This window comes from Lissotriton vulgaris, chromosome 3_1 (genome assembly GCF_964263255.1).
Source record: "Lissotriton vulgaris chromosome 3_1, aLisVul1.2, whole genome shotgun sequence".
Classification (NCBI taxonomy): Eukaryota; Metazoa; Chordata; class Amphibia; order Caudata; family Salamandridae; genus Lissotriton; species Lissotriton vulgaris.
Genome location: NC_141689.1, coordinates 1,801,942,933 through 1,802,015,021, shown reverse-complemented (window position 1 = coordinate 1,802,015,021; position 72,089 = coordinate 1,801,942,933).

Below are 72,089 nucleotides of genomic sequence, written 5' to 3'. Positions count from 1 at the left end.
AGGATTTAGCACCACTATTCATAACATAACAAACATGGCAACACTACTCTTTTCATATCAGAAATTACCACTTTGAATTCCCCATGCAAACCTACGAGAGAAGCCTCACAGCAATGAGAAACCAAATAGGCTGTTTGTCACTACCAGGATATGCCATAAAACAAAGGCACATGTCCTACCTTTTACCAACATAGCACTCTGCCCATAGAGCTACCTAGGGCCTACCTTGGGGGTGACCTATATGTAGTAAAAGGGGAGTTCCAGACTTGGCAAGTAACTTTAAATGCCAAGACACTGTGGCACTAAACTGTGCACGCAGGCCCTGCAGTGGCAGAGGCCTGAGACAGGTTTGAAAGGCTACTTCTGTGGTTGGTGCAAGCAGCTCTGCAGGCCCACTAGTAGCCTTTAATATGCCAAACTGGTGTAGATCAATCATACCAAGTTTACATGGGGGAGCACATGCACTTTAGCACTGCCCGGATATCCCGCTACCTGATTAGCACGCTTAGCAAGTACTAATTGATTGATCAGCAGTGTTAAAGTGCCTAGAGTCCTAACACCTACAGAAATAGGTCAGAAAAAATACAAGCGGTAGGGAAAAAGTTTGGGAACAACCCTGAAAAAGGGCCAGGTTCAATAAAGAGTAACAAGATAAGTGTTGAAAGTGTACAGATATTGTGAGGTGGTGGATCTGGGATGAGCCAGTAAGGCAACAAGGGTGAGTATATAGGATAACCCAGCACTCCACCAAAGGTGTAATTCAAATTGACATTATTTGAAAGAGGAAGCTTAATACTCCTGGTCAGCAGGTCAAGGACAGTGAATGTTGTAGAAAAAGAAAACCCTGCTTGGAATAGCATTGAGCATATACACGTGTAACTTTCATGATCAGAATAGCAAGCCTGTGCATGCTATAAAAGTGGTAATTGACCATACTGCCAAGCTAAGGGGACAAGATTAGCAGCTTGAAAAGAATGACACAGAGATTGCAAGATCAAGACAAAAATATATAACTGTGTATTTGGGATACCTGTTAATGTCCAATCCACACCCTACGTTCAAAACACTCCGCACACATTGAGACACATCTGCCTAGGTGTAAAACAACAGAGGAGGCTGACAAAAACTGAAGACTGCCTGCTACAGAAGGCAATGCTAATATCATCGAGGATGACACAAGTTCACCTTCGAGATGGTGGCACTTCCTGGTAACATAACACCATATTTAAGCGCTTGTCCGCGCCTATCCGTCGCACAGCATTCTCATGCCTCCTCTGGCAATTTTTCCAACAAGTATACCAACATTTTTTCATCTAATCATCATTATCACTTGATCCATTCATCCTGTTTGCACTTATTTGCTTATTCCTCAAACGGGGTGTTCATGCCATTTTCCAGGTTTCTCATGTTGCCACCGTGTCCATCCGGACCTCTTAGTAAAAACACGAATAAAGCATTCTTCGTTCAGGGCAGTGTTTATTCGTAAAAAACCCAATGCATTTCGTGCATTATATGCACTTCTTCAGGGGTCACTAGTGAAAAAACAGTAAACAATCATCACATTATGGAATTCTTTGCTGTGTGCATATGCATTAAAACTAGCACCTAATAACAATGCGCAACTCTGTACTCTATCACGTATACCATTATTTCTCTTCATACTCAAACTGCAAGTTGACTACCCACGCAGCCTACTCTTAATCTCTTTAGTTATGGGCTTGCTGATCACATTGACAAAAAATAACATAATTTAACCGTGTACCTGGTGCTCGAGCTACACGCTGCCGTTTAACCTTTCCCCTCTTCCCAACTTATTAAGAAGACTAACGTTCTACATCTCTTGCTTTCAAAACTCACGTCACAAGAAATTCAATACTTTTTGTTGTTTAGCGCAAATGACGAACCTTTAGACTCAATCATTTCCTTCACTATAATTATCATAGCACTCTGTTTACATACCTGCGCTGAACTGTTTAAAAGCATTTGTTCCTCTCTCTAGCGGCTGCAGCTCTTCACGTTAACCCTCCCTCGATGTCACTGCCTTAAAACCTTCATTGTTAGCACGCCCACTAATCATGTACGAAGAATGCTTTATTCGTGTTTTTACTAAGAGGTCCGGATGGACACGGTGGCAACATGAGAAACCTTGAAAATGGCACGAACACCCCGTTTGAGGAATAAGCAAATAAGTGCAAACAGGATGAATGGATCAAGTGATAATGATGATTAGATGAAAAAATGTTGGTATACTTGTTGGAAAAATTGCCAGAGGAGGCATGAGAATGCTGTGCGACGGATAGGCGCGGACAAGCGCTTAAATATGGTGTTATGTTTACAAAAGTGTGTTTGGGCATTACACTTCAGAAGTCTGCACGCTAAAAGATGGAAACAGATAAAACTATGGATTAAAATGATGAGAGTGTGATATAAAAAAGGCGTGCATCCCGCTTCCCACGACTGTTAACTCACAAAGAATGCCCTTCCACGGGAGTGCACCCATATGATCAGATATGTAAACAGAGTGCTATGATAATTATAGTGAAGGAAATGATTGAGTCTAAAGGTTCGTCATTTGCGCTAAACAACAAAAAGTATTGAATTTCTTGTGACGTGAGTTTTGAAAGCAAGAGATGTAGAACGTTAGTCTTCTTAATAAGTTGGGAAGAGGGGAAAGGTTAAACGGCAGCGTGTAGCTCGAGCACCAGGTACACGGTTAAATTATGTTATTTTTTGTCAATGTGATCAGCAAGCCCATAACTAAAGAGATTAAGAGTAGGCTGCGTGGGTAGTCAACTTGCAGTTTGAGTATGAAGAGAAATAATGGTATACGTGATAGAGTACAGAGTTGCGCATTGTTATTAGGTGCTAGTTTTAATGCATATGCACACAGCAAAGAATTCCATAATGTGATGATTGTTTACTGTTTTTTCACTAGTGACCCCTGAAGAAGTGCATATAATGCACGAAATGCATTGGGTTTTTTACGAATAAACACTGCCCTGAACGAAGAATGCTTTATTTATGTTTTTACTAAGAGGTCCGGATGGACACGGTGGCAACATGAGAAACCTGGAAAATGGCACGAACACCCCGTTTGAGGAATAAGCAAATAAGTGCAAACAGGAGGAATGGATCAAGTGATAATGATGATTAGATGAAAAAATGTTGGTATACTTGTTGGAAAAATTGCCAGAGGAGGCATGAGAATGCTGTGCGACGGATAGGCGCGGACAAGCGCTTAAATATGGTGTTATGTTTACAAAAGTGTGTTTGGGCATTACACTTCAGAAGTCTGCACGCTAAAAGATGGAAACAGATAAAACTATGGATTAAAATGATGAGAGTGTGATATAAAAAAGGCGTGCATCCCGCTTCCCACGACTGTTAACTTCCTGGTAACAGACACTTTGGCTCTTCATCAAGGAGGCCTACCTTTGACTAGCCCCTCCCTGCTGATTTCAACGCTATTGTTTCTTTGTTTTCATGACTTGCCTGTCCCTACTTTCCTCTTCTCTCTGCTTTGTACTTGTTGGTCTGTTGAGTTTGACTTAGCCTGTCAGTTACATGTTTACTTTTGAACTGGACTTTGTATGGAGTCTCCTTAGGTTGACCTTGTTTCTCCATAGTCTTTTAACTAAGCCTGTTCACTTCTTGTCACCTGCCATATCCTTATTTTGCTTGAATCCTCTACATCATCATTCTCCTAATGCAGCTTGGGGGACCATCTTCTCCTCGCATCACATGAAGAGCTACAAAGACTGTGACTGGTATGCAAAGTGTGTCTGAAAGGGACTTCCCACTCTCTCTCTCTCTCTCCACACATCAGTTTGATGTCTTTGTTCTCTACGTTCTCTCTTCTCCATCTCTGATCCCTCTTTTTCCTTACATTCTTCCATTCTCCTCGGTTTCTCGTTCTCTCCTCGGTTTCTCTTTCACTCCTCGCTCTCTCCAATTGCTTACACCGCCCCCCCCCCCTCCACTCATCCCCAACCCCACTGTACCCGATGCAAAGAAACAGTGGTTCACTCTAGACTTCTTTTAGAAAAGGAATTACAACTAGGGTGGATTATTTTTCAGATGCAATAAATGGCGCAACTGTGGACGATTCCTACATCCACCAAACTATTATTATTATTTGATTTCTAAAACAAGTCCAGAGTGAACCACTGTTTTCTGTATTTCAGTTGATTGTCATATTCAGTATCAGTTGTGATTATGTGCTGCAGCAAAAAGAGGCAGAAGACCTGGTAGAAGCCTTTGAACTCCAAAACATGCCTCCAAAGGCTCCAGCCCACCAGGGAAATGCCCAGTTGGATAAATGTCCAGCCCAGCCCTGCACCACACTGCTATCATTTCTTGCAATAATCTGTTTCTATTTCTGGGTTTTTTTATTTCTCGCTTAGGTTATGTGTAGATTTAAACACTTTTGCAATTCACAGCCGTTTCCAACAGTACTGCCTGCAAAAGTTACAGCTTCCCATGAGTAAATCTGAAATTACTATGTAAATTTCCTTTTGTGACATGCAAAGGGCATTTTACATGAATAGTTCTATATAGCACGTGCATGCAACAATATCTTTCATGAGCACAATTGCACTCACTTAATCTTAATTGTTCTTCTGTTGTGGAAAACCCCCTTTCCCTTCCACAATTTTTGGTAGTATATTTCATTCCCTTTCCCTCCCCAGAAACCGATTTATTGCTTCCCTTTAAAGAAGTAAAACTCTGACTGTTTCCATAGTGGGAGGAGCCGAAAAAAGTTTTTGGAAACTCACAAACAAGTAACTTTGTAAGTTCCCCCAAATTGTGACGACATTCCCTTCCTTCCATAAGCAATCACTGCTCCCATCGTAAAATATGTACACGAGTCAATCTATACACGAGCTTGAAACTATGTTTTGGGAAATACAGAAGTGGCTTTACAATTGAAAAAAGATGATTTGTGCATATTGAACTTACATGAGCTAATAACTTTGAAAATCGAAGCCTTTTTTGTTTGTATTAGAATGAGTGAAATTCTTGGTGAAACAGGCGCTAAACTTCTATTGTTGTTCAAGTCAGTGCTACACTTAAGCGGCGCAATGCTGCCATCCCGTGTCCAAAACACAAATCATTGTAATATTTCTAACTGATCTCAATATGCCCTGATTTGATCTACGTCTGACTCCTTCACAGTTTGCATAAACTACTTCGGTCATGCTCAAGGGATTACGTCTGAGAGAAGTGAAACAGCCAGTGGCAACAATAACTCAACGTTATTATCATTTCATTTAACCGTAGTGGCTCCGTTGGTTTGGGGGCGGGGGACTCTTTAGAGTTGGGGAGGAGTAGTAGGCACTTCCTAAGTGCACTTGATATTTTGGCCGGCCAAACAGTCATGCGCGCTTTGCATGTTCTCCACCCAGGCTGCATTGCAGCGTGAGTAGAGAAAATGCACAGCCTCCCAGCCCCTGTCTGACAGAGGCGAGGCAGTGGCTAGTCGCATCCAGGTGTTTTTTTTTATTCCTCTCCCTCCGCTCCCCGGAGCCCCACGCCCTTTCAATAGCAGCCACTATTGGAAACAGCACCCAGCTCATGCTTTACTTAAACCTTGCAACATACACAGATACCCATACTCGTGAATGATATTCCAGTGAAACCACTTCAAATAGGTCACGGATGCTGGTGGTAAAGGTGTGCAGGGGCTGTTGTAACGTAGGGCGTGAGACGGGGTGTGCAGGCTGAGCAAAGAAGGGGAAATGTTGGCTGGCAGGGGGGAGATTGTAACACCCATCTGTGTTTTGTCTGAGGTTCGGAAAGGTGTTACGGAAGGGGTTCGCAGGCTATATAATGCAGCCTTTTCCCATAGTGATTTTACCAGATAGATTTTTGGGACAGTAAGTAAAATTGGGTTTGTTGTTCCCACAACCAGTAAATCTGGGTGGAGGAACACAGGATTGCATTTAATTGCACGGAATGGAATTTCAATGTGGAATTCCGCTCCTCATGGTTTCCAGTTGAGCACCTTACAGGCAGACTTATTAGACAGAGGGAGCACAACACCATGAGGTACGAGAAGTTAAAAAAACAGACAAAGCCTCCTTCACCCATAAATGACTTTTGGATGACCTCAGTAGATGAAGTGGGCAGGGTCTACCGGGAGCGGGGAACAATGCTCTCAATCTTCTGAATTTTACAATAACAGTTCTATTGTTTGTTAAAAATAACTACTTCAGAACTGATAATGCCAACCTTCAGATGCCTCTTGGTAAAATGGAAGGGGCGTTGTCTCCTGTTCTTTGAAACCAAGGGAGAGGCAGACCAAGAAAAAAGAAGCAAGCCTTCTCACCAGGGTGGCTGCTACCTGAAGGAAATGTAATTGTGTGCAACTGGTTAATCAGCAATTGTAAAGGCTTCTTGCGAGCCAGTCAGCATATGGCTTTAATTGATGAAGTTAGTTGAGACTTCATGGTAACAAAGATGTATGTGTTATTTGTGTGATAATGAATGGAAGTTTCAGCTGAGTTCTAGAGTGCGCCCTTCAAATCATATTCAGTCTTATTGTATATTACTAAAATATATTTGAATGCACTTGTTTTATGTTAAACTCTAAAGGACCAATGCACACATTTTTCACGCAATGCAGCATAGAAACCAAAGTTGCTGCTGTGCGTGAAAGAGAAAGCATAACAGCACCATATCTACTAAAATATAGCCCTGTTCAGCTCTCCATGTGCTGGCACACTTTAGGCTGACCTGCGCCATGCACACACCCTTGCACCAGAGTGATGTGATGTCAAGTATAGGTTTTGTGCTGGAAGGGGAGGTTTTCTGTACTAAAACTAAGCTTTAATAATTTTCAAATGTTATACATGTGCTCTACAGTGCCGTACACATGCAAAGTTGGAAAAATGTGGTGTCTTTTTAATGTTCCTCCGCTGGTATGCCTGCATTGAACAGGCATACATAAATTTTTTTGGTGAAAATTCATGTTTATCAATGTTAGTAGATAGAGATTTGTGACAAAACCTATAGGTGGTTGCTTGGGAATGCCCATGTACCTCCTACAGCACTCCCCCTAGATGTAAAGTAGCTCGATGTTCTGTGTAGCACTACTTTGCATTACTTTAGGCAACTTTCCATTGCAAATCATGAATTGTGTTTGTAGGAATTAGCCTTTTTCGCTAAAGTTCCTCCAACGTTTTGCTTTCCCCCTAGACCGTTTTCCTGACATGGAGTTGCCTGTTTAGATGCTTTGGGTACTTTGCCACTACTGATCAGTGTCAAAGTAAAAGTGTCCCCTGTGTAAAGTATAATGGTAATTGGTTGGCCATGATTATTATGTTTGCCTTACTAGTAAAGTCCCTAGTGATGTGCACTGTGTGTGCCAGGGCTAGTAATGCAAAGGTGCGTGGATAAGGGTACTCATGCCTGCATTGTAGGGCCTGCACACAGTTTGCTAAGTTAGCATGTTGTCCTGACAAGTGCAACCACTTGTCAGGCATTATCTTCCCTTTTACGTACACAGTGGGCACCCCTGTGGTAGGTCCCGGGTAACCCCTGGGCAGGGTGTAGTGTAAGTAACAGGCAGGACATATACTGAGGTGTGTGCTATGTCCTGACAGTGAAAAACACTCCATTTCGTTTTTCACTGGTGAAAGACGGATGTATGACGTTACAACGCATACTTTTACTCCGCATACCATTACAACGCAGTATTCACAAAGCATACCACTACAACGCATAGCGCTTTGGGGTGCTGGATAGTGGTAAGTATAATTTACTATTCTAACTCCAGTCCCCGTGGACCCTAGGGAAGGTGTTGGATAGTAAATTAAACTTACCTCTTATCCTAGAGCGCCCCCCAGCGCTATGCGTTGTAATGGTATGCGTTGTAATGCCTGCGTTGTAGTGGTAGTGCGTTGTAAAAAATGTGTTGTAACAGGTGAATACCGTGAAAGACCATCCTGCCCATAGGACAGAATGGGTATTGTGTTTTGTTAACCTAGTTTCCCATAAGTTTAAAATAGAGAGGTGAAGTTTAGTATGTATGAACTCACAGTGTCATAACACATCTTTCTCTAAAAGTGGTTTTGTCACTGTGTGTTCAGAAACCACTCTTTCAGAAAGTGGCTGAGTTTTGTGCTGTAAGCATTTCTGTGTGTCTTTGCTGAATGTGGATTGACTTTCTGGATCTGAGAGGTGAGAGGAGCTGGGGGAGGTATTGACCCCAGGGAGGGGTTGAGATGGCACCAGGCTGACCTGCATCTGGAGAGTGGGCGAAGGAGAAGCCTGGGAGGTGAAGAGGCCTGGGTTGCGGCTATAAAACAATTGACCCATCTCCTGCTGAGTGATTAAGGATCCAGACCCCCAGTTTCAAAGGGAGAAAGGAGACACTGGGAGGGAGACACCCAGAACTGACTTAGGCAGGGGTCTAAACTTCAAAGATAGTTAGGGGTATAACTATGAGAGCTGAGACCCCTAAACGTTGGATTGGAATAGAAATGAATTGAGGCTGAAAAGGCTTAGCCCCATTTCATGGTCAAGAGGAACCTCTGCTAAGGAAGGAACAACTAAAGAGACTGCTGGCAAGGACCAACCCTTGCTTCGTGATCTGGGGCTGGTCTGCAGTTTGCTGTTTTAACCAAGGAAGAGGCTGTTGGTACTGTGCTTTGTGCGCTGGGTCCGCCTGCTTGAAGAAGACTATGCTTTGTGCTGTGTCTTTTACCCCAAGTGCCCGAGGTGAGCTGGCTCCCTGTTTGGAAACACAGGAACATAAATGTTTCCAGAGAAGTTTCAAGCGACGCTGCGGGTGAGTGTTGTGGCAGCTTGAGACACTCGGACGGTGTGCCCTGCTATCTTAGACACATGGAGGAGAAGTAAGACTCGGACGCGCTGGGTGCGTGTCGTGGTGCACAGGAGGCGCGGATGGAGAGCACCTGTTCAACGTGTTCATTGAAGGTGAAGTGAGTCTCGGACCTGCTGGGTGCATGTCGTGGTGCACCACAGGTGTTGGTGAAGAGCTCCTGGTCTGCATGTGCATCAGAGGTGAAGGGAGTCTCGGACGCACATAGTGCATGTCGTGGTGCACAGGAGGCTTTGGTGAGGAGCACCTGGTCAACGTGTGCATCGGAAGTGAAGTGGATTGAGTCTCGGATGGGCATGGTTCGTGTCAGGGTGCACCGGAACTGCTGGTGGCGAGAGCCTGGTCATCGAGTGCACCGGAGGAGAAGTGAGGCTCGGACACGGTGAGCATGTCGGGGTGCGGCCGAAGGAGCGCCTGGGATTGGGGCACCGGAATTGGAGTAAGTCTTAGTGAAGCAGTGTGCGTGCTTCGGTGCAACCTGGGACTGTGGAGGTGATCGGCTGATCGTGTGCACTAGAAGAAAGTAAGTCTTTGCGGCGTGGTGTGCATGCCTTGGTGCCAACTGCGACCGCAGGAAGGAGTGCCTGGTGAACGTGCACTCGGAGTCGACGTGAAGTCCAATCAGCATTGTGTGTATGGCTTCGTGCCAGAGGATACCCAGAGGGTGCTGTGGTGAACATGCATCCGGAGTAACGTAATCTCAGAGGTATGGGTACTTGTACCCTGCAGCTTCCTGAGACCTTCCTCACAATCGCGGCCCGGACCGGCAGCCCCGGAGGCACTGAGCTGCCAGGCCGAGCCGCAGAGGCCCATTGAGAATGTTCTGCACTGAAGGCCCAGTTCGCTGAAGGAGGAGAGATGAGTGGGGTCGTACCCCTCAGGTAACGTGGATCACTGCCTGGGCGGGGTGCGGGCTCAGAGGGACACTCTCTTGGCCTCTCAGTTCTTCTGGCAACGTGAGCCTTTGTTTCGGCTCAGATTGGGGCCCGTACTGACCAAAGGAGTGGCAGTACTGCGGCCAGAGTGAGAAGCTGTACTTTATGTCATCGTTGATACGTTCGGGGGGGGCAACTGTTATCGAAGAGGCTGACTTTCGTGATCTATAAGAAAGTGACAATGTCCCTAAAGTCAAAAAGATCAAAGAAGATCCTGTGAAGATGAGCAACCAGGATTTAGTACCCACTGTGTTTAGTTTAATTATTAGGCACAACCGACCAGTACAAAGAAAATAGTTATGTAAATCACAATCATTCAGGGATAAATAAACCATAAACTGTAAACCAGCATGCAGTTATGACAATCTATCAAGGACAGTTTTATACGTATTTGTGACAAGTTAAAGCAATACAACAAAATAAGTTTAAAAATTGAACATAAATTTATTACACTTTACAAGATTAAAAAAGTTTTAGCTTTCATACATTTGTTGAATACATCATGTTTACCAAAAGTACAATATATTATACAATACATTAAAAATGTTCTTGAGAACACAAGTCGATGCGGCGTTTCGGTTAAAAACCTTCTTCAGGACAGTTTCTCATACAATATATATGAAAGTTTCTCACTCAGCTATTCATTCTGAGGTATGGTTCATGAAATAAATGGGGGAGGTGTCTTGTTTTTAGTCTACACTCTAGACAGCAAATATCCCAATTGATCACTAAGGGTATATTTGTAAATGATATTGTCTTTATCTCCGGTCTGTCAATTCCGCACTGTGTCGGAGGGGCCACCTATTGGTTCACATAAACTAGAAATTGGCTTGATAACTCGCTGTAGCCGCGTGCTAAATATGCTTCGTCAGCTAGTTCTAGTCTTCACCATCTCTAAATTCGTAAAAACGGCCTCCCTGCTCCTCCGATCACAGCGTCTGGGGGTTCTGTTATGTTCACTGAATTTAGAGAACAGAGATGGTGAAGACTAGAACTAGCTGACGAAGCATATTTACCATCGGCTACAGCGAGTTATCAAGCCAATAACTCAAGCCAGGGGATCCTGTCACTTGCAACATTTGTGGGTGGTCTAGGGACCCGAAAACAGTATAACTAGCCTAGTTTTAGCTAGAGAAATTGTCCGACTTGTCCGAGTAGCTGACCTGTCACCGACCCTACGAACTCTTTAGGTGATTGATACAGAGAACTGCGGAGCACTCTGTCCGTAATTTCCACAAACTCCAAGGGGTGGAATAGTCTTAAGTGCTGGCGAAGCACTTTGCTGGGAGATTCGAGAACCCAATCGGGGTTACTGGTGGATTCCGTGCAGAGAGGGAGTAGCGCAGGCGTTGCATCCGAAGCTGCAGGTGTTGGTCGTGCCCTTTGGTGAGCCCAGTCCCGATCCAAATCCTGAGGGGTATCCTGTCCCGACTGTCAATGAGCTGTACCTGCTCGCCTACTGGCATCCTAAGTCCTTGAGGGTCCTGGTCCTCGTCTTTCCCAAACTGACCCGTGGCCTGGGTTAGTCCTCATTTCCGTCCTAGGTAAATATAATTGTGGGCGTCCATCTACCTATTCTCTTTCCTTCTTTTCCTTTTAATAAAGCATCCTTGCCCATGGTATTTTCTCTGTCATCTCCAAAAGACTTACATGCAAAACTGTTTATTAGCTATGTTCCATTTTTCCCCTACCTGTATTATTGAAACTGTTTACTTAATTAGTGTGATCTAATTTTACTTATGTTTAGGATCTATGCTTAAATTAGCAGTTAGACTAAGATCAGTTTGAATCACTTGTAGGAATTTAGCAATTCACTGACTAATATGTTTTAAACTCACCTACCTTAGTATAAGCCTGAAAACTGAATAGCATGTTCCCTGTTACCCTTACCCTGTAGTTTTCACTCGCACTCAATGGTGCTTGCTCTCAATCATAGTTATATTATAGTCATAATCCTGATTATTGATATTCTAATCTGTATCAGTTATATTCTCATGGCATTTGGACTTTGAAACTTACTATATAAAATCTTTAAAACCCTTCAGGTGTCTGTGGTCATTATAAAAAGGTATATAGTACGATTAAATGTATAAAGTATTTTTGCTAGTCTTATCTCATATCCACTGATAGCTCCTGATCTATCGGAAATATAGGTGCCTCTGACAAGGTGGTAAGTCAGGTACTCTAGTAATAGTGGTAAGAAACACACATAGGATTACTGATGGTGTAGTGTAAACTCGTCCGACTCATAAAAATTTCAGTCACAAGCACGTCATGGGCTCAATGCGTGTAAATTGGTAAATCAAGGAGTCGGGCGACCTGCGCGCTCTATCACCGCGTCGACTTGTGTTCTCAAGAACATTTTTTATGTATTGTATAATATATTGTACTTTTGGTAAACATGATGTATTCAACAAATGTATGAAAGCTAAAACTTTTTTAATCTTGTAAAGAGTAATACATTTATGTTCAATTTTTAAACTTATTTTGTTGTATTGCTTTAACTTGTCACAAATACGTATAAAACTGTCCTTGATAGATTGTCATATCTGCATGCTGGTTTCCAGTTTAGGGTTTATTTATCTCTGAATGATTGTGATTTACATAACTATTTTCTTTGTACTGGTCGGTTGTGCCTAATAATTAAACGAAACACAGTGGGTACTAAATCCTGGTTGATCATCTTCACAGGATCTTCTTTGATCTTTTTGACTTTAGGGACATTGTCACTTTCTTATACTTTGTTCCCCTGGTCCCAGACCGTATATTAGGGGGCCTCATATACTTTCTTTGTGACTTTCGTAATCCACATTGCCAATATTGCGGCTAAATAACTGCCGGACTGTCTTATGACGCCTAACATTATTTCTGCATAATGAAGTACACGATTGTAGCACTACGCATTGCCTTATTTTTCCAGTGCAAAGTACAGGATTGTAGCGGCCCTCATTGTATTATTTCTTTATTGCAAAGTACATGATTGTAGCGGTGTGCATTGCATTATATCTTCATTGCAAAGTACTTGATTGGGGTGTGACGCATTGCATTATTCCTTCATTGCGCAGTACATGATTGTAGCGGTACGCATTGCATTAGTTCTCCCATTGCAAGGTACCAGCGTGTATCGATATGCATTGTATTATTTCTCCTTTGTCCAGCACAGGATTGTATCGTTACGCAGTGCGCTCTGCTGCGTAGCGCTCCACATTGCTCTGTGTGTCTTAATTGGCTAAATTGAGTACGCTCCGCATTGCCTGCCTATTCTGCATACCTTTCTTGTGTCCGCTCCGCATTGATTTTCATTTGCCTCGCATTTCTATTGTGCCCGTGTTTTAACTTGCATTGCCCACAGCGTCCTATTGACTTGTTGTTGTTGCATCCATTTTGTTGTGCCTGCAGCCCGTCCCTCCCCCTACGCTCCCGCCTCCCAGATCCCCCTCCCACACACGAGTCTCCTGGACCGGCCAGGCTGAGTAACTCTGTGACCAGCCTGACTTCGCGTGAAGCGGTCGCTCCACCCTTCCTCCTGACTACATAGCGCTGAACCGGTATCGTAGCGCTGACCCCACCACTACCACAGCCTATATTTAAATAATACCTGTTTCGCATTAGCACCCGCTCTGCTGCGTAGCGCTCCACATTGCTCTGTGTGTCTTAATTGGCTAAATTGAGTACGCTCCGCATTGCCTGCCTATTCTGCATACCTTTCTTGTGTCCGCTCCGCATTGATTTTCATTTGCCTCGCATTTCTATTGTGCCCGTGTTTTAACTTGCATTGCCCACAGCGTCCTATTGACTTGTTGTTGTTGCATCCATTTTGTTGTGCCTGCAGCCCGTCCCTCCCCCTACGCTCCCGCCTCCCAGATCCCCCTCCCACGCTCCACCCCCCTCCACCTCCCCTTTTATGTCAGATGCACCCACGCGCAGCGTTCACGCGCAGCGATCGCGCCCCCATCCGCGCCGAAGGTGCGCCAAAGGTAAGCCCGTCTACGCCCGTCCGCGCCTGGACTGCGCCCAGCGCCAGAACCCCTGGTCCCCGCTCCACCCACCCCTCCCGCATTACATACGACGCCACCACCCTCCTAGCCCTTAACCCCGGCCGACCCCCCAACTGCGTCCAAGCCGCTCCTGGACACACCCATGGACCCTTCTCTTGCTACTCCTGCAAGTTCGACGGCACCAAAACCAACTCCTCTTCCACCAACACCATACAGAGACCTGACACCAACCACCTAAAATGCATCCTGCTCAACACACGCTCGGTCCACAGACACGCCATCGACCCCTGGAATTTACTAGACACCATCTCACCGGACGTCGCCTTCCTAACGGAAACTTGGATGAATGCCTCTTCAGCCCCAGACATCACCATTGCCATCCCGGAAGGATACAAGATCATGCGTACGGACCGCATCCAGCAAACAGGAGGAGGCATCGCTATCGTCCATAAGAACTCCATCCACATCTCAACCAGATCAGACGTCAATCTTGCCAGCGCCGAACACCTCCACTTCCAGATCCACACCGACCCCAATACCACACTCAGGGGCACCCTCCTCTACCGACCTCCAGGACCCCGTGCACAATTCAGTGACGACATCACTGAATTTATCACCCCACACGCCCTCCCCTCCGAGGACTACATTCTATTGGGAGACCTCAATTTTCACCTGGAAAAGAGCAAGGACAGCAGCGCCACCACCCTTCTGGACAATCTCGCCAACCTCGGACTCAAACAACTCGTCACTACACCCACCCACATCGCAGGTCATACGCTCGACCCCATCTTCACCTCCAGCAAACATGTCTCATTCAGCCACACCACAGCTCTTCATTGGACGGACCACAGCTGCGTTCACTTTACCTACAATAAGACCACAATCCACAACCATCCTCAACCCACCCTGCGAAGAAACTGGAACAAAATCACCATCGACCAGATCTCCTCATCGCTTCTTCTAAACCCCCCCGCCCACTCCTCAAACCCCGACCAAGCAGCCATTAACCTCTCCCAATGGCTATCCAACAGCGCCGACATCCTAGCACCGATGAAAAAACGTCAAATCAAACTAGGCAGCAAAAACGCCTCCTGGTTCAACGATGATCTTAAGAAATCGAAGAAACTCTGTCGATCCCTCGAGAAGGCCTGGAAAAAAGACCCAAACACCAGCACCAGAGACGCCTTCAAAAACGCCACCCGCAGACACCACCAACTAATCCGGTCTGCCAAGAAAGCCGCATTCAAAGACCGTCTAGATAACAACGCTCACAACAGCAAGGAATTATTCAACATCGTCAAAGAATTTACCAACCCATCAGCTAACTCCAACGACATCACCCCCTCCCAAGCCCTCTGCGACTCCCTAGCTTCCTTCTTCCACAACAAAATCGCTGACATCCACAACAGCTTCGACAACCGACCCGGAGACCAACCCACCCAACCTGCTGCAGGACCTTCACCCCCCTTGAACATCCTCAACGACTGGAACCCAATCTCCACTGAGGACACCATCCGCCTGATGAACTCCATCCACTCAGGATCCCCAACTGACCCATGCCCTCACCACATCTTCAACAAAGCAAACTCCATCATAGCACCACACCTCCGAGATGTCATCAACTGCTCCCTCAACTCCGCCACCTTCCCGGAAAGCTGGAAACACGCGGAACTCAGCGCCCTTCTGAAAAAACCCACAGCTGACCCCACCGAACTCAAAAACTACCGCCCCATCTCGCTTCTTCCATTCCCGGCCAAAGTCATCGAGAAAGCTGTCAACAACCAGCTCGCCACCTTCCTCGAAACAAACAAATCCCTCGACTCCTCACAGTCCGGCTTCCGAGCCAAACACAGCACTGAGACCGCACTTATCGCAGCAACAGACGACATTCGAACTCTACTAGACAATGGAGACACAGTCGCCCTCATCCTCCTCGACCTCTCTGCTGCCTTCGACACAGTCTGTCATAATACCCTTCTACAGCGCCTAAGAAACGTCGGAATCCAAGGAAAAGCATTGCAATGGATCACCTCGTTCCTCACCGGAAGAACCCAGAGAGTCCGCCTCCCACCATTCAAGTCAGAGGCCTCTGAAGTCATCTGCGGCGTGCCACAAGGATCGTCACTCAGCCCCACCCTCTTCAACGTTTACATGAGCCCCCTTGCGGCCATCGCTCGCCAACACAATCTCAACATCATCTCCTACGCTGACGACACTCAACTGATCCTCTCACTCACCAAAGACCCTAACACCGCCAAAACCAACTTACACGAAGGAATGAAAGAAGTAGCCGAGTGGATGAAGCTTAGCCGTCTGAAACTGAACTCAGACAAAACCGAAGTCCTCATCCTAGGCACCTCCCCCTCCGCCTGGGATGACTCTTGGTGGCCAGAGGCCCTTGGAAAAGCACCCATCCCGACGAACCACGCACGAAACCTGGGCGTCATCCTGGACTCCTCACTCTCGATGACCAGACAAGTCAACGCCATTTCATCATCCTGCTTCAACATTCTTCGCATGCTCAAAAAAACATTTCGCTGGATCCCCACCGAAACTAGAAAAACGGTCACCCACGCACTAGTCACGAGCCGCCTGGACTACGGAAACACCCTATACGCCGGTACCACCGCTAAACTCCAGAAAAAACTCCAACGCATCCAGAACGCTTCAGCCAGGCTCATACTAGACATCCCGCGCAAAGAACACATCTCTGGTCACCTGAAAAACCTCCACTGGCTGCCCGTCAATAAGAGGATTACTTTCCGCCTCCTGACCCACGCTCACAAAGCACTTTACGACCTTGGACCCGAATGCCTCAACACACGACTCTCCTTCTACACCCCCCCCCCCCGCCAGCTGCGATCTTCCAACCAAGCCCTTGCTATCGTACCTCGCATCAACAAAACCACCATGGGAGGTAGATCCTTCTCCTACCTGGCAGCTAAGACCTGGAACTCACTTCCCACTCACCTTCGTCTCACTCAGAACCACCTAGCATTCAGAAAGCAACTTAAAACTTGGATATTCGACAAGTAGTTCCCCACCCTTCTTCAAGCGCCTGAGACCCTCTGGGTATATAGTGCGCTATATAAATATTTTGACTTGACTTGACTTGATTGTAAATCTTTTTACATAAAGTTTATGCTCGTTTTATCAAACTCGTGTAGAGTTTATTTGTGGTGTCACCAGTGGGTTGCTGTGAGTGTGGTTGTACATACTGTGCACTTGTGCCTTTGAGATAGGCCTGGCTGCTCGTGCCAAGCTACTAAGGCATTGAGATGGGCTATTTCAAACGGTGTTCTTACTTGGCCTAACGTTGAGGGAGGAGCCCGGGTCTCGCATTTAGTGACAGTGGTGCGGGACTGGGACTCCGGCTTCTAACAGTGCTGGAAAGTAAATCCCACCACAACACCTCACACTGGGTTTGAATCACTTTTGTGATGGAAATTCTGCGCAAAGTCTTAGAAAACCTGGGCCTAAATCTCTTTGTACATTTTGCGGCAGGATAGACAGGATAGGATGTTACAGCACTATAAATAAAAATATTACTATTGCCCAGTGTACCAACCAGAATTCAGTTCTGTGACTGGTTAAACACACACAAACATCTGCAGTGATTGTGCATTATCCAACTCAGCTTTCGTAACATGAAAGAATGTATTTCCCATTGATTACTTTTTACAGTTCCCGTATTTTTTTTATAAACTTCAACCTTTGACTGACCTGCAAAATAGTTTATACAAGGCTGTCACTGAGGCCTCATCTCCAGTGCATCCTAGCACACATCAGCTGAAGGATTGTGCGTCTCCTGGAACCTTCGGCAGCCCATGCCTTAGCACATAACTGGGGGCCAGGGGACCTAAGCAGTGCTTAATTTGTAACAAAAGTATTGCTGGGGCCATCGTCAGGAGGCCACTGCAGCTTGCACCAGCCCATTGCTCCAACCAGCGCCTTCAGTGATGGAACCAACACAGCTACTAACCAACAAACCCTACAAGTGTGACAATTCAGACTATTCTAAGCCCCCAAAGCTATAGGAATCACGTGGAAGGCAGTAATAGCAATTTTAAGGTAGATTGACTTAATAAACAAATGTTGTAGTGCTTGTCTCTATATTAGAATAAGAGCACCACCATGTGGCAAACGGTCATTAGTGCCTGTGTTTACAATTAAGTGCCGGTGCCGAGAACCGGAAACCACCGGCTCAAATTAAGCACTGGGTCTAAGTACTTTTAGCCCTATGGGAGATGAGCACCTTATGCTGGAACTCACTCATGTATCCTCCAAATATGTGCTGGAGGTTTTTAACTTTCAACCTAAATGGACACACATTTCTTTGAACATTGCTTAGAATGTTGGACATGGTATTCCCTTGCAGATCAGCCATCTACTAATAACTGGCGGCGGTGCTGACAATCATGAAGCAGATATCAGGTCAGTGGGTAACTGAACTGATGGCATGAGTTTCCCAACTCCTTTTTCACAATGCCCTATAGTGTGCCTGGAAGAGTATATGCCAGGGCACTTTGGTGTGAGGTGGAGCTATGGAGCGTATCGCTGGCAGACACAGGAATGTTTTAGGAGGTTCAGTTAGGCACAGCGTTTCGTGTTGCAGGCCTCCCCTCAGGGGCGTAACACAGGCCCACGCAGCCCCCGCATTGCGGGGGGCCCCCCCCACTCCAGGGGCCCCTGGCCGGCCCCCTCAATACATCAATCATCATGTGGATTTTAATGTTGCGCTGTGCGCACCACTGAGCTCGTAACTGATTGTTGCAGGGGCCCTTAAGGCACTTGTAAATGGTGCGCGCCGCAGCTCTTGCAAATGGTGCGGGTGGGGGGCCCCGCCGGGGCCCTGGCCTGAGGCTAGTTATAATGACTTGCGATAGTGCGGCCCCGGCCGGGGCCCCGTGAGGCTCTTACGAAATTGTGCAGGGCCCCGGCTGGGGCCCCGGGAGGCTGTTGTAAATGGACCATGGTGCGAGGGAAACCTGCCTGGCTGGGGCTCTTTATTCGTGGCGTGTGAGGCTCAGTGAAGTCTCTTTTATTAAATAAATTACAGGGTGGGTGCGCCCGGGCGCTGCGTGCACTGGTTTCACTTTCTACTTTGGCATCCGGCCTCGGGATGCGTATGCGCGCCTTAGGGTGGGGTGGGAGGGGAGGGGCGGGCCGACGGGGGCAGGACTGGTGACCTATGCCTGGGCCCTTATTGTATTTGTCACGATTCATGACATGCGCTATGCACGTTAGAGACGAGGTGTGGCATCCAACAAGAGAAGAAGACCCAGCAGCAACACTTCTACGCAGGCCAGGACTGTCCAAAGTCCACTGCGTCACCGACCGGGCCTGCCCTGTAGCCATAATTTAAATTATTTAAATTGCACCCCGACCCCCTACCTGGCTGGCTAGCTAGCCTTGCGCTGGCCGCAGCCTGCCTCTCTGCCCGTCCCGCTTGTTGTGGCCTTGCGCCGGCTAACAGAACGGTGAGCTGCAGCCTGCAGGCCAGGCCCCAGGCCCCGGCACCAGACCTCGGGTCAAGTGTCAGGTGAGTCTGTGTACTAGGTCCGAGCCAGCCCTGGGCTAATTAGAGGTCTGAGGGAACACAGCAGCAAGCGGCCGCGGCATGACTGGGGCCCTAATGCTGGGATAATAAGCAGGTTGTGTGACAGGCTACGCATAACTGTGTAAACTGGGGGTCTCGGATTTAAATCATGGTGGGAAGGCACAGCATATCATCCTTCAGAGGATCAACAAATACCACTGGGGATTATAAACACATTACAAACACCTGCTGTCAGCACCTAGAAATTACGCATATATACAAGGCGCTATATTAATGTAGCATTAATGTCTATGATTACCTCTATATCAGCATCCCAGCATGAGCCCCACCGTTTATTTGTGCAGTAATAACCTTTTACAGTTATTGTTGTGGAATTGCGAGCAGGGGCAGGAATCGGGGGTGTTAAAGCCACTTTAATAATTGCGTATCATATAAGTCAATGAAGAAGCACAGGGGATTGATTAGAGCACCCTTTGTGTAGGCTTAGATTCATGGGCAATAAAGTGTGTCATTATACCAACCCGGGTACCATAACCGGCCTTGCTGAGCTCATGGACGGTTCCGGGCACACAAGGCTACTGGGGTGCAGAGATGGGCGAGCCAACTGGCAGGATTGGTTCTAAGAGTCTGCGGACGAGCCGAGACGAGTACTGAACATTTTTTTGGGGCAGGTAAATCTTGTAAACTTAATATAAAAAAATGGTAACGTCTCCCCAAATCTAATTTAAAAAAGTGTATTTGTTTAACAAACTGAAGCGTTTTACCATAGTTCATCAGATTATATCACCAGGGCTTTAAGTGGGCCGGGTCCTGCCGGTGATGAGCCCCGCAGTTCTAACAAGCAGGGGCTGAGAAGGGTCCCTATCGGGTTGTCCATTTTTGCCCTCACCCTCAGGGTAAAAATATGTAAATCTTAGCTCTCCATCAGTGCCACCCTTCACTGCCATTGATGTAACTGCAAAGAGACTCGTTATATTTCTTTCACAGTCTCATTTCAGAACCGAAGCATTTTCAATATACGATACTACAAAGCCAGACTTGTTGCTCATTTATGTATCTTATGCGACAAATAGCCATTGACAAAGCCAATAGTACTGGCTTGTTGTAAGTGTGATGTTACTTGTATTATATATCTATTTGTTAAGATTTAAAGTGGTCACACGTTTTCCCCATCATTGAGATCGGAGGGCGGCGGGAGGTTGGCAGAGTGAGACTTGAAAGCAAATCCCTTCTTTCTAATGCAACACATGCACAGTAATACCCTACCCTGTTTGAAGTACGTAGTGTAAACACCCGGTGTGCTGTTGTAAATATCCGGTAAAATGATCAGACTTCTTCCAACAGTGACGCTGACTGACGTTATGGAAAAGATGCGTCAATCCTACTTTTAAAACAGGCTACTCGGGTCCGTCCGATGGAAAGGACTACCATGGCGCCATGTAAATGCGCCAACAGAGAGAACCAGAACGCGCTCCTTTTGATTAAGGATGTTCCCACAGAACGGCCATGCCAACAAAATCACTCTGCGTGCATACCAAATATGGAAAGCTGAATGCTATTCTATGTTTCCATAGCCTCCACAGGCTTCGGACACAAGGCTCACAACCAACCTTGCTTCTGCGGACTATTATAAGGTCCCGAGAGTGTAGGTTCTTCAGAGACCAGAGAACAATGTAGATGGCAGTGTCTAGCGTGGAGGGTTAAACACGGTCACACATCCTTCCACAGAGGTCTCCATGAAGCGCCATTGTTCATTTATTGGGAAAAGTTTGATATATTTCGTTTTTTATTGGAAGTGGAGACGATTTCTAGGGGCCTGCAGATATAAAGGTGCTCTTTCACCGCAACAATATTTTCCACCTGTAGAGTGGTGTCCAAACACTTCATATGCCATCCATTACTGGGGACGTGTTGGTCAGTAGCATACTAAGTGATGCCTGGGGTATCACTTCGAGAATGTGTCTGTCTATGCTACCCAGGAAACATCCCCAGGCCTGCAGTCCATTGGGGAAATGCCCTTTTTGTAGTATGGTCAATGTGGGCCTGGTGTCAGTTATCAGTAAATTTCCTTCACAGTTCTGAAACACATCTTTTCTAGCCATTATATTATACCGGCTGTACATTGGCTAGAAAAAAAGAAAGCATGTGATTGGTATAAATCCACATTAAACACCGTGAGGTGTCCACTTAGTGAATGGTTCCCTTTGGGCTGGGGGCGAACATATTTCTTCTTCTGTGCCAATTCTACCGAAGAGCCATTCTCACAGAAATGCCGCTTATCAACCAATAACCTGTTCAAAGGAGTCCAGAAAATTAACTCAACGGCAGTCTTTCACCATAGTGAAGCCAAATCTATCTTTCCTCCGAAGACGCTGTCCAGAGAGGGACTTTCTATTAATAGGGGAAGAGCCACCCATGAACAGGGTGGTGACGTAGTTATTCGTCTCAATGGGGGCACCACAGCCAGAAGAGAAATTAGGAAAAATTGTTCTTCAGAAGTCATAGAACCTGATAATTAGACTGAAATTTACTGTTTTTTAAAGTTTGCACCTTCTTTGTCTTCTTTTACGGTGAAATAACATTTAACAAGAGACACACGCACAGCTACCCAATATAATGTGCCTGCTGTTCATGCCGCATGCTATTAAGCTACGTGCTGCTAACGGGACGGACGTTCACTTCCACACATTATTCTACAGGTGCTATAATGCCCCGACTCTGAGACTGTAACCAATTCACACCCTTCCATCAAAACATCACTTGTATGTCTCTCCCCTTTCTGTTTCTTTTTATCAATAGTGTAATCATTAGTCTGACATTCTTACACTCTCGAAGATCGCTACATTGGAGAGAAAGTGTTCACTACAGCAATAACCAACAACCCTCAACTCTCAAAGTTCCTGACACTCCTGTTCTCCTGCCACTGGGAGCTCTCCTTCTTGTTGCTAGACACATGACACGTCTTTCCCTTATGCTTTTTCTCCATCCAGCATAGTAGCCCCTCCCCTCATTTGCTCTCCCACCCTAATGGTGTAATACCTATACCATTCCCTCCTCCTCTCCTGTAGTAGGGAATTCTTTTTTTTTTTTTTTACAGAGGATTACGTTTTTTGAAACTTTATTGTGTATGTGCTATATCCGACACACCAAGAATGTGAAGCTGAGTTTGAAAATGTGGGCAAACAGAACAATTATCCATCTTTGCATGATGGTGTCATATCCATAGCACTTTGCAAGTTCATCCTTGTATTCTTAGGGATGAAGAAAGAAATATATGAACTCTACATGGACAGTAAGCTAATTTGACTTATCTGTTGAAAGTAGAAATGCAAAGACAGTATGTCTTCTTGTAATGTTCTATTGCATGGACGGATCTTTTATACATGCTTATATTTTCATCAAACTCACAATTTCTTACAATTTGTTTTACCACTGGCAATTGCTCAGAATAGCATTTCACACCATCATTCTTCTGAACTCCATTTCGCCTTAGTTTGGACTCATCCATATGCTAATCAGTCTTGACTCTGCTCCAATAGGAACAATCCAGCGGGGTACTCCCTGAACCAGAACGTAAGCAACTCAAGACTGGTTTCATGCTGATTCTGGCTCCTCAGTCGTAGTATGGTTCCAGTGGCACAGTGAGGGACCCAAGCCATGATGAGTTTTGATTGGCTGCCACCACTTCAACCAGGAAGTAGTGGCAGCCATCTTGGGACTCAAGACTTACCCGAATACAATGATAATTTGTTTCACTAGCAGCTTAAAATGTTTCCACAACAAAACAGTGCTATCAGTACACTTGAGGGTTTGATTTTAAAGTTAAAAGATAACACATTTATCAGGTGGAAGTCTCAGATATACGTTGTTTAAACTCAAGCCAACTGTAGCAAGGGTCCTGGCTCTTTTTGGCCACATCCACCCCAGAAACATAGTGACAGTGAATGCATACGGTAATCTTGGGTCTCATCTGAGGATTCTAAGAGCAGTACAACTGATTTGAGTCGTCATTTGCCTGCAGAATGAGTGATCCATTTCTGCTGGGGACTAACATATCCCGGGCAGGCAAACAGGACATGACCAATAATTTTTCCAGAGCTATTACTGGTGGAGCACTGAGCACAGTACATCATCGTTTAGAGCCCATTTATTGGTAAATGTTTTCAAGGGCAATGTACCAACCTGGAATTGGAAATATAGTTTCTCATCCAGTGGCACAGTAACAGCATCACAATATGGTTCCAGAAAGCACCAGTCCAAAAGTCTAAGAATCTCCCCATCAATGAGGAGTTAGCAATAGGTTCAACCTCATTTTGTCCAACCAATACCCAATAGTGTTTTTTAAATGCCGCTTCCAACCCCACACCCTATGCATATTGTATCTTGCTACTCATGTAGGCAAGCGCTTCAGAGCTCCACATAGAGATAGTAAGCCCTCTATACATATAACAATACAATACATTCAAGCCAGCTCCATCCCCTGTCTTCTTGGCTCTGTCCTTTAGCTCCTGCCTCCTGCCGCCTTGCAGCCGTCCAGGTTTCAAATTAAAATATGCTAGATTTTTGGGTGGTAGGGCAAAGTGGTACATGGTGGGCTGCGCCGCCGAGGGGGGGCCCCTTCCATGTGCTTTGCAAGGGGGCCCCCTCAAGTTTCGTTACGCCACTGCCTCCCCTAACTCTTCCTTCGTTCATGACCAGGCACTTCAAACCTGTATGGACCACAGGATCTAGGTGGGAGGTGGTCCTCGGTGGCTGGTGCAATTAACGTGCTAGCCACGGGCGTCAGCAGACCTGGGGCCCTTTGCTGCTGGGGCACAAATGCTGATCCTGGATGAGGTTCAGTCATAGGAAGGGTTTTCTACAAAGGTCCCCCTCATCTTTACCTTTCCAGTGAACTCTGCAACTCTTTGGGCACAGAGGAAATGTAGCCTTGGTGAGGAAGAGGCAGGAAATTATAGAAACAGGTCTGAGCAGCGATGCAGCAGTAATTTACTGTAAATATGTGGCCAATATGTGATTGACATTTTCATCAGCAAATCTCACATATGCTAATTTTATATTGTGTACAATGTGTGCAGCTGTGCATAAAATAAAAAATCAACAAACAGATGATTAAATAAAAAAATTAAAATAAATAATGAAATTGGAAGTTGTTCTCTGAGGAAATTCTAGAAGGTAAGGAGGAAGCCTAATATGAAACTGAAAAGAACAAGAGTTCCTGGGCTCCACGAAAATTAACTGGGTCTGCTTTAATTCTGGTGGTGCCTGGTGGACGATCCGTCAAGGCACCCCCCCCCTTATTGACCTACTTCTCCATGAATTCCCTCACCACCCTCCAAAAGTTCACCTCATCTCTTCACAGTCCTTCTCGCACATGTTTTTCATTTGTATTATAGCACTACTCATACAATTGTAGGAAGTTTAAGAACTTTTCATCAAACACACATTATTCAGAGACAATAAATCATATGTGTGGAAATCGATATATATGAAATAAATGCTACATAAGACAATGAGGACTGCAAGGTGTAGGAGTCACATGCCATCCATACTGGTAGGCTGTATTTTTTAAGAGTGCTTGGTCTTGAGAAGCACAAACTCTGTATTTAAAAAGTAACACAGTGGCAGCAGTTGGCTTTACTAATAAGAATGATTTCTACCCAAACAAACCTTTTTTGCAATCCTAAAAGTGATTTTAGGATATTCACGCTATTGCCGGAAAAATTATCGCTTTGGAGATAAACGTTGCTAATAGCACGTTATCTCAGCGATAATTTCCGGCGATGCTCAGCGATAAAACATTGTTGCTAAGCCTAGTTAGCGATAAATATTGCTACTCCTTGGTAATATGCCTCCTATTCACTCTGTGCTGTCGGGGCATCAACCCACCAATCTTTTTGTCTCTCACCTTCGCAGGTGCATTCTGGGCTCTTACATGACTACGGTCACCCAACTGGTGCTCTTCCACCTTTGAGAGCCTTTAATGGGTAGTAGGGTGAACCCCGGCTAAAATGGTGGCTTCCTTCCTTTCACCGAACAGCAATAGGTGGAATCTGGACCTTTAAATGTCTCTGTAGTTTGTGCTCAGTGTGCCAGCCTTGATGCTCTTGAACCTCCTTCCTCCTTCCTGGGGTGTATTTTTTCAGCAGTATTAAGTATTTATTAAATAAAATTAAAAGAAATGGCGCATGGCTAGTGCTTTTGTCATCTATTCACATTCGTGCACTTTTGGTATCCTTTTACTAATTCAGCAGCATCTCTGCCTGACGCGTGCCACTGCATGGATTACTGGGAGTTTTCTGATATCCCATGTTTTTTGGTGGACGGGCACACAGCATCCCGCTACCCCTGTGGCTAAGCTGGTTAGTCTTAATTATCAATATGTGTGAGACACTACAATCACGCACTGCATGACAACACTTCCCATACAGGCTCAAAACAACAACCTCCCAACTCCACATCCTACATGGTGTAGCTGGCTCTCCGTGTGGGTAAGCACTTTTACACCCCACATGCAGCAATTTCTACATAGTACAGTACAGTACAATAACATAAAACACAAGTGTGAAAACTGTGTTATGAGCCTGACTCAATACGTTCACTGATGTCCAAGTCATTTCTAAACATGATATTGATATTCGCAATGCAGCACTGCCACCCAGAGGCCAAACTTATAAGTGAATATCCAAATCGTCTTTCCAATTAGTGTAGCAGTAGATTTACTCGGACTGTTGACAACCGCAGATGTCTTCAATTGTTACTTTGAACAACTGTGGCTTTTGTTCCTATCCTTATTGCCTATCATAGATGATGATCTAGATATTTTGTAGATAGCACCTAAAGAATCAATTAGGACTTTGACCATTGCTCACTCACCACTCCCCTAAACCTGGGAATTTCCATTTCAGCACTCCTCTCGTGCGGCCACATGCATCAACCTATTTAGGAAGAGCAAACGGTGCGAATCGGTAAATTCGGCCGTTTGCGATTCCTAAATAGGTTTTTGGGATGCATCAAACATTTTTGGAAAAATCGCTATTTTTAGCGAATTCCAAAAATGCGATTGCTTTTAAGGAATCGCAAATTTGCGATTCCTTAAAAACAATGGATGATTACTTTTAAAATTGCGATTTCACAATTAGGGGGTGCAAATTACCATGAGGGTGAACCTCGTGGTAATGTGCGAAAATGTATTAAAATGCTCAAAATTGCATTTTAAAACACTGTCATGTTACAGACACACTTGTCCTTAGGACATGTGTGTGTGAAACATGCACTTCAAAATACATTTCAGGGGTGCAGCGGGGGGGGGTCCTTTGGACCCCCCCTGCACCCATGGAATGCATTAACATTTTGCGAATCGCTAATTGAAATTCGGAAAATGTCAATGCCTTCCCATTGATTCCTATGGGCCTTTTGGCCCATAGGAATCAATGGGAATAAATAAGGAATCGCAAAACCGGACTTTGATGCATGTGGCCGATAGTATATCACCCACAGGACCCTGCACACACATTTTCGATGGTAACAACACCTACAGCCAGATTCATCAAAGGAAATTCGGCTCGCAAAGGGCCAGATTCTGAGAATCTGGCCCTTTGCGAGCGCTATTTTTGCATTTGGGATTCATCATCCCAAATGCAAAAATCGCAATTATAGAAATCACTAAATTGTGATGAATTGCATTTAAGGAATCTCAATTTGAGATTCCTTAAATGCAATTCATGAACCATTTAAAAATTGCGAATTCGCAATCTGGGGCCGCTACTTACCGCGAAGTCTGACTACGTGGTAAATAGTGAAAACCTAGAAAAATGCACTTTAGTGCATCTTTCTAGTTGTATGTTACACACACACATGTCCTTTGGACATGTGTGTGCGCAACACCAGTGTACATTACAATTTCAGGGGTGCTACAGGGTGTCCTTTGGACACCCTGGCGCCCCTGAAGTTGCTTCCTTATTTGCGATTCGCTATTTGCTAATCGTTAGGCCCATAGGAATGAATGGGGAGCCATTCCTTATTTGCGATTCGCAATTAGCGAATCGCAAATAAGGAAGCTGTAGGAATCGCAATAAATATTGCGATTTCTACATGAATCCCGTTTTGCGAGTCTTTAATAGCGATTCCTTAATAATCACTATTAAGGACTTGCAAAACATGACAATGATGAATCTGGGGGCTAGTGAGCTGATGACAACTACGTCTAATTTGCATGAATAAACTTTGAAGGTGTCTTCTCTACAGTGTATATGATCTGATGGGTTTTTTTGAGGGCAGACACAAGGCATGGGAAATGAGCAAACTGCCATATTTAACTGTTTTATTTTTTGTCTATTTAGTACAATGAACAAATTTGTGCATATGAATAAAAAGCACGTTGAGCTTTCATGCTGCTGTTACTTCCGGCCTGAGAAGCATAAACATACATGTAAATGGCATAGGCTTCAGAGACGCTCCTAATGACATATAGACATGTAGAAGTCATAGGAATAAGCAAAAGTGAAAGATGAGGCCTGAGCAGGGTGCTTTAAAACTTCACAATTCCGACCCCACTCACAAGGCCGGCAATCTTTTGGACCCCATCATTTCTAACCTCACTGGTATTTCCTACCAATCCTCAACGCCGGTCACCTGGTCGGACCATTTTCTTGTTAACTTCTCAATTAAAATGACTATGGTTAATTCCTCTAATCCCGCTCTCCCTCACAAAGCCAGCAGGAACTGGAAACGTTTAGACGTAGCCAAACTAAACTCCTTTCTTGCCAACTCAAAACCTGCGTCTTCCAGTATAACTACTAAAGAGCTATCTACTGTCAGATTGTGGTTGACAACAGCGTTGGATTCCTGTCTCCCGACACAAAGAAATAAATCTCAAATCCATCACCCACCGGCACCATGGTTCACTGACGCACTTCGCCAAGAAAAATCCAATTGCAAAAAACTGGAACGCTTATGGCGTTCCAACTATAACTCTGATCAGAAAGTAAAATACAAGGCTGCCCTTAAAGCGTATCACTCGGCTTGTGATAGCGCCAGAGCCAATTTTGCTAATAACACTATTCTTACGGCGCAAAATAGACCCAAGGCCCTGTTTATAATAGTTAAAGAGCTTTCAGGTGCGTCTACTGTACCTAAGGATCCCTGTCTGGACACTGCCCAGTTTGATGCTTTAGCCACTTTCTTTGTTGAGAAGATTGATAAGATCTATGATACTTTTAACTCTACTCCTGTTGCGTCCACTTACCCTGATCTAACCTTACGCACTCCCCCTCCTGCTATCATCCCTTGCTCCATTTCCGCTATTCCCCTACTTCACACTTGGGATCCTATCTCCCCTACGCTTTTAAAAAAGTATCTGCAAGACATAAAATCTGGCTCCCCCCTTGACCCAATGCCTCCTCAAGTTCTAAGCTCTTTGGACCCTGCCCTACTCCATATTATTTTGAAGGTTCTGAATGCATCACTAACTGAAGCTATCGTTCCTAATGAATGGAAGCACGCTATGGTGGTCCCATTATTAAAAAAGGCCAACGCAGACCCCAACAACCCATCTAACTTCCGCCCCATTTCTTTGCTTTCATGTTTCTCTAAAATTCTAGAGAAACACGTTAATTCTTTGCTCAATTCCCACGTCGAATCCTTTAATCTTCTTCATGGCTCTTAATCCGGGTTCAGGGCTGGTTTTTCTACTGAAACCACTCTCCTTGGTGTGTCGGAATCCATCAGACAAAAGGTGGACAATGGGGAGACAGTGGCACTCATATTGCTTGATTTGAGTGCCGCATTTGACACCGTCTCCCACTCCATCTTGTTGTCCACCTTGAAATCTGTGGGTGTCGATGGTTCCGCCCTGGCCTGGATTGCTAATTTTCTTTCTGACCGCATGTTTCAAGTTTTTTCTTCTACATCTGTTTCATCAATATTCCCCTCTAATCACGGTGTTCCACAAGGGTCTATCCTCAGCCCTCTTTCTTTTAATTTGTATGTGAGACCTCTTGCTTTTTTGGCAGAACATTGAAAACAATGGGGTAGACCCAAATAATCAATAGGACCTGGGTAACAGTTTATATGTAAAAAAGGTGGTCCTAGATATAAGTTTTAAACACAACAAGTGATGTGGATATTACTACTTCACAATCAACAAAGGATCAGACTAAATCTGAAAGTACAAACAAATGGAGATGTATTATTAGCTTAATTCAGCTCAAAAAATGCAAAGAATGCAGGAAACCCAACACAACAGTAATTCAACAAATGCTACTGCAGTTTATTTACAAATTCATAAAATTCAGCAAAAAGTGGAAATGAAAGAAAGGGAGTTGGTGCTCAAGTGAAGGAAAGTATAGGTATAGATTTGAAAGTGATTAAGTGCAACAGAAAGGTTATTTATACATTGCACATGTAAAGCCTACCCATTTACAATCTATATACAATATTATACAGGGGGACAAGGAAGGGTAGGTGTAGGCTTTGAAGAAATAACGGGGGGATCGTCGACGTTTCGACCCTGGCGCAATAAGGGGAAGTCACGACCTCTGCTACGGGTCTTCTTCAGGACGGTAGTGGGGACAAGGGACAGGGAAGCACCAATTAAAATTGGAAAGGTAACACGATTCCAGATCAGTTGGGCGGTACACCTCTGGCTGAGACTTTCTACTCAGAATAGGGGTTCAGTCAAGAGACAGTTAGTCCTCGATGGGCAGTCGAATTCAATCGTGCCTAGTCCGATATCTTGATGGACAATGTACCGGTGATTGAAGGCGAAAAGGAATTTAATTTCAAGTAAATCTTAAATTGTGGGCATTCGCTCCAAAATATACAGGGACAGGGGCGACAATTCGTTCGGTAGCTCGAAGTATCCAGGAAGCTCCCGTCTCACGCGACCGGTTCGCGTGAGACGGGAGCTTCCTGGATACTTCATTTTTTGAGCTGAATTAAGCTAATAATACATCTCCATTTGTTTGTACTTTCAGATTTAGTCTGATCCTTTGTTGATTGTGAAGTAGCAATATCCACATCACTTGTTGTGTTTAAAACTTATATCTAGGACCACCTTTTTTGGCGGAACAGGCAGGTCTTACAATTTATTCCTACGCCGATGACACTCAAGTCATCTACTCACTCTCCACTAACAAAAATCTCCCCTCTTCCTCCCTTCAAGTTGGACTAAAACAAATATCTGCATGGATGCTTGAGCACAAATTAAAACTGAATGGGGACAAAACAGAACTGATCCTGTTTGGCTCTGACACCTCGCTCTGGGGCCCACAACATTGGCCACCGGAGATGGGCCCTCTACCTACCCCAACTACGACTGCTCGCAATCTTGGGGTCCTCCTTGACAATCAATTGTCCTTCAGGCAACACGTCGTGAAAGTCTCTGCCACCTGTACCACCATCATCAGGTGGCTGAGGAAAATCACGTGGATGCTGCCTGTTGACACCCTGAGGACTGTAGTCCAGGCTCTTGTCACCTCACGCCTGGACTATGGGAATATCTTACTCCTGGGTGCCTGCAAGGAGGTTACTAGGAAGTACCAGGTGGTACAGAATATGGCTGTTCGCCTTATTTGTAACCTACCCGCCAGAACCCCGGTCACGTCTCATATGCGTAAACTGCATTGGCTGCGAATTGAGAGCAGAGTCAAATTCAAGGCACTATGTCTCATGCACAAGATCATGACTGGAAGAGCTCCACACTACCTATCTGTTCTAGTGCAGCAGGATATCCCCCCCCGCACACTTAGGTCATCCACCCAGAATAAGTTTAGGATACCTCGTGTCAAGAGAGCCAAAATGGGAGGCCGTTCGTTCTCCCTGTTAGCACCTTCTCTTTGGAACTCCTTACCCCCACCTCTGCGTTCTGAAATGTGCTTCTTGACTTTCCGTAAATGAATTAAGACATGGCTCTTTAATACTTAAACTGCTGGTCTGACGCTCCTCTCTTCCTGTATATCGCTCTGTTTGCCTTTGCGCCGGTAAAACCTCCGGGTAGCTGCGCACTTAATAAATGTAATTATAATAATAATAATACTTATCCTTAATATGAAAGGTTTGAACAACTCAGTCAACAAGGTGACCAGAATGGGGTGGCTGCACTACTTCTCTTGGCCCTCTCAGCTGCCATTGACACGTATTACCATGACACTCTATTTCACAGACTCTACGAAGCCAGCATAGAGGGAACTGCTCTCAACTGGATCACATCCTATCTTCCCAGCAGAACTAATGTCATCCATACCATCATTTCTCTTCCAAACCGTACTACACAAAAGCAAGGTCCCTCAAGGCTCTATCATCTCACCCATGCTTTTCAACCTTTACATGAAGTCATTACTGGCACTGATCAATCAATTTCACCTCACATGCTATAACTATGCAGATGACACACAAATACTCCTTCGACTGGAATGCCCCAAAGACATTGGAAACTCACCAATCTTCAGTTGCTTAGAGCCGTGGATCAATGGATGACATGGAGCAATCTCAAATTGAATGCTCCCAAAACTGAAATACATGTGGCGATTAGAAAAATGATGACCCACTCGCCTCATAGCCTGATGATCTCAGAACACCACCTAAAGTATCAAAAGAAGTAAGAAACCTCAGAATTACCATGGTCTCCAACCTATCAATGAATGCCCAAGTGGACAAACTAGCAAGATGAAGCTTTGTTACTATAAAAACTCGGCGACGTATCTTCCCCCACCTCGGATTACTTTCTTGTTCTGTCTAAACACAATTACTATTATGAAGAATAGTCGCAGGCAGGAATAATTATATGAGGTTTATTCTTGTGGTAGAATACAGCACACCTCACAGGCAGACAGCGTAGTAAGACACAGCACGTCAATGCCTCAACAGCTTTCCAACTGACAGGCAATCAGCTGGCATTCTAAATTGCCAGCTGATACGTCATATCACAAGATGATGCGCAAGGGGGTATGGGTACCTAGTGGGAAGGGAGAGAACATTCTCGAAGGGAAATACATGACAACACATCTCCTTCCCGAGGGAGAAAAAATGGGGGGGAAGAGGGAGAAACAAGGGAGAAGCGTAACAACACGTGATATGCAAAATTGACATTGCAAGAGAAAAATGCAACTACTCAGCTGTTCACAATAATGCAACACTAAAAGCATACAAAATCATTAAACGAGCTCGGTTTAGCTATTGCACGCCCGGACATGGTCGTGATGTTATCACCCTTGGTCGGGTGTTCCAAAGGAGTGTCACACTTATCTGGTTGACTAGTGGGGGCTTGACCCTCAGTCTCCCTTGGATCAATATCATTATTCGTAGTACTCTCTACTGGGATTACTTCTTGATCATGGACAGGTGCAACATCCACAACCTGGGGTTGTTGGCCCCCACAACTGCTGTCTATGTCAGACTCATAATCAGACACCCTTCTCATACTCATCTTTACATGTGCAAAATCATCCACCTGAACTGGAGGTGAGTTTTTGCTCTTTTGGTCAGACATGACACCCTTTATTTTCTTACTCATAGAGAGTGCAGAAAAGTGCCTGACTTTGCCGTCACTTAGCAATGGAGAGTTGTAGAATATTTTCTTTACCTCTAGGGATTGGGAATAGCGACTCTGCCCTTTTTCAATGAACCCTGTGTGTTTAACTCTAACCATATCACCCACTTCAAGGGTCACTGGTCTGCATTTATGTTTCGAATCGTGAAATTCTTTGCTAATTTCCTGTCAACGTAACAAGTTCTCTTTCACAGTCTCAGGGGGTCACATGGTACTTTTGGCTGTCTCCAACCACCCTATGTTGTCTTTAGACATAGGCGTTCTTCCTCTCATTAAAACAAAAGAACTAGAGCCAGTGCATTTATTTGGAGTCACTCTGTAAGCCCACGCTATTTTAAACAATTCGATTTTCTATGTTAATGCATTGTTATTTGCTAACAGCACAATACCCTTGATGACACGGTTAACCCGTTCTACTACACCATTACCAGCCTTGTGGTACACCGAAGTGGTTTTGTGCACAATACCATTCCTTTCAATGTACTCTTTGAAGTTGTCAGACATGAACTGGGGCCTGTTGTCACTGAGGTTGTACTTGGGCAAACCCTCCCTTGTGAAAATGTTGTCAAGGAATTTGATAATGTTGCCTGAGTCAGTTTTGTGGAGAATACCCATTTAGGGCCACTTGGAAAAATGATCCACCACCACTACAATGTACACCTGTTCATCTTGTTCTTTTATGGGTCTCATTATGTCAATGCCTATTCTCTCCCGGGGCATGCTTGGGCTGGGCAAGGGGTTTAACATGGGCCTAAAGAACACCTGTCACTTATCTAAATTCTCACATTGCGTAAAATCCCTCACCTTCCCTCAATGGCGATGTCACAACCAGGCCACCAATACCATAGTTTGACCCTGCCTTTCGTTTTGTTGATTCCTAGATCCCTGTCATGGCAAATATTTAAGATTCTACTCTTTAACACTTTGGGGCGTACCACTTTACCTTGTCTTAAAACTAGGCCTCCTTCTAATAGCTGGCATTCTAGAATGCCAGCTGATTTGTCATAACACAAGATGGTGCACGAGGGGGTACGGGTGCCTGGTGGGAAGGGAGAGAGCATTCTGGAAGGGGAATACTTTACAACAATTACGCCAATTGCCTCTACAACAGACCACCTTTAACAACTATGAAAAGACTACAATTGATTCAGAACTCTGAAGCCAGGCTACTCTAACATATACAGCCACAAGCCCACATCTCACCTGCTTTGAAAGCCCTACATTGGTTACCGGTTGCCAGAAGATCCACATTCAAGCTGCTTTGTATCACCCACAAAGCAATGCATAGAACAGGACCGCTCTTCATCTGGAATAAAAGCACCAAATATATTCAACAAAGGAATCTTTGCTCTAGAGTGGCACTTCGCCTTAAAATCCCACGTACAAGTAAAAAAACATGGGTGGCACATTCTTCTCTGTTTAACCAGCCAAACAATGGAACTCTTTACCCTGAAACATAAGATCCACGGATAACCACATTATCTTCAGAAGACTGCTCAAGAGTTGTCTCTTCCCCACATAACCACCATATTCAGACATAAATATACAGCATATCCCTATGTATATAAGCATTTATTTGGACTATAGATGTGTACCTACATATGTGTATTGCTTAGGATAAACATGTATAATAATCATGTTTTAAAGATATAGAAATTCATTAGTTCTGTTCAACAAATGTACATATTACATATAGTTACATTATTCTATGTTTAACATGCATATAAGTGCCTGTATAAATAAGTAAATCTGTAATCATAACTATTTATCTACAATTGCTTCACAATTGAATTACAAAAAAACAAAAATTAATTTAAAGTACAGCAATACTTGAAAGTCTGAGTTTATTGAATTCAACATTCAAATTTGATCTACATATATTACCTTTGTTATAAATATATACCTTTCCTTGTACGTATGTACCTTTATAATTATTACTTTGCTTCTAATTCAGCATCTCCAATACACTACCCTATATGTCACCCTATAACTCTTGCAATATATCCTCTACCTCCACTCTGACTCATCTCAAACCTTATTCTACTACTCTCTCTAATGCAATACCCTATTTCTCACCCTATACCTCTCTCAGTATATCCTCTACCTTAACTATCTGATTCATCTCAATCCTCATTGTACTACTCTTTCCAATACACTACCCTATTACTCACCCTATACCTCTCTCAATATGCCCTCTACCTCCACTCCCTCTCTCATCCCAAACCCCATACCACTACTATGATCCCAAAAATAACCCTTTCTAAACTCTTCCTTCCTTTACCTCTGCTTGCATCATCTCATGCCTCTTTTGCTATTCAGATCTCCCAAACAAACCTTTCTGAAGCCTTTCCTCTGACTCTTCCCCCTCCACCTCCGCTTTACTTATCCCAAACCCCCTCTTACTGTTATGAACTCCATAAAAAAAATCTTGACACTCCCCTCTTCTATCCCTCCATTATTCCTTTTCAATCCAAATAACAGACTAACATGTCCAAATTAATTATATATTACCCTATACTAATTCCCCACTAACACTGTTTGGATTCCGGATTAGCATGCAACCCGCCGGAAAATGCTTCAGTACCTCATGAGGGGTAGCAAGCACTATATACATGTAAACCCTTCCCTCTTCTATCCACCCACTATCCTTTTTAAATCTAAATAGCAGACTAACATGTCCCCCGCCCAAGTCAAATTAACTTCATATTTCCCTTTACTAATTCACCACAAATCCTTTTTGGGTTTTGGTTTTGGATTCCGGAGTAGTGTGCTACTCGCCGAAAAGCACTTCAACACCTCATCAGGGATAGCAAGCACTATATAAATGCAAACTCTTCCCTCTTCCATCCCTCCACTATCCTTTTTTTAATTACAATTAAATCTACAACTTCAATCAGAAAATGCATTTTGCGTCATTCTAGGTCATTGGGGACAGTACGCTTTGCGTGTGTGTGTTGTAGGGATAGCGATTCTCTTCTCAAATAGAATCCAGCACAAGGTTCCTTTACAGGTGCCATCTAGCGCTAATGGCAGGTACCTGATCCTGGTCGAAAAACGAAGGTGAAACTTTTATACAATAGCCAGCAAATACGCCTCCAGCTGAAAACAGGAAGGGTTCCTCTGGCCATAATGGCGTAAACAATGACTGTCACTGAGGGGCAATTGACAGTCAGAGCAGACTTAACTATTGTTATACACAACCTCAAACAAAGATTAGTATTGAGGCTGGGACACACAGGGGGTCTCATTGAGGATGCTTAACAATGGCTTTCTTCAACTGGTGTAGTGGTTCTGTAGTGTGCCAAGCACCCTGAAGAAATCGCTTATACTTTTTACTCAGAAAGATTCAAATCTTAGACCGGGTTTGACTATTTACTAGTGAACTCCATGATGATGTTTATTCAAATTCTAGAGGCCTATATACACCGTATTGCCATGTCGGACAATCCTCTAATCTCAATGAGAATATATATGTTCCATTCGCCTTCTCTCCCCAGGTCCTAGCAGCTAAACAACATCCTCCTCCAAGATGCAGCAAATAGAGGAGATGGTGAGAGTGATTCAAGACGTTCTTGCCATAGTCACAAAGGAAATGTTAATGAGGGAATCCTATGGGACTCACAAAAGGCAGTGATGAGAGATCACTTAATGTAGGTATCAGCACAATTCAGCCTGATCAGAGCAGAAACATGGGTGTGACTCGAATCACAATTCAAGGAGTTGGAGAAGAAACACCAGAGAGGAGGTCCATCAAAAATCTAGCACAAACTATTGACTTCACAAGCACAAATTAGGGCGGTCGGTGATGAAAATGTGCAATATCGTCTACTCCATCTAACAGGTATTAAGATGGAGGTATTATGTGGAAAGAAGAGGCTTCACAACCGAGGATAATATTCCTCACCTGTTACATGATCCATGAAGGTAGCCACGAACTTATGATGGACTTATGCCGTTTAACATGGGGCTGCTGCAGAGCTACGACATAATTCGAGCCATACGGTATTCACTCATTTGAACTCTCAAATCATTTCACAACCTTCTCAAAAGCAAGAGAAACAGATATTATCATCTCAGGCATTTACTTCTTCGCCCATCAGTAAAACCTTGTGCTTCTCAATCCCTTGCGCAATTCAGGAAATGGCTGGTGACTAACCACAATTATAAAAGTTTAATCTCTGACCTCAAAAATAAACGGAGCCCATTGACCACAGCCTCCATGACTCTGGGACAATGCCATTGGGAAATAGAGCTGGGCAGGACCCTAAAACTGGGGGAGATTTACACAAGAACGCATAGCAAAGGAAAGTGTGCTGCCATGAAGGAATTCATGATGAAATTAATGCTACATTGGTATTACACCAGAGGTACAGGGATGTTTTTACATGTATCCTGGGAATCCTGCAAACTACACAAATATTGGGAAGGAGTTCAAAACGCCATAGGGAAAATATTCGGAACACCCATGAGTTATAACAAGTGATTGCACCACTACACAGAGAGGCAGTGCTATGCAAAAGGGGTGGAAGAGGAACCATTGAGTCATTCCAGAGCAACAGAGGCCTTGAAATATCACGTACAACCCGACGCCTAATTATCCGAACCTTTGCCTGACAGACCAAGTTAAAGGGGACAGTGGAGAAATAATCGGCTGGGATGTACAGCGGGTCATTGCCTTTGGCATACTACCCTTTGGTGGATGAGAACAGCATGTAAAGACTAACCGCCTCGGAACCTGAGAATGTGTAGCTGACTAGTGCACCCTCTGCTGCGTGACCCAGGGAGGAGTGGGAACCTACCATGGCCAAGCTGAGGGTGAAACAGGGGAGTGTACTTTTGGAAGGGGGGGAACCCCCTCACACATCCAGTGAGACTGGAGTGGAAAAACCAGGGGCTGCTGATCAGTCGAAACATGTGCACCTGGGCAAGTTACTGGTTGTTATAACAGACCCTGGGGCAGGACATTGGAGCAGTGTCTGTCAGCCTGGGCCTATTGCAGGTGGTACACCATAATTTGGTGGACAGAATGAAGGACGTGGAACAAACAATAGAGGTCATGAACTGGAACAAGCTGCATCATCCCGAAAACTGGATGATCAAACTGCAAGAGTGTAGATCTTTGAAAGGCGAGCTGAAGATGCTAAAGGATGGAACCAACATAATAATATTAGAGTGGTGGGAGTTTCTGAGGGCTTGAAGGACACGGATATGGTATAGTTCCTTGAGGAGTGGCTATGGAATACAGTGGCTCAGGGCTTGCTCACGCAGTTTTTTGTAATGGAAAGAACACACAGAGTGCCCTCACACCCGTTGGCGCAGGGGCGGCCCCCTCGCATCAGTGAGGGCTATGTAGCCGCATCAGTGCCGCAACCTCGAGATGGCACCCCAGTGACAAATAGGGGCACCCCAATGACAAATAGGGGAGAGGATGTAGCCTTACGGCTAGAGCAGTCGACCTCGAAGCTGGAGAAAGGAGTTCGAGTCTCGGCAATGACTCTGAACATCCTGTGATTCTGGGCAAATCACTTAATCTCCACCGTGCCTAACAAAAATGAATGTGTACTTCTGTATCGGAACTGATGCTATGTAAAGCGCTCTGATACCCGATGTCTCGGGTCTAGCTCACGCTATATAAAAAACTCAAAAAAGAAAAAAATCGGCCAAAATGGAAACAGATTCGACGTTCAACCAGGGGGATTCAGCTGCATAAAATCTTCTCACCCCAGACAGCGCAGGAAAGACTGGCTGTACTGCAAGGAGGTTGTGGTGCTGTGGGTGGAGTGGGGGCTCCGGGAAATCTTCCAACCACAAATCTGAGGAGTTAGACCCCGGGGACTCTGCCCAGAGTGAGATGGTGCTCTCAGTGGTGTCCCCGTAGACAGCAGAGGACCTGATCTAGCAGCAAACCAAAGTGGCTGGTGTTCACCCAGTGGTAAGAAAGGAGGTGCGGATAACCCCCTCCCATCTAATATGGATACACATACAGATATGAAGAGGGCGCGATACCAGAGATGATGGGGTGTGTCTAAGACATGAAGGAACAAACCATCCTACTTGCTCCGGGGCCACTTACCAGGTACTACCCAACACAGGAGAGACTCTTGTCCCTAACACTGGCTTATTGGGCTGGAGAAGGACACAGCTTTGGTGGTAAGCCCCTTGCAGGCCCCCATCAGATAGCCCCTGCTCGGTCACTGGGGGAGGCCATCTACTTCTGATGTTTTTGTTTGTTCTTTCAGGTTTGCGGGGGTCAGCCATTGTGGCGATGCCCTGTTTGAGGTGTTTAGTGGCCTTCTGGTGGTATTATTGTGCCACATTGAGATGTCTGGGAGAACTTGGGTAGGGGGTGACCGGGGAGTTCTGAGAGAATAACAATGCCTATTATGTCGCAACTGTCCCATGAAGTGAAGATTTTATCTTGGAATGTGAGGGGAATAGGGTCGGCATCTAAGCACCACAAAATATATAGTCAACTCATACGTAGAGCAGCACATATAGTGGTGCTACAGGAGACGCACCTCACACTTGAAGAGAGGACAAGACTAGGACCTAAATGGCGTGGTCATCTATACGCCACGCTTATTCAGCATTCCCGAGGGGGACACTAGTATGGATCAGGGCTGACACCCCCTTTGAATTAGATCATTCCCTCAAAGACCCAGAGGGCCGAAATGTCTTGGTATAGAGCAGGCTCCTAGGCAAAGTGATTGCTCTCAGAAGCATCCATGCTCCGAATCAGGAGCAGGTGCACTTTCTGGGACAACAGTCAGCATCCCTCTCCTTGCTCGACACATAAGATATCCTAATAGGGGAGAAATTAATTACATAGCTGGCATTGACCTAGATGCTTCAACTCCCCCATTAAATGGTACACTAATGTCTAAGGTGACAAAAGGGTTTAGAGAATGGTTGGAGTGGTGGGACCTGGTGGACATCTGGAGCGTTCAACATGGGAGTACACAGGACTCATATTACTCATACTTTATAGCCTACATACTAGACTGGACATGTATAACTGTTCGGCCCACCTGTGACCTGCTATCACCCACACAGAATATCTAGGGTGCATGCTGTCAGATCATAACCCATTATTACTCCATATATACCCCCCTTCCAGAGCGCACCTTAACTCCCAATTTACGGCTACACCCTACTTTCCTAGAAGATGCATACTTCCGTACAACGTTACAGGCAGAGGTTACTGAATATTTCCAGTTCAATCAGGGTATGGCTGGCTCTAGGGCTGTGGAATGGGAGGCCTTCAAAACGGTGGTGATGAGGAAATATAAATTTTTGGTCAAGTTATGTTCCCTATCGTGTACCCCACCGTCTCCATGTACGAGTTAAAGTGCATGTAACTTCCCTCCTGTGCCAGCTATGAAGACGCAAATACATTTGCGTCCAACGTTAACATGTCCTCTTTCAGACCCACCCTGAATGGGTTGAATAGTCCGTTCCTAAGTATGCTATGCCAACGTCTTTTTGTAGTGTACTTTACATGTTTTTCAGCTCTGGCAAAGTAGGCCCTGAATTTCTGCCATCGAGCCTTTTTCTTCCTTCTGACTCTGAAAGCCTCAGCCCAGGCTGCCCAGGCTGCCCCCGTACCCGTGAACTCTGCCTTACTTCCAGCGCGGCCCACCACGCTCAGCTCAGCCTGCTGCCTGCCAAGACTGACTACAACCTTCGAGTTATCTGTTCCGCTCCTCGAAGATACATTCCTGCCTACTAGTTTCAGTAAACATTCCCCAGCTGCAGAGCCGAAGGGCCGGCCTGTCTCCATGCAAGTAATTCATAGCCTCTGTTACCATGCTCCCATGGAAGGCCCAAGCCCCCACGCCTCTCATGCAGACACTCAGGCGCTTATACACGCACTCACAGTCAGTATAGAATAGCTTCTGCCCCAGAGACCTTTCCGCCCAGATAGCTCAGTTCCTAAACATCAGATATCAGATATGATAGAAGCACAAGTTGATCTGACATACCAGACTTCTGTCTCTTTCCGTCAGTGTAAATGTCAAGCCCCCTGCACCCTCCAGTTTCACGCCAATCACACGTCATGCAGCTGCGCGCGCATCCAAGCTTCTGATTTCTGCTGACATTGCAACATCTCTGTTTTAGTGCCACCCACATGTGACACCTACCTGTGACGTTTCTAGAACACACCTCCAGTTACGCCTAGTCCACGCCTTCTGATTACGTACTAGTAACACGTGGATGCTGTTATCTTGTCTACTCTCAGCTGTTACGCCTACTACATTGCTTTCTATGATGTAAATTAAGTATATAAGCTATGTATTGTCAATAAAACATGGCTCTATCCCTTCCTGAACCCCGTGTGGTTGCAGGAACATGATATCCAATTCCGGAATGATTCCTTTTTAAGGAATAAAACCCCTAAGAACTCTAACACCACGGACTCTGTTTTCTTTCTTTCCGATTGAGTTATTATTGATTAAGTACTTACCTGCATAGAAATTAAGATGGTAAATTAAATATTTACGACATTTTGGCGCCCGAACAGGTACACCTCCCCCACCTCACGCGCCGGTTGGTTCGTTGCAAGCTCTGTCCCCTGCCATCAGTTAGAAGGAAACTACGCGTACCGGCAGGATTTCCTGTATCTCCCTCTGGCCCACGGAGGTGACGAAGATTGCGGTCAGTACCCAGACGAGGCGGTGAGGAGTGCGGAGGATCCCGACCAGAGCCTAGCCGAAAGAAGCAAGGTCCGAGGTGTCAAGAGGCCCACCAGTTTTCCGAAGTATCCACGTGTCGAGTCGAGTCGAGTCCGGTCCAGTCCAGTCGAGTTTTCCGAGGCCTTCTGTTTTCCGTGCTTCCCGGTGAGTACCATTGCTGGGACGTATCTAGACGGGTTTGGGTACACAAGTCCGGTCTGCACTGTTTTAGGCAGTGTATCTGTGCTGTTTAGCAGTACATCTGATATAGGGGGTAGTAATAAGTGTTCTTAAATGTTTTTCTTCATGTGATTAATGTCGTGGTATGAGTGTGACTGTTTTAATGTGCATTATTGTGTTCTTGTTTAACTAGCTGTATCTAGTATTAAGTAGCAAGGATTGAGCGTTCAGTACTGAGTAAACAAGATGCCGTTTTTCAACAAGTTAAAGCAGATAGGAACTAGGAAAGGGATACTAGAGGAAGAAATTCCTATTCCCCCTAAGGATACTCCTGGAAACTTTATGTATCACAAGCATGGCATAGATGCCATCGTGTATCTAGATTTATGGGCCGATTATACTAAACATCTAGACGAGAGACACAGATGGCCAGTTACTGGAACATGGGATGCCGAGTGCATCATGAAGGTAGAGGAAGCATTATGGAAAAAGAAAGCCAGACAATCTCAGAAAGACGCCATAGAGTTTTGGCGTAAGGAATCACGTAAGCGTGCTGAAAAAGAACTACGTAGAGAGGACAGACTTAAAGAATCAGAGAAAGCCCAAGAAAACGAATTAATTACTGAGGGGATCCGAGTAAAATCAGAACAGATAGACCGTGCACGAAATAACCTCATGAACGGTATGTATCTCGCGGCCGAGGGTTCGTCTGAGGCCATGTCAGAAATACCGAAAAATCTGCCGTCACCATTGGTTCCAACTAAAGTAACTCACAGGACTACTAAAGACATATTCCTGAATTCCTATCTAGAGGATGTAGCACCCGCTTACACCAATCTGCCTGTCCGCGCCCTGCCTAACGACAGGGACGGGGGTGGTAACCCGCCCCAAGATCATATTCCGCCAGTACCACAACAGATCCCCCCTGTTCCACCCCCTCCACCACTTCCCATACCTAAAGTTAATCTACCGAAGCCACGTCTACCTGACCCTACTAAAGGACAAATTCAAGTGCAGATACAGACCCCACAGAGAGATAATGTCCAAGCTTCCGCCTCAGGAGGTGCGATGGGGGGTCTCCAGACCCCGCCATCAACACGCAGGTTACAGCTCGGGGACTTGCAGAGTCCCTACACTTTCAAATCACCCCGTCTCGATATATTCAAAGGACAACTTACAGTTTGCAGATATGACCCAGTACCCGGCAAAGACGATAGAATGATAATGGCATCACTACGGTTACGATCTGCTACTGATTTCCTGCTGATGTTTCCAGGAATGAAAGAGCACCTAGATAGAATATATCAGTTTATTCAGACTGGGAAAGACCCCGACAGTATTAAGGATGCCATGGAGCATCAGAAAGTTGACGTTCAAGGACAGATACTACGTTTTTTCATAAATTGCCTAATAAGAGAACGAGACAGGCCCGAGACAAATCAGGGTGAATTAGATGCACTCAACAGGTGGGGTCAAAATATATCTGAAGGAAAACACGACAAGGGGACTTGCATAGCCAGTATGTACAAGAAAATAAGAAAAGCAGTGATAGACGTACACAAAGAAGAGAAAGAAAAGGCTTCCTCCGAGGGGGAAGAAGAACCTGAAGAACCAGAAAAGACTACAGACACTATAGCATATGTAGGTAAGGGAACATATCTTAGGAAAGGCATCCGTCCAGAAAGCAAGAGAGTTCTTTTCTCTGCCTTAACAAACCCAAATTCTGCTGAACATCAGTTCCAGGAAACTGATAAAAGGCTTCAAGATCGAGTAGGGTACCATGTACTCAATTCTATGGATGAACAAGAACTAGCCCGGTCAGCCATATTATGGACTGAAAATCCGGATATATACAATGATGACACCGTAGCACAGACATTTCTGAACCTTTCCCCAGACAAGCAGAAATTAGCAGGTGTATACATGATTCAGCACCTCCTCACGAAATACAGAAATCAACATTCTGATCCAGGTCCCTTACACGAAACGTTAGAAGAACTACTCATGGACAGATGGAGAGGTTTAAGTACCAAATTAATTCAAATAATTCTAGAACAACGCCATAGATATGACACTTTCATAAGCTCCGAATATGTTCCCGCCCCGCCCCCAGAAAGGAAAACGTATCATATGGAACGTCGGCATGGCATTGAAAGTCAGAACCCCTTACGAGAAGTGCATCCAGTTATGGGTGACGATCATAACTTGAAACGAGTATATGTACACACGCCTCTGACTAAGTTAGAACTGTTAGAAATGAAGAAACTAGTCCCGTGCCATGATAAAGACCCTGCAGGTTTTCATAGAGAGCTTAAAGACATGTTACTGATGGGGGATTATACGTACGAAGATATCACGAAAATGTTAAAGGTACTGCTGCCCACGGGCATCTACGAGAAACTAAAAGAAAAAGAATGGGAGGTGGGGGAGAAAAAGATTGTATGGACAGAAATAGAAGACGAAGAGAACAAACGGGTCCCAGGGGTAGGCCTTGGGGAGAAAACTAAAGCCTTACCAGGTCTGATAGTACAGGTTCTGCCAAGTATTGGGAAAAGACAGAAAGTTTTTAATTGACACAGGGGCAAGTCGCACCACAATCAGTCATGAGGAAGTTCCAGGGGCACCCCTCTCAGGCTCACAAAATGTTTCCCTTGGTTTTTCAGGACAGCCCATTGTAAATGAGGTATCAGAACCAATTCCCCTGGCTGTGGGTCCATTATCACGTGTTACAGACTTGTTACTTACGAAATCATGTCCAGAAAATCTGTTAGGAATTAAGACATTGAAGGCTCTAGGAGCCGTGATCTGCTGTTCCCCGGAGGGAGTCAGACTCTTTCTGCGAGATTTCAAGGGTCATTATATGTTGCGTGAGTTTGATGTCAGATTGAAAAATGTACCAGATCACCTGTGGGCAAAAGGCCCAACTGATGTAGGTTGTATGCACATTACCCCATACCGTGTTACACTCAAACAAGGTGTAGTTTTACCCAGAATCAGACAATACAAGTTACCACCCGATGCTGTAGTGGCTTTACTGGAAATCATTGAAGAGCTCATTACCCAGGGAGTGGTCGTAGAGACCGACTCCAATATCTGTAATTCACCCATCATTCCGATTCTTAAACGTACTGATCCCAATGCACCGCCAGTATATCGGCTGGTGATTGATCTGAGAGAACTGAATAAATGCATTATTCCACAGTACCCTGTGGTTCCCGACATCTCATCCTTATTGACTGCTATTGATTCAGAAGCGACGTTCTTTACTGTAATTGACCTCAAGAACGCCTTCTTCAGCGTACCTATTGATCCAGAGAGCCAATATCTCTTCGGATTCAGTTTAAATGGACGCAGTTTCAAATTTTCACGCGCACCTCAAGGATTCACAGAAAGCCCCAGCATCTATAGCCAAGCACTGAAAAGACAACTTGATTGTATCACAATGCCAGTTAACACCGCTTTACTGCAATACGTCGATGATCTGCTGATCACCGCACGAAGTGAGCCCGAATGAGAACAAGCATCACTGACAGTTTTACATTTTCTGGCCGACAAGGGACACAAGGTGTCTCCTTCGAAGCTACAATTCTGTGTTCAGCAAGTTGTGTACTTGGGTCACTTGCTGTCCAAAGTGGGGAGACAGCTCACTCCCGATCGCATTCAGTTAATTGTAAATATGCCACAACCCCAGACACAAAAGGAAGTGCGGGCCTTCATAGGCCTCACCTCGTACTGCAGACAATGGATTCCTCAGTATGCATTTCTAGCCAAACCACTCATTCAGTTAACAACACAGGAGGCAGCGATTTCGACTGTCCTTCCCTGGACTCAGGAACATACACAAGCCTTTGAGGAATTAAAGAAAGCGTTATGCCAAGCACCAGTTCTAGCGACACCATGTTACAGCAAACCTTTTACACTTTTTGTTACAGAACGTGAGGGTACAGCACTGTCTGTCCTCACTCAAGACCAAGCAGGTTCATATAAGCCTTGCGCTTATTTTTCAAGTACATTGGATTCAGTAGCCCAGGCACTCCCTGCGTGCTTAAAGTCAGTAGCAGCAACAGCATTAGCAATCAGACAGAGTGATTCAATTGTTTTAGGACATCCATTAACAGTTCAAGTTCCACATTCTGTAGAGGTTCTTTTAAACAGAACCCAGACTCAACACTTGACCATAGCACGATTGACAGGTTATGAATTGACACTATTCCAGCCACACATAGAAATCAGACGCTGTAGCATCCTGAACCCCGCAACATTGTTACCTGCAGTTATGATAGATCCAACACCGCATGATTGCATAGAGATCATTAATACAGTAACAAAACCTCGACGAGACCTAACAGATGTTCCACTGACAAATCCAGACCTGACACTTTATGTGGACGGTTCATGCATGAGAACAAGTACAGGAGAATTAGTGGCCGCGTATGCAGTGACCACTGAAACCGAAGTTAAAGAAACACACCGTATTGACACATTGTCTGCTCAAGCGGCGGAGCTCATCGCTCTGACCCGAGCTTGTATTCTAGCCAAGAACAGAAATGTTAACATATACACTGATTCCCGCTATGCGTTCGGAGTCGTACACGACTTCGGCATGTTATGGCAAGAAAGAGGTTTTTTGACCTCTCATGGTGCCAAGATCCAACACGGTCCCCTCATTCAAGCACTATTAGAAGCAATACATCTGCCCTCGGGCATATCAGTCATGAAGTGTAAAGCACATACTAAGGTTACAGATTCTGTTTCCCAGGGTAACGACCTGGCAGACCAGACAGCAAAACATACAGCATTGACTCACACCCAGACTACTGATGTGACAAAGACAATAGTACCAACTCAGTGTATGTCAGTCAGGGATCCCACCCTAGATGTAATCGATATCCAGACACATGCCACTTCAGAAGAAATAAAGAAATGGACTGAACTAGGAGGGATCCAGACAGATCAGGGATGGGTCACAAAGGGAAAACCTACATGGTTCCTCCCCGACTCCATGGTTCAAATCATGATAAATACAGCACATAGTCCTGCACATCTAGGAGAGAAAGCTATGTTAGACAGTCTACAGAATCTCTGGTACAACAAACACCTACGAGCGGCAGCAAAACAGAAAGTGCGTACTTGCATGATCTGTTGTCAGTTCAATCCAGGTAAAAGCGTCCCTGTAGAGCAAGGTGGATTTCATCCTCCCGACCACCCTTTTGAAGTCCTCCAGATGGATTATATCCAGATGGACCGTTGTCGAGGATTCAAATATGTCCTCGTAGTTGTTTGTGCACTTTCTCGTTGGACCGAAGCATACCCAGTCTCAGATTACACTGCCCCGACCACAGCCAAGCAGCTGGTTCGAGAATTCTTCCCACGATACGGCCTGCCTCGTGTCGTGTACTCAGATAACGGACAGCCGTTCTCATCCGAACTCATGAAGCATGTCTCCCTTTTGCTAGGATATCAGTGGAAATTCCACTGTGTCCGACATCCCGAAGCCGCAGGCCTTGTAGAGAGGCATAACCAGACACTTAAGATCCGCCTTGCCAAAATATGCCAGGAGAAAGGGGTCGACTGGATAGTCGCCCTGCCAGTTGCACTGTTCTATATGAGAATGGTTGCACATTCGAGATCAGGACTATCCCCGTACGAAGTGGTCTTTGGCAGACCACCGAATATGTGGGGGACGCCCATTCCTAAGAAAATTACAGATGTTGATTGTAACATGTTGACAGATTACCTTGCCTCCTTGATGTCTGCACTCCAATCATGTCGTTCACAGGTTGCCGCAGCCTTTCCTGACAACACTGATGTAAAGCCGCATGATGTCCGTCCTGGCGACATAGTCCTAGTGAGGAACTTTGACAGGAAAAGCCCGCTGGAGCCCCGCTGGAAAGCGCCGAAGACCGTCCTTCTTACTACGAGGACCGCAGTGAAGTTGGAGGGCAGAAAGGGGTGGGTCCACACGAGTCATATTAAATTATGCAACGAACTGAAACCAGACCTTGACTCGCCCACCCCCACCAAAGACTGTATTAAACCTAGTGACTTTAAAATTCCTGAACGAGAGAAAACTCCCCAAGAGGAGTATCGACTCAAGCTTCGATCTAGCAAGTCAGACAGTTTAATTGTTTAAGTCCTCCCCTAGGTGAATCGGTTAAATAGTTTCTGACATGTATCCCCTAGATCGAGATAGAGAGAGAGAGAGACAATTCAAGAAACGTACATACTGCAAATCACTGCGTAGTCACTGTATAGTGACATTATTAATCATGTTTTTTCTAAGTATTCTAATTATTGTTGCAAGTGTACTTCTTCCAATCTACTGCCCTATTTTCAAGCGTGAACAATCTGCTTACAATGTTTCTGCTGAACATTCTTTTAGTGAGTTACCTCCACATGAACTTTCTTACAGACTTGCGCTGCGCAACAACACATTCATTAATATGCTACATCACTCCCATCAGACTAACAATGCTACAAACTGCTGGATATGTGGCCGACTCCCTCCCTACCAGAATTACAAGGGAGCTCTGCCCCTCTTTCCGTACCCGTTCACTCACAACGGCTCCTGTGGTGCATGGTTCAAAATAATTAATTCCTTAGATCCTGATATTGCTGTCTTCGACGGGAGCTGGGTTTGGGGAAACCTGAACTTAGTCCTGCTTGACGTCTGTTACCCTGATAAGGAGGGACTCCCCATTAGAATAGGAACTGATCTAGAAAATGAAGTATATGGATTAAGTAATTACACAATTAACCTTATGATTCTTACTGTTGAATCCGAAGCTGCACCAGTTCTGCCCGCTATGTCAGTATTACCAGTCACTGGTGAATTATGTGTCAGAAAGAAAGGTTCAGTACACTTAGGTCATAGTAAATGTACCACTGTGGTCGAATTCAGTGATCATGGTAAATCATCCTTTAAAGCTACCCGTCATTCTTATTTTGTTTGTGGTCATACCGCATACATACGTCCGCCTCCAGACTGGGATGGTACCTGTTATATTGCTTTCCTTCTGCCACCTGTTTTTCTAGCCCCTCCTGATTATCACAGAAACACAAATCTAGTAAAGAATAGACTCCGAAGAGATATCCCGCTTGTCGACTATACAGAAACAGCATGGGAACAATACACCGATTTTAATAAAGGATTCTTTTTCTTTTTAGGCCCCGTCCAAAACAGTAAATTAATACGTAGATTAACTAGAACACTTGAAGCCGTAGTACATGAAACTGCCTCCGCCTTAGGTAACCTAACAGAGGAGCAATCTGCCATGCGGGTTGTTGTCCTTCAGAATCGTCTTGTTATTGACGTCATCTTGGCAGATAGAGGTGGAGCCTGTAAGGTCATCGGGTCAAGTTGCTGTGTTTTCATTCCAGAAAACGCGCCATCTGTATACAAAGCTATTACACGTCTTCACAAAATTGCAAGTTTGATACATCAGACTCCAGGCACCTGGACTTGGTCCGGTTGGTTCTGGACAACGTTGTCCGCTTGGGGATGGAAGATCCTATCCTTCCTAGGCTTTGGCCTTGTCATAGTATTCAGCTGCTGCCTGTGCCTACAGTGTGGGCCGGCGATATGTGGACTGTGTGCCACATCGTGCATTGAACATTCCAGTTTTCTCTCAAACAGACAACGGAAGAGAGACGAACAAATTATGTTACAAGAACAAACTGATCAATTTATGATGATCGATATATCATGAAGGGTCCGTAGGGAACAAGGAGGGAATGAGGAAATATAAATTTTTGGTCAAGTTATGTTCCCTATCGTGTACCCCACCGTCTCCATGTACGAGTTAAAGTGCATGTAACTTCCCTCCTGTGCCAGCTATGAAGACGCAAATACATTTGCGTCCAACGTTAACATGTCCTCTTTCAGACCCACCCTGAATGGGTTGAATAGTCCGTTCCTAAGTATGCTATGCCAACGTCTTTTTGTAGTGTACTTTACATGTTTTTCAGCTCTGGCAAAGTAGGCCCTGAATTTCTGCCATCGAGCCTTTTTCTTCCTTCTGACTCTGAAAGCCTCAGCCCAGGCTGCCCAGGCTGCCCCCGTACCCGTGAACTCTGCCTTACTTCCAGCGCGGCCCACCACGCTCAGCTCAGCCTGCTGCCTGCCAAGACTGACTACAACCTTCGAGTTATCTGTTCCGCTCCTCGAAGATACATTCCTGCCTACTAGTTTCAGTAAACATTCCCCAGCTGCAGAGCCGAAGGGCCGGCCTGTCTCCATGCAAGTAATTCATAGCCTCTGTTACCATGCTCCCATGGAAGGCCCAAGCCCCCACGCCTCTCATGCAGACACTCAGGCGCTTATACACGCACTCACAGTCAGTATAGAATAGCTTCTGCCCCAGAGACCTTTCCGCCCAGATAGCTCAGTTCCTAAACATCAGATATCAGATATGATAGAAGCACAAGTTGATCTGACATACCAGACTTCTGTCTCTTTCCGTCAGTGTAAATGTCAAGCCCCCTGCACCCTCCAGTTTCACGCCAATCACACGTCATGCAGCTGCGCGCGCATCCAAGCTTCTGATTTCTGCTGACATTGCAACATCTCTGTTTTAGTGCCACCCACATGTGACACCTACCTGTGACGTTTCTAGAACACACCTCCAGTTACGCCTAGTCCACGCCTTCTGATTACGTACTAGTAACACGTGGATGCTGTTATCTTGTCTACTCTCAGCTGTTACGCCTACTACATTGCTTTCTATGATGTAAATTAAGTATATAAGCTATGTATTGTCAATAAAACATGGCTCTATCCCTTCCTGAACCCCGTGTGGTTGCAGGAACATGATATCCAATTCCGGAATGATTCCTTTTTAAGGAATAAAACCCCTAAGAACTCTAACACCACGGACTCTGTTTTCTTTCTTTCCGATTGAGTTATTATTGATTAAGTACTTACCTGCATAGAAATTAAGATGGTAAATTAAATATTTACGACAGTGAGAGGACACTGCGTGGACAGAAAAGTTGGGATGAGGAAGGAAATACTAGAAGAACTTACCAGACTAGAAGCCAAACTCTGCAACAGGGGGACTTGTCTAAAAGCTAAGGTGGATACACATGAACGACTAGACGACACGAAGAAGGAATACGATAAAGTACTGGAGCGACACCGATGCCTGAACCTATGTAAGTGCCAGACTCAGGTACATGCTGAGAGGGGCAGAGCAGGTAGATTGCTCGCATGGCTTGTCCTCCCCTAAAATAGGGGCTGCCCATCATCCGGATTAGATCAGCACAGAGGATAATACTGTACAACCCCAGGGAGGTGAATAAGTAATTTAGGGATTATTATGAAGGTCTATACAGTGTACAGAGTCCACAGATGTGGGAGGACTTAGTTGACTTTTTAACACCTCTGTCCCAGAGACATTGGAACCTACTCTGGGGGAGAGCTTGGGAGGACTGGTGTCAACAATGGAATTTTGTGCATTGCTCTAAGAGATGGCCAAGAGGAAGAATCCGAGACCCTATGGTCTGCTGATGGTCTCCAAATATGCGCAGATGTTGGCTACGAAGTGGGAGGCAATGTACGCGGAGGCCTCTGATAAGGGAGAGTCGCCACCCTCTACTAGAGCTGCCCTGGTCGTACCCCTCCCAAAGACAAAAACATTGGAGGCGCGAACGTCAGACTTCCGTCCCTTCACTATGCTCCATGTTGACTTCAAAGTCTTGAGCAAGGCCCTGGCCTTGCGACTTTTACCTTATATGACTCAGCTGATACACGGAAACCAAAACCGATTTATACCGACTAGGTCCACCTCTGGGAACCTTCAGTGACTTTTTCATGTTTTGCACCACCCAAAACTGAACCAATACACGGAGGCCCTCATCTTGTCAATAGACCTAGAAAAAGCATTTGACTCTTTGAGATGGGACGTCCTGTACGCCACAATGGAACGCATTGGACTAGGTGAGGGATGGATTAAGAAGGTAAAATGACTATACACGCACCCACCTGCACGCGTTAGGACAAAGGGGGTGATATCACAGTCATACAATATTTATAGAGGTACCAGACAGGGCTGCCCACTGTCCCCACTGTTTGCTTTGGCAATTGAGCCGTAAGTGGCAATCTTCAGACAGCGAAGACACCTACACAGCATACACTTGGGAGGGAGAACGCATGTAATCTCCCTCTATGCCGATGATCTGCTGTTATATTTGAGAGACGATGGACGAGGGGTGGAACAGGCCTTGACCCTGTTAATAGTTATGCCGGACTGGCAGGGCTTAGACTCAATAAGGCCAAGACATGTCTTTCCATTGTAAAAGCACAACATTTGTGAATAGGGACAAGAAGGGCACATACAAGGTTTCAAAAGAAAATGGCTTTATTGCCAATAAGCTGCAGCTGAGACAATTTGCAGGACTGCAAAGAGATCTGGTTTTATAGAGAGGAAATCAGTCTTTATATATGCTTCACAGACCCCTGACACATTATTCATTAACTACTACATTGTGGTGTGACCATCTCAGCCACGTGTACATTACAACATCATGGTGCATTTCAGAAATATGTCTACGTTCACACTTTACATTATTCCTGACGCATCTGACCATGCAGATACTGGTTAATCTTTTACACCACTACCTCCTGACCTACAGCTTTGGTCGGTTATCTTGAAATGTGAATGTGCACTGTTTGATCTAATCAGCAGAGGCCCGTGTTTTCTGCTTTCCCCATGCAAATGACGCACATGCTATTTGTGCTGAGCAAACACTTTACCCTTTCACTTTACCCAGGCAAGTTGCAGAGCAAACTAGACACGTCCTAGGTCAGCGAGCCCTTTCTAGGAATTGACTCGCTGAACTGGCTCTGTACACAGGTGAAAGCTAGTGAATCATTAAACAAGTTGGAGTTACAGCAGAATGGACACGTACACGTTCACTTGCAATTCTTTTGGTTTCAGCTGAATTTCAGACAACTTAATTTTAATCATTTGTGCAGCATGGAGCTACCTTCCATTATGAGTGGCTCATATCATTTACAGGGAGATGACAGACATGAATTAATATAAACTACGGTTCACTTTAATGTATTCATTCAACAAAGGGCCAACTCATTTTTCATCTTTTACACCATTGGCGAGTGACTGTCTCTACCCCGAGGGTCTTCCTGAGCGACTGACATAGTCCCCCACACTCCTTTAAATATCTGGAAGTACAGATATTCCATAGGCTAGAGGCCCTGAGAGACGGCAACCTGAACCCAGTTATGAGGTCATTAAAAACATGTGTCCAATTTTGGCGCTCGCTGAGACTGCCATTGAAGGTCTGCATAGGGCTGTCAAAAATTATTATGCTTCCCAGACTCCTATACTGTTTTGCAAATTAACCGGTGGTAGTCATGCTCTCATTGTTTGCAGGCTTAAAACAATTACTCTGTTAACTAATATGGGACGGGGTGGAACGGAGTATCATTGGAGGTGTTACAGAGGGTACCTGAGGAGGGGGGATTGGGTGCCCCAGAGTTCGAGCTGTACTACCTGGCTGCTCAACTTCAATGGCTGGCCCAATGGTTAGATGGCAAAAATCGCGATCTACTGGGAAGTGAGGGATGGAGTAGTAGTCAGGGGTGGTTGTGGCCTAGCCTCTTACATCCAGCGGTAATCCTACCAAAGCCAGGTGTATTATTGCAAACTGTGTTATACTGCTGGAGGAGGTGCCCTTGATAGGGCTAACACATGGTGATCCAATAGCCCCATATACGATGGCTCAACTGTCGAAATGGACGGTGGCTGGGATCACAGCGGTGGGAGGCGGTTTTCATCTGGGGATGTTAATTCCTCTAGATGACTTTCTATCCCAATACGATCTACAACACAGTCAATTTTTGACATATTACTCAATGACAATGACGCTTTGAGACCTGTGGCAAAATAGCCAACAGGAACCACAAACTCATGGAGTCCTTCAGGTGTTGACAACTATAGGGGCGGCCAGACCTTTAGTTAAGAGTCCATACAGAGCGTTATTGGACATGGTGAAAAAAACTCTAGTTCGGACTCGAGAGAAGTGGGAGGCAATAATAGGAAGAGAATTAATAGACAAGGAATGGAACCAGATCCTGGGGGGTCCGAAACAGGTGTCCAGAAACTCCAATTTAAAGGTGATTCAGTTCAACTATATCCATTAGGTATACTTAATGCCTCACAGACTGAATGTTATGCATGGAGGGGAGGTCCGTGGTTGCCCTAGATGCGGACTGAGAGACGTAGGGTTTCCCCACCTGACCTGGGAATGTGCATGTCTGGTGGAGTTCTGGGAGACAGTTCTGAACAGGGTCAAGAAGATACTGGCCTGCACCTTTCCCAACACAGCAGAGGTTTGTCTGCTGGGTCTGTTTCTTAGACCAAAAGCCAAGAAAATAGGTAACAGATTTGTGGATTTAGCACTGGTCTTAGCGAGGAGACAGATAGCCCAGCAATAGCAGCATGGTAAAGCAAGAGCACTTCAGAGGGAAGATGCACGGTAGACCTATGGAGGAAAGTGTTGAGAGCCTGGGAGACCAGACATGAAACAAACTCAGGAAGCAATGCTGAGACTGCAGGGGAATTGATCGACAATATCGATAAGCAGTGGCGGCTGGCATGGCTGGCAGGTGGCAGTTGCAGGGGGTCGCGGAGTGGGTCACGCGAAGGGGGGGTGTTGTGATTGCGGGAGGTAGTGCGCATAATAAATATTACATTGAAAAATTGACTTACCTTGCCGCCGGGTCCTGTGTCTCTACTCTTGCTCTCCTCCAGGAGCAGGAAGTACAGCCAGGCCCCACTGACCAATCACAATGCTGCAATGCAGCATTGTGATTGGTAGGCACCCAGGCTCCTCTGCTGCAATGCAGCATTGTGATTGGCTTTGAGCATTCACGTTCGACATTCAAACAGGGCATGTTCTCCACACAGGCTGTAATGCAGCCTACATGGAGAATGGCCAACGTGTGTATGACTGGTTAGGGCAGCCCGAGAGGGGCGACCAAACAGTCATTGCACACTTAGGAGTGGGCAAACCACTCCTCTACTGCCCTTTTCCAAGAGCAGAGCAACCCCGCCCACCTGCCTGCCCGTAAAGCAGCACAAACATAACATGATAATGATTGAAAGTTATTATAATTTTAGGTTTCTGCTTCTCGTACTGCTTGAAAGCAGTGGGGCGACGCTCCTCCACCATCGCGGAGGAGCATTGTAGGTGAGAATCCTTGCCTTGTTCCCTTTCTCTTTTCCCCCACACGTCTAATGACCCACATATGACCGGTATCTGTGCTAAACAGATTCCCCCTAACCCCCCCACACCCCCAGGGAAACAGATTTAGGCCAAGACTCAAGGTGGCAGAACGCTAGGAGAAATACCACCAAGTGGTTTTATAAAGTTTGAATCACGATGTTAGATCATTGATTGGTTGATGTATATCTTTCCTTATTGGATATTGGTAACTCCCTTGAATACACTTCGATAAAAGTACAGAGAACATTTATGAGGCACACAACGACTGAAGTTTGTATTGCCATCCACAGTCAACGAGTGGGGCATATTCTTTAAGGTCTTTATTGAGCCACACAAGGGCGCTAGACAGTGGATGCCATATGTGTGACCGTACATGTAAAAAAAATTATATTCTAAAAATGGCAATAAAGATATATTTTAAAAAAAACACCAATGCTAAATAAAAAAAAATATTGAACATGTTGCTTGCTTCTTGTCTTTCTTATCTATTTGAATGTCCAGTCCTCCTTTCTCTGTTCTGTCTTTATTGTTTCTTCTACCTCTGGTTTAACCTTCTATTTTTCATTTTCTTCTGTGTTGTACATACATTTGCTTTGTTTGCCTCTGCCTGTTTTTATTCTTTAATTCACCTCTCATAAATATCTTTTCAGTTCTTCTGAGAGTTTTTCCCAACTTCAATAACCTTCTGTGAGTTTCATACTGACCATAAATATTCAGGATAGATCTCAGTCTAAGAAAAAATTACAAATTCTAATACACAAATCAAAACAACCACAACTATTCAAGCCCACACAGGGTGGTTAATGGCCATTTGTTTCAGTAATTTTAAATAAAATCCAGATGAGTCCTTCTTCCTTCCCCACACGATTCCCCTCCTGGAACTTACTGGTGCCACAGCCTGTCCTGAAGATGCTGAGAGGAACAGTCACCTTCAATGGTGGGTGTACCAGGGAACCACCAGTTTTACATAGCCTCCTCATATTGGGGATACCCTTCTGGGGATGCCCAGTTGCTTCCAGAGTCTGTCATTTCTTCCCATTGTGCTGGACTTTAGTCCTGCTGAGTCTTGATTGTGACTTACTCCATCTTGCCACTTGAGTCCTAATGGGCAAATTACTATTGTTGAGTCAGCATGCTTATTGGTTTCCGCGCTATCTTGTGTTGCCTCATCCTGTGGATCAATTAGGACCTTTTTAGTTTACATTTTAATCTCAGCCAAGCTCCATCCCTCCATGTTGTCTTCCATTCCCCTGCCTGTCCATGTCTATTGTCTTCTTGTGTGTCTATTATTGTTTTGTCCAGTCTTTCCTCTCTTTTATCTACTCTTTACCTCTAAGTCCCTGGTGCATGCTTCTGAAGACAGACTTGCCTACCTTGTCTACATTATACCATCTTCACCTCGGTGAGCACCCTAAATATCGAATCAGCAATATCAATGGGACAAAATATCGAGGGCAGAATATCAAAAATAAAATATTGACAGGTAAATAAATCTAGACTTTCTATGCCTACCTCAACCTATATATACCCAAAGAGTACATATATATTCAAAGTATGTACATGTGGATTTAGGAATGGTAAATCTATTCTTCCCTATTTGCATTTACCTTTTGAACCCTCAATATCTGCTCTCAATACTAGTAAGCCGTGATATTGTTTGTGTCAATATTCAGTAGTACAATCCTTCACCTCTGTATGCATTGACACATGTATAATGAGATGATACTTTAACAAAACTGCATGAAAAAACAAAGTGTATAAGAATAGGAAATTAAAAAAAAAAATCAATAAGGATATTTAATCTCCCAAAAAAACAAGGGGAGGCCCAGGCGATTCTTAGGTTGGAAAAGAATACCCTGTCTCTAGCATGCAGACTCGAAGGTAACGACAACCGGGCAAGGCAAAACAATCACTGTATTAATGGAATTCCAGGAATGGATGAAGGGGCTATTATAAAGCAGTTTGTCATTAACTATTACAGAAATCAATTTTGAAAGGCATGAAAAGCAAAGATGTTAAGTTGTGATATTCGAAGAGTACACTGGAAGCCATTTAAGTATAACCCATTTAGGGTAAAGTCTAACCTTTGCACCAATAGCCTAAAGGAGGAAGTCTTGAATTCTTCTGTAGCAGCAAAAAGCCTTGCAGGCAAGTATACTGTATGACATGTGGCTAAACAAGGGATTGGAGCACTATGAGTAAAAAACAGATGTCCCGAGTTCAGAGAGTGACAACCTTGCCTGTGTAACTTTCTAGGCATGGAAAAGCTTGCCCTAGCAATATCAGACTGAGCAAACAATTTTGAAAACAACTGGGCTCCTTTCCTGGAGGATATTGACATAGAGATCAGAGATCTCTTATGACGCACTGTTCAGGGCTGAAAGCTTACCTGTAATCCAGATCTATGTTTCCAGCTCTTTGAGGTGAGGGCAACTGTCTCCTTATGCCACAATGCCACCACATGTGGACATATGTGGTAATTACGTGCCCTCAACAAGCTGCCACCTTCTCAGGAGGAAAAAGAAAAGGCATAAAATCCTCTTTGATGCTCTAGTCTTCACAGGGTTGTAGAAGACCAGAAGTCAGCAATCCAGATGAGGAAATTCCAATAGCTAAGAGTCAGAATCAGCAAGACGAGGGAGTGAGGAGACTGTCGATAAAAACAGCTTTGTTGTGACAGTAGGACTACAGGAAAAGGAAATGACATCAAACACCAAATGAAAGAAACAAATGGGTTACAAAAGTCAGAAAAAAAACAAAGGGCGGAATAACCATGAAAGAAAGGGAAAAGAAAAGAGAATAGACACCTCCAGTGGACTAGCAGTGGAGTCGCCCTAAAAAGTGGCTGCAAACCCTTAGGAAAGCTATTACAATTTTGCAGCTGAAGAAAGAAGGAGCAGTAGCCAGTAGCACAAGAGCAAATAGACCGAGATGAGATACTCTCCCAGCTCGCAGCTCTGGGCTTCGCATGGCGTCTTCTGACCCCCCAGGAGCCACGGGATCCCACAAAGAATCGTGGTCTCTGACACCCAGGTGACCAAGAAATCACAGACCCAGCATCCACTTACCTGAAAGTTCTCATAATAATCCCACTAGAACAATTGCAGATGTCATACAGTGAGAATCCTGAACACACACAGTTATGAGGGGCTCACTGGAGTCAAGAAACTAAAAACGTGGAATGGACAAAAAGAAAACAGCACTCAACTTCTCATGGGTCATTGAAGGAGGTGAGAGTATAGTTTGAATATTTTGATCCTAGGAATTAGTCTCCATTATAAGACTTTTTTTCCTTTTGATTTTGATTTTTTCTCGTTTTCCCTTTTGCACTACACAGTATACCATCTTCACCTCGGTGAGCACCCTGAACATCGAATCAGCAATATCAATGGGACAAAATATCAAGGGCAAATATCAAAAATAAAATATTGACAGGTAAATAAATCTAGATTTCCTATGCCTACCTCCACCTATTTATACCCACACAGTACATATATCTGCAATGTATGTACATGTGGAGTTAGGAATGGTAAATCTATTCTCCCCTATGTGCATTTTCCTTTTGATACCTCAATATCTGTACTCAGTACTAGTAAGCCATGATATTGTTTGTGTCGATATTCAGTGGTACAATCCTTCACCTCTGTATGCGTTGACACATGTATAATGAGATGATACTCTAACAACACTGCATGAAAAAACAAAGTGTATAAGAATAGGAAAATAAAGAAAATAAATTCAATAAGGATATTTAATCTCCCAAAAAAACAAGGTGAGGCCCAGGCGATTCATAAGATGGAAAAGAATACCCAGTCTCTAGCATACACGCTCGAAGGTAAGGACAACCGGACAAGGCAAAACAATCACTGTATTAATGGAATTCCAGGAATGGATGAAGGGGCTATTATAAAGCAGTTTGTCATTAACTATTAGAGAAATCAATTTTGAAAGGCATGAAAAGCAAAGATGTTAAGTTGTGATATTCGAAGAGTACACTGGAAGCCATTTAGGGTAAACCCGAGTAAAGTCTAACCTTTGCACCAATAGCCTAAAGGAGAAAGTCTTGAATACTTCTCTAGCAGCAAAAAGCCTACAGCTAAAGAATCACGCGTTTACTATTCACTCTGACCTTTCAAAAGCGATCAAAGGCAAGAGATGGGAGCAGGGAAAGGGGAGCTGCAGCCAGCTTGAAATGTCCAGCTTCACTGCAAAGTTATCTGGTAGAACAAGATGTACAACCTACAAACCATTAAAAAGCGGATGACATTCTCACTAAAATATGTTGTAAGAAAACCTAAACCTAGGAGATTGTGGGGGCATTTAATTATTGAATTATTTTCCCACACAATTTTTAAATTTCTTTAAATACTCAGGACTACTGTTTGTCCTTTAGTCTTTAAGTAGTTGTAATGCACTGAGCATAAAGACGTGAGAGAACTCAAATGGTTCACCTTATAAATGTTTATGGAGATGGGGATTCCCCACTGTAAGAGGTTGAGGGACTTCACACAATGGGAAAGTGGTGGCACTGTAGTTAAAGCCATGAGTTTTTCCTAACCATAGCATTTCTTATCAAGGGCTTACACTATTTACATCAACAAGACTATGGAGAAAGAATTTTAACTGTACACAAAATAGCCATAAAAGGAATAGAATCCTAGAATATATGAATCAGAAAAAATTGTGATAGGTTTACAAGACACCCATCTGATGCAAACAGTTACAAAGATAGGGTTGATAGCTAGACACTACAGTTTGAACTCAATCAACAGCAACAAGAGGCACTGCCATATGGCCCAGGTGAAGATAATCCTGACTGTTATTACAAAATACAATTCACTTTTCTCCCCTTCATATATTTGCACACAATGTTAACATTCCCTTCAAGGAGAAACATCAAACCTACACTCATGTATGTATGAATGAATACAATGAGGCTGTTATTAAAAGAATCATGTCTGAGTTGGACCTCAATGGTACATGGAGAGACAGAAATAAAGCAAAAAGGGAAAACACTTTTTATTGGTACAGGCATCTGCTTTCGGTTACATTACTTCCTTGCTAGTCGCAGTCTAATAAGAATAATACCTACAGTCTTCCATTTCCCAAATTAACTCACAGAGTTGTTAGTGATTTTATAGAAGAACAATTTCATGGAATTCCATTACTGAGAAATCATTTCACCTAAACATTTTAATTGAAATATTCAGGATGAATAACCTTCACCATTTCATAGAAACCAATTCATAGTATGTCTTTTTGTTCTAATTTGGTTTTTGCATGCTAATTTTTCTTAGTTCTAAATGCAATGGTGGCACCCATCCCTGAACCCTAAAAGCCCTTTCTTGCCCTACTTTCCACCCATCCTTGAATTGTAACTCCCTCATTACCTCTAAACGCCTATTCCTGAACCCTAAAATCCCCTTTTTATGCCTAATCGCCAACCATCTCTGGCTGCTGTAAACCCTTACCATAACCAAGCTCCATTAATCCTTGAACCCTAAAAAACGTACTGCTTTTAAACACCACCCATCTAAGGGGCATATCATCAATGCTCTGCGATAAAATTATCGCAGCTTTAGCGTCCTTTTTCGGGCAAAAGCGGCAATAATTTTATCGCTATATCAGCGAGGTCACACTATTGCGCGAATCCATGCCTCAGCGTCTGTTTCCTGAACGCCCAGCTTTGCATCTCTAATGAGATGCAAAGTGAGCGTTCTGTCCCAAAGTAACATGAAAAATGTCACTAACCAACATTTCTCCAATTATCTAGCTTCACGCTAACCTGCAGAGCGATAAGAAAAGTTGCGCTAACCCGTCTTATCGCTACTTTTCTTACGCTTGCTTTTAATCTGACTTAGCCATTATATCCAATGGAAGGTGGATATTATGGCTAAGTCTGCCTTGCCCTATCACTAAGCTATCGCCAATGGCTGTGCGAATATCGCTGGATTTCCAGCGATAATCGCACATCCATCAGCTATCGCTTGGATTTTTATTGCTTTGGAGATAAGCGTCACTGATAGAGCGCTATCTCAGCGATAAAATCCAGTGATAGCCGGCGATAATTAGCCTCACGCTAAAAGCACTTAGTGATAACTATTGCCGGCTGTTGCTGATATGCCACTATGACTCCTAAAATCCCTCACCATCCCTGAACTCCACCCATCACTAAACTGTACCCCCCTCATGACTTCTAAACACCCATTCCTGAACCCTAAAACCCCCTTTTTATGCCTAATCCCCAACCATCTCTGGCTGCTGTAAACCCTTACCATACCTAAACTCCATTCATCCCTGAATCCTAAAAAAAACGTACTGCTTTTAAACACCACCCATCTATGACTCCTAAAATCCCTCACCATCCCTGAACTCTGCCCATCGCTGAACCTTAAAAACCCCTTTCTACATCTAACCTTCACCCATCCCTGGATCCTTAAAACCCCTCACTAGCCTAAACTCCACCCAATCCTACCCTAACCTCTACCCATTACTGAACCTTAAAAACCTTTGACATGCCTTAAGGTCAACCCATCCCTGAGCCCTAAAGACACCTCACACCTCTAAAGTCCACTCATCCATGGCCCCTGAAAACCCCTCACCACCCATAAACTCCACCCTTTACTGATACCACAAAACACACCACCTTTAAACTCCACCCAAGGCTAAACTATAAAAACCCCTTTCTGTGCATAAAATCCACCCATTATTGGCATCTAAAAAACCCTGATCACCCATAAACATTAGCCATCTCTGAACCCAAAAACCCTTCAAAAGGCCTAAACTCCACCCAAGTTTAATGTCATTTTGGGTTTTCCACTAAAATGTACTTTCTTTTAAAAAGTTTACTTTGCTTTTTTATTTATTTGTATTTCCTTAAAATTGTATTTCCTTGAAATAGATTTTCCATGATTTATTTCCTCCAATATGGTTTCACAGTTTTCGTTCTTCTGTCAATTCACAAACATCAAATCAGAGATCACAGAATACTGAAAAATACCATAAGAATATCTGGGTGGGGGGCGGGGAGGAGAATCCTAAAATGGAAACTTGAAGCCCATAGAATGCAAACAAAGCTATTACAAGATACTGACGTGTTTTTGCAGTTTAATCTTGGATCTTGTAGCTCAGTATGGTCTGGGATACATATAAAGCCAAAAAAGCAATACAAAAATGTAAGTAGAGGGTCCAAGGGAAGGTTTAAATACCAGAGCGGATTGATTCCCCACAATCAGTACTATATCGCACAAATAATCTGTGGGTCTGTAGAGCTTAGAGCAGCTCTAGAATGCAAACAGTACAGACATATGGCTCCAACTCAAATACCGGGAGTCCTTTAAAGAGGACGGAATCCCATCACCCACAGAGTTGGCATGCTTCATCATCTGGAATCTCCTCTTGGTTGCAATTCCTAGGTCTGCCAAGGGCTACAACCCCCTCACTCGGGTTACAGCTCGTGAGAAGTCCGGGGTACTGACGGAGAGAGCGGTGCCTCAAGCCCTGAGCTGGTGAGGTGGGGCGTTCACCAGTATACTCATGGGTGACATCAACAGAATTGCGAGACTCTCGCAGTCGAGACCACTGGTTTCCGTAGGTTGTATTTATTCCAACCATATGTTTGTCACCTATTTTATACTATTTTACACTTTTCTCAAATTTTTTGCCGTAGCGCCTGAGGTCCTGAGGAAGGCCGAGATCAGAACTTGATTATAATGGCTGAAACATGTAGAACAGTTTTTCGGACTAGTACAGTCATTAATTCTTAAACTGCACATTCACTGTTTTTTAACCTTGACACAGAGAGTTAACTAATAAATTATTTTTTCTCTTGGTAGCCAATTTTAGACCACTCTTCAGATCACCATTCCTTGCACTGCGACTATCACCCAAAATTTTTCAAGCGCTTTGCATCTAGCGGATTTTAGGAGATCCAATCAAGTATTCTATAAAACATCCCTGAGCTCCTCCCTCACACTGAGGAGGTTCTGGCCCTTAGCTGCACTAGGAATTGCAACCAAGAGGAGATCCCACATGATGAAGCATGCCACCTCGGTGGGTGATGGGATTCCGTCCTCTTTAAAGGACTCTCCCGTATTTGAGTAGGAGCCACATGTCTGTACTGTTTGCATTCTAGAGCTGCTCTAAGCTCGATAGACCCACTGATTATTTGTGTGATATAATACATATAAAGCCTACATAAACGGGGTTATCACCTCAGTTAATATCAGCCAAAATAGAATTGAGGAAAGAGATCAATCATTAGTAGAGGGATATCAGTAATCTCACATCAGAGTGCATGAATGTAGATAGGGATGACAGCTCTGGAATGGATAAGGCAAAGCAACTTAAAAGACCCAATGCAGAGCTGCAATCCCATTGGACAGTATTATACTAAAGAAATTTGAAACTAATAAGTTAAAACATATAGAATATGGTTGAAAAGTTGGCATACTTAACTTCAGATGGAGAGATCAGACATGCTTTTTGGCAATTCTTTTAAAGTCTTTTATCAAGAGAATATTTGCAGTTAACCAGACGAAATAGAGAATTGGCTGAAAGGTTTGGTGGTACCAATGCTTACCATCGAAGACAGAGATAAATTAGAAGATTTCACTATGCAGGATATACTGGAAGCGATAAATTTGCAGGGGACTCGGAAAGCTGCCAGTCTGGATGACATCTGGAAGAACTATACAAAGTATTGAGGCATCAACTGGCCCCAATAATAACCATGCTTTTTAATGATATCTGGCATAATTATAAAGCACGCAGATCATGTTCTTATACCACCATCTGGCATCTAATGAAACCTGACAAAATACCCTCTTTTAAAAGATAGTTCATGTCAATCAAGAGCTTTATTAAGTCAGATTCTTGAATATTTAACACAAGCTATGATAACAGAAAACAATATCGCTGAGACTGATGGAGAACTTCTGGCCATACACACCATTGATACAGCAAAGCACTTGGCAGTGTGAACTGGCCACGCATCTGCAGATAGTATGTTAAGCTGGTCTCGACCGAATAATTGTATTAGCAGTACAAGGATGCTATTTTAACACCTTAGCTGCGTGTAAACATTTCTCCCCAGTGCTGCGCTGTCCATTAGAACTAGTGCTGAATGGACGTTCAATGGTCGTGCGCAGCACTGGGGAGGTAGCGCTGCTGACGACCATTGGCCGTCAGCAGCACTTAAGGGGTTAAAACCTCAGCTAATATTTTGGTCAGTTCAATTCTCATAGAACATTATTGTTGAGCAGTGCACAAGGCAGAGTTGCCCAGTCTCACCTCTGTTATGCAGTCTGTATATAGAACCACAGGCATGCAAACCAAGGAACACTCCAGAGATAAATGTGTTCACATATGATACATTTTCAGATAAGAAAGCTTTTTATACAGATAGCATGTCGGTTAAATAACTTATCCTGAGAATGTTTTTCCGAATGTTGAGGAATTTTTTTAGAGCTTTTCAAGAACAAAAGTTATAAAATTAATATGGAGAAAAGTGAGAATATGATCTGGAATATCACTAACATTGTTAAGGAGAGGATACTTTATTTAAGATTTATTATAGACCCGAAATTAAATTACATTTGTATCAATTAATTTAACGAAAGAAAAAAAGTAAAACTTTCCTTAAAAATGGTAAAATATCTCTCTACCTCTGTTTGGAAGAGTCAATATTTTGAAGATAAGAGTGATTCCAAAGTTCAACATTATTTTGAACATCACACCACTATTATTTGACAACTCTGAACAACACAAGATACAAACAATGTTCAAAACTTTTATATGGGAGATACTAGGCCACCTGGAGAAACTGACCAGGCATATAAAGAAAGAGAATGTGCATTACTTAATCTTTAATGATATTGCTGGGCAAGAATGATTAAGACATTTAGATCAGCCGTGATGTTGGTATAACAAGTATCAACCTCAGACTTGCTGGTTGCAATGACCAATTTAGAATCCTGCAGAGTATTTGCTTATATATTTTCTTCCCAGAAGCTTAAGAAAAATAGGCGAAAATCACTTCCAACTGCTCCAAATGTTTGGTATGAAATTTCACATTTTATGAGCATATCATATTGTGGGCCTCTTCAACTGTAGTGGGACTCATCCAGCCAGCACCCCCGAAATTTTGAAAGACAAACTTAGTTTACCCTTCGAATCATCAAATATTTAACATATGCTAGATCTACTTCTGCTAGGGTAGATGAAAGCATAGGAGGAGATCTCAAATGAGACAACTACGAAACTATCTAAATGCAACTAGCTTCAGAGCACCTTTAGACATTAGGGGGCATATTACCAACAACTAGCGATAATTATCGCTATGTTGGTTTAGTGGTGATATTTTTATCGCTGAGCTGCAGTGATTTTTATTGCTTAGGAACCTTGCTATTATCAAGGTATATCTCCTAAGCGATAAAAATCGGCCGAAATGCATGAATATCGCTGAAAAGTCAGCGATATTCATGCATTACCGAGCAGGTGTTATCTTTTAGAGATATTCGCGCTTAGCGCGAATATCTCCAAAAGTTGGTAATAGGAGATAGCGATGTTAGCCACTGTTTCCAGTCGCTAACATATTGGCACGCCCACTTTGCATGTCATTAGTGATAAATATCACTGACATGCAAAGCGGGGCCCAAGATGGTCGCTATCTCCAACTAGCTGTCGCTAACTGGTGTTAGCGACAGCATAAGTAATAGGGAGATAATTTTATCTCCGCTTTCTTGGCTTTTAAAGCCAAAAAAGCAGAGATAAACCCCCTTGATAATATGCCCCTTAGTTCCATTTGAAAAGAAAGTAAACCATCCTCATCAAAGATTCAAGGTAGCCCGACCTGGTATTCCCTCTTCAAGACACCCAGTGGGAGAGATTGGAACACCCAGAGACCATCTGTATTGAGAACTTTATGGAGCTCTTGGAATCAAAACAAGGCAAGTATCGTTGGATTTCTACGCATAGTAATCAAGCCAGCTCACTTCAAGAGTTGGACCCCATCTCATGAAAGAGCTTAAGGATTACGAAAAGATTGGGGGATATAAGATCAATGAGAAGAAAACGGAAGTCCTTATTTTAAATTCCAATTTATATTTACTTCCACCACATCTTCTGTCTCAAGCAGAAAAACGGGATCCAATAAGATATCTAGGAATTTATGTGACTAGAGACTATCAAGATCTTTTTGGGTTGAATTATATTAAGATGAAGAACAAAATAAAGAACATGCTGGAACAATGGGATTCCTTGCCCCTGACTTTGATTGGTAGAGTTGCATTGATAAAGATGAATATACTCCCTTTGGTTTTATTTCTTTTTAGTAATATTCCAATAAAAGTCAACATGGCCTTTTTCAATGAACTTGATTCTATGATGAGTATATTTATCTTGAATAAAAAAAAGAGTTGGACCCCAGTAGTTGTCAAAGATGTAAACATACTCATTAGTTAAGTGTCCGAAATGCAAAATGTGTCACGAACACAACACGAACACAACAACAATCTGCTCTACAAATGTCAGGAACTCCAAGCATACTGGTTTGAAGTCAGTACGATATGTCAACAATCCTTAACAAGGAAATCCATGTGGGGGCACTTTTGATAATGAATATAAAGAATAAGAATATATACAAGCAAAAAACACCATCACCAATGACCAAAATGTACAGGCATGAACCTTCCTGATTATAAAATTTCTTATCTAAAACTATGGACATTGAATGTTAATGGTATACAAAGCTGCCATAAAAGGAACAAGATTCTCGAATATATGAATCAGAAAAAAGTGATATTCTTACACGAGACCCATCCTGTGCACATAAGCAAAGAGAAAGATCACGGCTAGATGGGTGGACAGCTTTATAATTTCAGATCAATCCTCAGCAATAAGAGACACAGCCATTGTTGTATGCACAGGTTGTAATAGACCTGTTCTCCGTAAATGGGCACATGGGCAAATACATTATTTCAATTCAGGGATTGCAGTTACTCTCATTTCAATGTTTGGGCAAATCAAGATGAGCCTGGCTGTTATTGCTAAATATAGTCCAAGTGCCCATCCCTATATATAATAGCAGGCAATTTTAACATATTCTTGGGTGAAAAAGTAGGTAGCTCAAACCTACACTCACATATACAAATGAATAAAATGAGAAGCAGTTTTGAAAACAATAATGACTGCGGTAGGCCCCAGTGATACATGGAGAGACATAAAAAGAGCAAAAAGAGGGCACACTTTTTATTCTAACATGCATGAGCATGTGATTAATTTACTTCCTTGTCAGTCACAGTCAAATAAAAATTCCACCATTCCTCAATTTAGCCCGCGCATCACACAATAGAGAAAATTACCATATGTATAACTAGGGGCAGAAGGGGGCGAGTCTAAGATGGACTCTTAGAGATCAGAGCATGTAAAGGAAGCTATTACAGGACACTGATAGGTTTTTTCAACATTGTCTGGAATACATATAGAGCCTACATAAAATGGGTTATCAATTAGTATCAACCAGAATAGAACTAGTTACTTGGGGGCATATTACCAAGAAATAGCAATAATTATCGCTAAGCAGGGTTAGCGGCAATAATTTTATCGCCGCGCTTCAACGATTTTTATCGCGTAGAAACCTTGCTATTATCAAGGTTTATCTCCTAAGCGATAAAAATCGTCCGAAATGCATGAACATCGCTGAAAAGTCAGCGATATTCATGCATTACCGAGCTAATGCTCTTAGCCATGTTATCCACCTACCATTGGATAACATGGCTAAGAACTGCTCTGGGCAGGCGTCAGCTTTTGGAGATATTCGCGCTTAGCACGAATATTTCCAAAAGTAGGTAATAGGAGATAGCGATGTTAGCGACTGTTTCCATCGCTAACATCTTGGCACGCCCACTTTGCATGTCATTAGCGATAATTATCGCTGACATGCAAAGTGGGCCCCAAGATGCTCGCTATCTCCTACTAGCTATCGCTAACTGGTGTTAGCGACAGCTAGGTAATAGGGCGAAGAAATTATCGCCGCTTTAGCGGGAAAAAGTCCTGCGAAAGCGGCGATAAGGCCCTTGGTAATATGCCCCAAAGTTCCTGTAACATCACCAATGCGACAATACTTTTTTAGGAGTTATTATAGACCCGAAGGTCAGTAAAAATTGCACCAATTAATTTAAAGAAAGAGAGAAATTAAAAATGTCCTTAAAAATGGAAAGAGACCCCTCTAACTCTGTTTGGAAGACTCAATATTTAAAACATCCAGTGATCCCAAAGTTCAGCCTCATTTCGAACATTATACCACCATCATTTGATAAATCTGAGCTACACGAGACATAAACAATGCTCAAGCGCTTTGTCTGGGGTAAAAAAGGCCAATGGATGGAATGTGCAAACTGACCAGGAACATAAAGAAGGAGGAGGGGCATTACCTAATCTTCAATTAAATTACTCGGCAATAAAGATTATAAAAGCTAGATCAGTCATTGTGTTGGTATAACAAGTATATCTAAGACTTGCTGATTGCAACAGCTATTTTAGAATACTGGAGAGGATTGGCATAAACATTTGCTGCCCAGCATTTTTCAAAAGTCCTTTTAACTGCTTCGAAAGTTTGGTATAAAATTTTACATTTCATGGGTGCATCATATTATGAGCCCTTTCAACTACAGTGTGACTCACCCGGCACCCCATAGATTTCGAGAGACAAGCTTAGAGTATCCTTAGAAGCAACACATATGAAATGTATGCTAGATCTACTTCAGTATGGGAAATTGAAAGATGGGAAATCTCGAATGAGACACATGGGAAACTATCTAAAGGTAACTATCTACAGTTGAGGATATGAGCAACAGAGGTAGCTATTGGGAACACCTTTAGACATGTAACTCCATTTGAAGAACAAGCATTGGCATAGCCAATAGGTCTCGCTTTTGGGACCTTATAAGTATTTAGTTATGCAGCACAATATCCTTGGTGCAACAACATCAACTATTGCATGACTAAACACGTATAAGGTCCCAAAGGCGAGACCTCTTGGCTATGCCAATGCTTGTTTCACTGGCTTCACTGGGGCTGTTTGCAGAACTCAGAGTCCTTTGTCAACCATGTTACCTCTCTATATGTCCATGCCATACTGCTTAGACTAAAGGTACCCCACACATAACGGATTGACACTGTTGTAATTAATATGAAAACTGCTTTGTTACTATGCGACTGAACGGTAAGATCATGAGTTAAACCCCCTAACCCCCGCAGTGAAATGAAAGTGAAAATAAGGGTTAAACACACACACACGTTGCCTTGTTATATTTGATGAATGTCGTTTCTTCTAATTTCAAAGCAGATTATGGCTTGTCCCGCAGTTTACAGAGTTGGAATCAAGATCCTTCTTTGCTTTTTTTATTTTATTGTCTCGCTGCAATACCAAGCAGCCCTGGTGAGTGATGTGCACTGCCATATCCGGGCTCAAAATATATCTGTGTGCCAGCATCAGTATGTGTGCCAATGTGTTTGTGGTTTGTATGCGTGCTTGCTGAGAGGGTCGAAATGAAATTGTGTACACGTTTGTGCTTTTGCATTTGTTTGTCTATGTGTGCGTTCCTCTGTGCAAGATTGTGTGTGACTTGTGCAGTTATAAGAGAGAGAGGCTGCGTGTGTTGAGACTTAGGTTCTCATTATGTCTCTGTGTGGTTTGTTGGTGTGCGTGTTTGTGCATCTGTAGGTGTGTGTGACTGTGTGTATGTATATTACCTTTATGCTCATGTTTGTGTGTGAGAATGTGTGCGTTGAGGAAAGTGGAGTTTTGTCTATGTGTGCCTGTGTGTGTTATTGAGGTCTTACGCGCATGTGCGTATATGTTTGTGTGTGTGTGACACCCATAATAAAAACAACATAAACAAAACACTAGGTGCTCCAACATGAAAAGTAGCTGCAGACACCAGCTCAATCGTTCATGAATGAGATTTTGGCAACCTTTACGTTATTTCTGTTGACGGTACATAGCAAGGGAAACGGTATTTCCAATGATGTAGCCACATGACAACCTAAGCAGCACCCAAAATGCGTTGACCAGGAGTCAAAGCAAATTAAAATATGCGAGCATGGATTTGCCAACAAGGTCGTTGCTTTCAATGCATGCCTAGTGCCTCACGCCGATGGTGATACACAGTTGTCATTATTAAGCATCTTTGTGAAATGCGTGCCTCTGGCCGACAGTCATTTTTATTGCGACGCTGCCACTGAATCTAGATATTATTCTGAGCAGTTGCTTGAAATCTCTGTACCTTTCCATTGGCAATGAGCATGCCAATGGTTTCTGCCTGGCTGCTGTCGAACAACGTGGTGTGCGGCTACAGTATTAGTTCATTTGTATCAGTCCCAGTGACTGGTTAGCATAGGGACAGAATGTTATTGTGTTAGATGTCAAAGTGCAGCAAAATGTCTGCTTTCCGAATCTACAGTTATAAACTTCTGTTTTACTAAGTGTAATGCATTTAATTGCTGACTACTGTTCAACAGAATAAATCAAACAAAAGCAAACATAGGGGGAGTTTTATGCTTAGGTTGTGCATCAAACACTACACAATTAATTTGCGGAAAGGCGATTTAAACAAGCATTGGCCGCCCGCGACCCAGCCGGGAGTTGTGTTGCGCGCAAAAATGAAATAAAAAAAAAACACGAGTGGCGACGCCAGTGGTGCGCACCTGCGCGCACGACGTGAAAAAGTGCTGTGCACGTCGAGCGCGCCTGTGCGCGTTCTAGCAAGCTGGTGGCCGCTTTGGGAGCACTTCTAAAAGCCAGTACTAAATGTCTCTCCGAGCTGCGCATGCGCACTGACTCAGCAAGACCTTAAAAGTAAACAATCCTCATCAAAGATTAGAAGGGATTCAGACATGGTATTCACTTCTTCAAGATATCCAGAAGAAGAGAGCAGAACACCCGGAGACCATCTGTATTGAACACTTGCTGGATTACTGGATCCCTAGATGGTTGACTGACGAGCGGTTACAGAAGCTCACCTAGCATTCACTGTCCCATATTGAGCCAATGAATGGGGCAGGATAAACAAAAAATGCAGTTGCAAGGGGGCTGTGCCAATGGGGCATGGAGAGGGTAGAATTCCGGTGATAGTGGGTGGACAATGAACTGCTAATGATGCCGGTACCACCAATGAAAAGTGAAAATTAATTAATGTACACTTCTGTAATATGCTGTGGGCTGGTCCCAAAACAACCTGAAAACAAAGAGAACAATAACGATTCACACAGCTCGCATTCAACAGTTAAATATGTATGTGTTAGACCTGGCACTTTGGCGTGGGTCTCTGTAGCAATTAAAAGAAAATCCTTAAATCCAGTAGATGGAAATAGATCTGATTTATTGAAGATTAGTTGATAATACAGAAATATGTAGGTCCAATTGTAACCCCGCCAGGAGCAGATGGACTCCTGCTCAGCCTCAGATGTAACTGACTATCCAATCAAGCATACACAATCAGAACCCTATGTGACATCATAGATGCGTGCTGAGCAAGTTATAACAAACACAGGTAGGACAGAGAAAGAGGAGAAGCAGGATGTAACAGTCTCCCTTCCATTTTTTGCTATTGCCTCATATGTTTTTGCTGGTGTTAGATGCTTTGGGAACTGTGCCACTGCTGTCCAGTGCCACAGTGCAAGTGTTCCCTATTGTAAATTGATGTATGGATTAGGGATTCCATGATTGGCTGGTTTGGTTTACCTGTCAGACCCTAGTACCTTGCACCAGGAGTTCTCAGGGCTGGTAATCCAAATGCTGCTAGTGGGCTTGCAGCACTGGTTGTGCCACCCACTGAAGCAGCCTGTAAAAATGTGTCTAAGGCCTGCCATTGCAGAGCCTATGTGCAGTATGGTACTGCCATGCTGACTGGGCAAGTGCACCCACTTGCCAGTCCCTAAACCTTCCCTTTTCTTCATATAAGGCACCCCTATGGTAGGCCCAAAGGCAGGGGGCATTGTAAGTATAAGGTAGGACATGCCTGGGTGTGTGTGGCATGTCCTAATAGTGAATTACAGCCATTTTCGTTTTACTCTATTGCAAGGCTACCTGTTCTCCATAG